Source organism: Natator depressus, chromosome 13, assembly GCF_965152275.1.
Source record: "Natator depressus isolate rNatDep1 chromosome 13, rNatDep2.hap1, whole genome shotgun sequence".
Classification (NCBI taxonomy): Eukaryota; Metazoa; Chordata; order Testudines; family Cheloniidae; genus Natator; species Natator depressus.
In genome coordinates, this window is record NC_134246.1 from 39225810 (window position 1) to 39296852 (window position 71043).

The 71043-nt window shown below is 50.3% G+C and overlaps 1 protein-coding gene and 1 pseudogene across 1 annotated transcript; one reads left to right on the forward strand and one right to left on the reverse strand.

Moving 5' to 3' along the window:
* The first annotated feature begins 3560 nt into the window (after positions 1 to 3560).
* Positions 3561 to 4994, forward strand: LOC141997152 (olfactory receptor 10C1-like; annotated as a pseudogene).
* A 1159-nt stretch (positions 4995 to 6153) lies between these two features.
* LOC141997153 (uncharacterized) lies at positions 6154 to 49003 on the reverse strand. The gene is made up of 8 exons (XM_074969437.1): positions 48958 to 49003; positions 48538 to 48863; positions 43600 to 43815; positions 41068 to 41077; positions 40669 to 40974; positions 7282 to 7356; positions 7056 to 7228; positions 6154 to 6258 (listed from the first exon to the last, which is right to left on the reverse strand). The coding sequence occupies exons 1-8, from the start codon at positions 49001 to 49003 to the stop codon at positions 6154 to 6156; spliced, it is 1257 nt and encodes a 418-aa protein (XP_074825538.1).
* Between the last annotated feature and the right edge of the window lie 22040 nt (positions 49004 to 71043).

Consider the following 71043-nt stretch of genomic DNA (forward strand, 5'->3'; position numbering starts at 1 on the left):
GAGGGTGTCTGGGTGTCTTGAACATCTGAAGCTCCCCTGGAGTAAACTAGCAAACGTAACTACAGATGGATCACCAAATTTAACTGGGGAAAATGTAAAACTTTAAAAAAAAAAATCAGGACAAAGTAAAAGAAGACGACCCTGATAAAGAGGTGATTTTTCTGCATTGTATTATTTATCATCAAAATATTTGTGTGACCATCTGCAAAAATGTCCTGGACATTGATCATGTTGTTCGCACAGTAATGAAAATAGTGAACTACATAAGAGCAAGGGGATTTAATCATCAGCAATTCATTTCCCTTCTTGAAGACACTGACGCCGAACACCAGGATTTACTTTATCATACAAATGTCCACTGGCTCAGCCTAGGAAAGGTATTGCAGCGAGTGTGAGAGATCAGGGATGAAATTCTCACTTTTCTGGAGATGCAGGGGAAAGAAAATGATTTCCCTGAATTAAAGAATTCAAACTGGGTGTGCGACCTCGTTTTTGGTGTGGATATCTTGGCACATTTAAATGAACTTAATGTGAAGCTGCAAGGAAAGGAATGTGTTTGTACACAAATTGTATTCTAGTGTGACAGCTTTCAAAGCCAAGTTAGTCTTGTTTTCAAAACAAATTAAGGACAAAGTGTTCGATCACTTTCCAACTCTGAAATACTTGGAAGTGTCACCAGAGCAAACAGAAAAGTACAGCTAACTTTTGAGTGACTTCACGGAGAATTTTCTTGTTGATTCTCTGACTTTGAGAAGATAGAGAAGACACTGGAGCTGGTGTCATGCCCACTGTCATTTGATTATGAGAAAGCCCCCCAGAGAATTACAACTGGAGCTCATTAATCTCCAGTGCAATTCCACCTTGAAGGAAAAGTACAATTCAGAAAAACTGGATGAGTTTTATGCCTCCTTGAGTGAAACAAAGTTCCCAAATATCCGCAAGGTGGCAGAGAAAATCCTTTTGTTGTTTGGCTCCACCTATGTGGGCAAACAGACATTTTCCCTGCTGAATTACAACAAATCTATGCTTCTCTGTGTGTATTATCCTCTGTCTGAGTGAGTCCAATGAACCCTATCTTAGAACTATTAGTGTCTTGACTGTCCCCAATGCCCTGAATGCCAGCACTAGACCGAGTGATGCTATTAAGGGCTGAGGAGCGGGGTCTTTTATCGCCATGGTGACTCTATGAAACTGGAAATTTATTGTGCCTTGGGATGTCTCAGCTCCACCCATTGACACCAGCAGAGTGTCCGCACTGTGATTTCCAAATGTCAAGTAGGTGAAAAAAATTCATGAGTCCCTTTAGAAAGTCCCAGCGATGCCACATCCCCAGGCTCAGCGGAGTGGGGTTTATTGCGGCGCCGTGTGATCTCTGCCCCACAGCCCCACCCGGACTCTGAATGGCCCATTTCTATACCCCGGCCTCCATCTCTCTGCCTCAGCCCCCCACTCTGAACCAGGGGCTGTGATCGTTCCCCGGCCTCCCGGGGGTGTTGGGGGGATAAAGGCAATAACCGCGTGTGGAGGGCGGAGACGCCAGGGTCAGAGGCCCCACATCAGTTATAATGAACTAATCACCTTCCGCTGCAGTAATGCGATAAACGTCCCAGTTTGCTGAAAGGGCCAGATCCTCACTGGTGTAACTCGAGTCTAGTGAAAGCAGTTGTGTAACTTTACACTAGGTGAGGATTTGGCCCCATGAGGAATTCGCTCCATCCATAGGGTGTGATGCAAATCCCATTGGGCAGGAGGATGAACCCAATTGACTCTGATGGGCACCGGGTCAGCTCCGCAATTCACTTGTCTCCTTTACACTGACAGACGCTGGCCTGTGAGTCTGACACCGAGACGGGCCCCGGGAGAGCCAAGGTGCCAGGTCTGCGAGGGGAGAGTGAATCAGAACAGGACTCACTCCGGATTGGGGTTCCCTGATGAAGCGAGGCATCTCCACTCCTCACCACAGGCCTAGCAGGGTCCTGGGCAACCAGGAAAGGGACACATTGCCCTGGAACGGAAGGGTTAAAACTGACGGGAGGTTTGTGTTCCATTCCCCTGGGTGCCGGGTCTCCTGTCCGAGCCCGAAGCGGGGTGGGGAGGGGGTGTCGCTGCTGTCCTCGCGCGGCCGCCGGGAGAAGGGCGATTCCGCAGCCTGGGTTTTTGTATGATCGCAAACCAGTTTCGTGTCACTGTGTATCTCGCAGAGTAATAGCGTGCGGTGTCCTCGGGCTTCAGGCCGGTCATTTGCAGATACAGCAGGTTGTTGGGATTGTCTCTGGAGATGGTGACTCGGCCTTTCATTGAATCAGCGGAGCTTGGACACTCCCCATCGTAGTAAATGAATGCGATCCACTCTAGCCCCTTCCCGGTACTCTGAGGGACCCAGTCCATATTGCAGCTTCTGAAGGTGAGGGTTTGGTAGGGAGAAAATAAACCAAATATACACTGGGATAAGAGTCTATTACCAAGTTTTAATGCCTTCTTCAAAAGCATTAAGTATACTCAAGCATCTTATTGCAGGTTATGTATCATCTCCTCTTTGACAATAATATGTGTGGTTTTGTTAACTAGGGCCACCAGTGAGTTGAGCTTGTGAGACCAGTCATTAAGTAGGTTATTTGGGTCCTTGGGCCTCTGGAAATTGATAGTTCTTGCCAATCTGTCTACTTTTGCAAAGATGGTCTTATTTACTACTAGGTTGGACAGGAACGCCTCCGATTCATCAACAGATAGATCCAGGAGCTGTACCATCCTCTTCATTGTAGTTCTGGTATAATATTTTGCCATTATTCTAATATTGTGCTCCACAACTCTGTTCTTCAAGTCTTTCCATCTCTTTTCACCTTCCTCTGCATAACCAAAGACGTCTGGGGCAGGACCGTCAAGTCTTCCTTCTCTAAATTCCTTTCCATATTCCTCAACTAAGACGGTCCAGAGCATCAACTCCAGAGTGGTAAATAGTTTTAAAAGATCTTTATACTTAGGGATTTCTTCTAGCTTTCCATCTGTGTAGGTATCTAGCTTCCTAGGTACGTACACAGCTGGCCATCCCAAGCGGCTGCTTGTGCCGCCCTGTTCTCACTGCTAATTTTATCCTGCTCGCTTGACCAAAGCTAGTGCGTGCGTGTCTACCCAAACTGGGAATTACACCTCCCGGCTGCAGGACAGACGTACCCGTGGTTGAACTCTAAATATTTTTCATTTCCAATCTATTGATATTTTGTTATGTCTTCTCGATTTCTTGATATGACACTGATGGGATAAAGATATTTCAACATCCCAGCCTAAAAGTCTTTCTTTAAAGTTCAAGAAAGATTAAGGGAGTTAGAAGGGACGTTTTTGTAATTCAATAGAGTTCCAGGCACTTTGTTCACCTATACTGGAAACTCAACCTCTTAATTATATGAGTCTTCCTCTGTTTATTGACAACTTCACTTTTCCAGTAGACAGATGCCATGGTACAAGGTTACCTGCTCTAGGTGTCACCTAGTGTAATCGACAGAACAACCTGATTGCATGCAGTCCGTCAATATTTAATGATTTTCTTTTTCTAGATGCATATTATGGAAAAAGGAGAAGGAAGAAACCAAACACTCATTGTGGAATTCATCCTTTTAGGATTTGGGAATGTCCCTGAGCTGCAGCCCCTTCTCTTCCTCGTGTTTCTAGTGATCTTCATTGTGACTGCGGCAGGGAACATTCTCATTTCTGCACTAGTTGTGGCTGATCGCCACCTTCACATCCCCATGTACTTCTTCCTGGAGAACTTGTCCTGCCTGGAGACCTGCTACACATCCACCTTCCTACCCAGGCTGCTGGCCAGTCTCCTGACTGGGGACAGATCCATTTCTGTTAAGAGCTGCATTCTGCAATTATACTTATTTGGTGTCATGTCATTTCCAGAGTGTCTGCTGCTAACGGCAATGTCTTATGATCGGTACTTAGCGATATGCAATCCACTCCGTTATGCTGCTCTGATGAATGGCAGGGTTTGTTGCCAGCTAGTGGCAGGGTCCTGGATAAGTAGCTTTCTAGGCTGCACCACAATAAACATTTTCTTGTTCCAGTCAAAGTTTTACTTGTGGCACCTTAGAGACTAACCAATTTATTTGAGCATGAGCTTTTGTGAGCTACAGCTCACTTCATCGGATGCATTCAGTGGAAAATACAGTCGGGGGATTTTATATACACAGAGAACATGAAACAATGGGTGATCAGGTAAGGTGAGCTATTACCAGCAGGAGAGGGAAAAGAAACCTTTTGTAGTGATAATCAAGGTGAAAAGGCTTTTTTTCTCTCCTGCTGGTAATAGCTCACCTTACCTGATCACTCTCGTTACAGTGTGTATGGTAACACCCATTGTTTCATGTTCTCTGTGTATATAAAATCCCCCGACTGTATTTTCCACTGCATGAATCCGATGAAGTGAGCTGTAGCTCACGAAAGCTTATGCTCGAATAAATGTGTTAGTCTCTAAGGTGCCACAAGTCCTCCTTTTCTTTTTGCGAATACAGACTAACACGGCTGCTACTCTGAAACCAATCAAAGTTTTGTGATTCAAAATAAATTGATCATTTTTTTTTGTGATTTTTCACCCACGATAAAGCTGTCCTGTGGTGACACCCAGACTGTGCAACTGCTGACATTTATTGTCTCTGCCATAGGGACGTTTGTGCCCTGTCTACTGGTCCTGACATCCTACATTTGTATCATTGCCACCATCCTGAGAATCCCTTCCACCACAGGGAGGCTCCTCTCACCTCATTGTGGTTATAGTTTACTATGGGACACTGATTACTGTCTATGTGATTCCAAGAGCCAACACTCACAAGATCCTAGATAAACTATTCTCTGTCTTCTACACAGTCCTGACTCCCATGATCAACCCTGTCATCTACAGCCTGAGAAACAAGGAGGTCAATGAGTCCCTGGGGAAAGCTATTCTTCAACTAGTTGCTTTCAGAAACAGGCATAGAACCTTAAAGTACAAATTTTAGCATATAGTAAAATAGAGATGAACTGATATAGTTTCTTAGACGTGGCCCATTGGAGTCCTTGAGAACAGGATTACCCCTCATTGACCTTACTTCATCTTTCTTTCCTTCTTGCCTGTTACTCTGATACTTTTTCAGCATTAATCTTGCATACATTTAAAACACATTTCTTTTGTACAAAACTTGATACTGTAAGAGACATTCTTTATTAATTTTTTTTCCAGACACACATTTCAGTAAAGCACTCTGCTACATGTATCCATAAATTCATCCGTACATGAACACTGGTGCCCAAATTCTTCAAGGAGTTTAACATCTTTTGCGTGGTTCTGGGTCTCTTCCACTCCCACTGAAGCTCATGACATTCATTCTCCACTGATTAGGATCCTCTGCTGTCAGTTTTAAGAGTGGTAGCCGTGTTAGTCTGTACCAGCAAAAACAACTAGGAGTCCTTGTGGCACCTTAGAGACTAACACATTTATTTGGGCATAAGCTTTCATGGGCTAAATTCCACTTCATCAGATGCATGGAGTGGAAAATACAGTAAGCAGTCAGTTTGGTCAACGCTGCCTCATTATTTCCCTTCCAAGCTCTCCTAAAATCCTCCTCTGCCCTGGAGCATACGAAAGTATTGACAACCGGCTGCTGGTTTGCTGAGGGGTCACTGCCGATCATGCTGACCAGCTTTGTCTCATTGGTTCCTTGTTCTCCCCTCTCCCATGCAGGGCACTCCCTAGCCATTTAGCTGCCCTACACGGCCCCCAGCTAAGGGGTGCTGTGTGGGGCCCCAGGCCTCCCCACCCCAGGGTCTGGTAGGCAGGAGCTGGGGGGCACTTTTGGGGGCCCCACAGGCCCAGAGGATTAATGGGGGCCGGGAGCAGCCCGGTCCGCTTCCCTCGCCTCGCCCCGCCCCAGCCGTGTCGCTCTGGGGAGGGGGCTTGTGGAAGGGGATCCCCCGCACTCACTGGCAGCAGCGGGAAGAGAAGCAGCCCGGCCCAGCCCGATCTACTCCGCTGGGGTGGGGGGGGGAAACATTTCCCTAACCCCCCGCCCCGCCCCGCGACACGGCTGGGGCAAGGGAAGCTAGCGGGCTGGGGCCGCGTTGCTCCGCTTCCAGCTGCCAGCGAGTGCAGGGCCGATCCTTTCCCCAAGCTCCCAGTAATCACCGGCGGCAGGAAGCGGAGCCCCGCGGCTGGGAGCTGGCGAAGTGGAGCGGGCGGGGGCCCGGTTGCTCCGTTTCCCGCCGCTGCCGGTGAGTGCGGGGTCGCTGGGGGAAGAGGTGGGATGCAGGCGGGCCGGGGGGGAAGGGTAAGAGGTGGGGCGGAGGGAGTTGTCCTGGGCCCCAGCCCCCCGCAGGGACGGCCCTGCCCCTTGCAGTGGGCGGAGCCTGCGGGGGGAGGGGGGCAGCCGAGGGATAGGGCTGGTCGCTGGGGCTGCCGCGAATGCAGCACGCAGCTGCCTAGGGCACCATGAAATTTGGGGCAATTTGGTGCCCTACGCAGCTGCTTATGCCTAAGGACGGCCCTGCCCCCATGTATCTCTCCTTGCCCATCTGTTGTCTCTTGTCTTACAGTTCATAAGCTTCTTGGGGCTCTGACCGGCTTTTTGATCTGTTTGTGCAGCGCCTGGCACAACAGAGCTCGGATCCCTGACCGTGACTCCTAGGGGGCATCATGCAAAATAATAAATAACAATTGACTTCACTGGGAGCAGTAGAAGCAGCTCCACCCTCATGCCGGAGAGAAGCACATAAATGACACGTACTAATTAGCGCTTAACTGTTTTCCTTTCCCAGCCTGGGTTTGTTTGAGGCAAAGGAAGACAAGCCACAAGAGAGAGACAACCCGGCTCCTTTTGCTCGCGTTTGGTTAAACGATTATGTCAGTCTTGTGGATGCAGGGAGAGGAGGACAAAGGAGGGAGACCAGCCGGCCCGGTTCTGAGTTTCTTTGCGGCCATGGGGCCCCTTGCTGCGTGTAGCTCCGGAGCGCCACCTGCTGGGGGCTTCTTTTTAAACTAGCACCAGGGGCGGTTTGTGTCTGAGCCCAGACCGGCTTCCCCTCACTGTGTCCCTCGCCCAGTGATACACCGCGGTGTCCTCGGGCTTCAGGCTGCCCCTGAGTAGGTAGACGCTGGAGCTGTCCTTGGAGGCTGTGAATCGCCCCTGGACTGCCGGGGAGTAGCTGCTGCTGGACGAGGAATAATAGTAGATCAGCCACTCCAGCCCCTTCCCGGAGCCTGCCGGACCCAGTTCACACCATGGCTGCTGAGAGCAAAGCCGCTCACGGTACAGGTCAGTTTAGTAGATTCCCCGGGTTTCTTAATCTCCGGGCTGGACTGGGTCAGAACCACCTGTGCCCGGGCCCCTGGGGAGAAACAAAGCGGGCTGTTAAAAGTAATGTTTAAAAACAACAGATCAGAGAGACAGACAGATACACTAGAGAGAAGGAGACAGACCAGTATGTAGAGATTAGTCTAAACACTCGCTACTATGACTCCCCAGATCTCAATGTCTTCCCACGCGGGATGAATTGTAAAGGGGATTTTCTAAAGTACTCACATTATTTAGGAGCACGGATACTATTGATTTTCCTAGATAGACGTTCCTAGATAATAGCCCCCCAACCTGAAGCAAATACTCACCAACAACCACATACCACACAACAGAACCACTAACCCAGGAACCTATCCTTGCAACAAAGCCTGTTGCCAACTGTGCCCACATATCTATTCAGGGGACACCATCATAGGGCCTAATAACATCAGCCACACTATCAGAGGCTCGTTCACCTGCACATCCACCAATGTGATATACGGCATCATGTGCCAGCAATGCCCCTCTGACATGTACATTGGTCAAACTGGACAGTCTCTACGTAAAAGAATAAATGGACACAAATCAGATGTCAAGAATTATAACATTCATAAACCAGTCGGAGAACACTTCAATCTCTCTGGTCACGCAATTACAGATATGAAGGTCGCTATCTTACAACAAAAAAACTTCAAATCCAGACTCCAGCGAGAAACTGCTGAATTGGAATTCATTTGCAAATTGGATACTATTAATTTAGGCTTAAATAGAGACTGGGAGTGGCTAAGTCATTATGCAAGGTAGCCTATTTCCCCTTGTTTTTTCCTACCCCCCCCCCCAGACGTTCTGGTTAAACTTGGATTTATGCTGGAAATGGCCCACCTTGATTATCATGCACATTGTAAGGAGAGTGGTCACTTTGGATGAGCTATTACCAGCAGGAGAGTGAGTTTGTGTGGGGGGGGGGGGGGGAGGGGTGAGAAAACCTGGATTTGTGCTGGAAATGGCCCACCTTGATTATCATACACATTGTAAAGAGAATGGTCACTTTGGATGGGCTATTACCAGCAGGAGAGTGGGGTGGGAGGAGGTATTGTTTCATGGTCTCAGTGTATATAATGTCTTCTGCAGTTTCCACAGTATGCATCCGATGAAGTGAGCTGTAGCTCACGAAAGCTCATGCTCAAATAAATTGGTTAGTCTCTAAGGTGCCACAAGTCCTCCTTTTCTTTTAGGAAAAAAACGCTCAGCCCATGAACTGCAGAGCGACCTACAATCGACGGGTGAACAGACAAACAAACCCACATGAGAGTCCAACAGGAAAATGCAGATTCTCCGCGGGCCCAGCATGGTGGTGGGATGGGAGCGCAGCCCAGTAAATCCCTGAGCCAGGTGTGGGGCCTTTGGCTGAGATGCCGGAGTCGGTGGTTAAATAGGAGGTCGGATGTGGCAGCTTTGCATATTCGGAGGAGAGCGGGCGGGTTGGAAATAAAAGGGTCTGAATTCAGGGGGCGGGCAGACCAGGCAAGAGGCTGATGGGGGGCGGGCGTGGCGCAGTGATGGTCGGGGGGTGACCCAATATAGTAGTGAAGAGACCAGAACTCCGAGCGGGAGAACGGGGCTATGTGAGAACAGAAGGGGAAGAAAGATTCCCCGCCAGCAGGCTCAGGACATGACCTACAGACAACCTGAGAGCGTGCTTCCTCACGGCCTGTTCCTGTCAGTCTGGTCCCTGGACCAAACCCATCTCCACAGCTGTTTCCAACGCGCTCGCCCTGTCGAAGTCCATGGCAGGAGAGCCCTCCCCGGGGATTTAGAACACGGAAGCTGGAACAGGCAGAGGCCCCAGCAGTTCCTCTCCTGACGCTCCAGGGCTTCATAGTTCTCTGCAAAGTGCACGTCGGGGTGTTTTATGGGCTGTGAATCAGGGACCCTGGGGTCGATTTTGTCTCTGCTACAGATTCACTTTGTGATCTTGGGCCAGTCACTTAGGCTGAGATTTTCAAAGGAGGCCGAAGGAGTGAGGAGTCCCATTCCCATTGCCAAGCAATAGGATGCGGGTGCCTAAATCATTTGGGTGCCTTTGGAAATTCCACACTAAGACGGCTTGGTGGTTTTCTTGGGCAGTGTCCTAAACAGCTGTGTTCAGGTGACAGCCAGCTGGGTAAGAAGGATCCTGAAGTTACTCAGGAAGCAAAACCAAACCTTTAACTACCTCCCCCCACTTGTCCTTATATATCACAGTTCAGTCTTGAATTGGTCAGCAGCGACAACACGCTGCACAAGCACCATTCAGCCTTCTGCAGGTCTGTGCGAATAGTGGCAAAATTTTGGTGTGCAAAAGCTGGGCGGGTGGGGGGGAGGGGAGGGGGAGGAGACTGTTCCACCACCAGTCTTTCTACAAAAAGAAAAGGAGGACTTGTGGCACCTTAGAGACTAACACATTTATTGGGGCATAAGCTTAGAGCATATTAGAGAATGCATCCAATGAAGTGAGCTGTAGCTCAGGAAAGCTCATGCTCAAATAAATTGGTTAGTCTCTAAGGTGCCACAAGTCCTCCTTTTCTTTTTGCGAATACAGACTAACACGGCTGTTACTCTGAAACCAGTCTTGATACAATGTCTCTTGCTTTTCTTCCTCTTTGTAAACATGAACTAAGGGAGTGGAAAGGCAGAAACCTAATTATTCATAGTAACCGAGGCGAATTTTATTTCTGCATTACTAGCCACTAAATAAGATTCTCTCTATTCCAGGGGTGGGTAAACTTTTTGGCCCGAGGACCACATCTGGGTGGGGAAATTGCATGCAGGGCCATGAATGTAGGACTGGGGCAGGGGGCTGGGGTGGGGGAGAGAGTGTGGGGTGGGGGAGGGGGTATGGTGTGCAGGAAGGGGCTCAGGGCAGGGGGTTGGGGTACAGGAGGGGTGCAGGGTGCAGCAGGGTGCTCAGGGCAGGGGTTGGGGTGTGAGGTGCAGGCTCCGCCCTGATGCGGTTTACCTTGAGTGGTAGTGGTGCACAGCAGGGCTAAGGCAGGCTCCCTGCATGCTCTGGCCCTGCGCCACTCCCAGAAGAAGATGACACCAGGTCCCTGCGGCCCCTGGGGGCAGGCAGGGGGCAGCAGAGGGATTTGCGCACTACCCTCACCTGCAGGTACCTCCCCTGAAGCTCCCGTTGGCTGCTGTTCCCTGTGCCCCGCCAATGGGAGCTGGAGGGGGTGGTGCCTGCAGGGGAGGGCAGCGCAAGGAGCACTCTGCCCCCCTCCCCTTCCCCCAGAGGCCGCAGAGACATGGTGCCGGCCGCTTCCCCCAGCTTAGTCTTGCGGCACCACCCGAGTGGCAATCCCACGGACCAGATCCAAAGCCCTGATGGGCGGATCCAGCCCGCAGGCAGTAGTTTGCCCACCCCAGAGCTAGGCCTATCCACGTGCTTTTGCTCCAGAATTCATTCACTAAAGCCCCAATCCTGCAAACGCCCATGCATGGGAGCCCTCCACAGGCAGACCTGTTTGCAGGATCAGTATCTACCACAGAGTAAATAGCATAAAGCAGCTTCTTAAAGTGACACCAATCAAAATAAAACCACAGATCTATTTCTTTAAACCTTGGATTGGTTTACTTTATCCATAAAATCACGCCCAGGTAGCCACAGGCCCCAAAATGCCAACAACTCGCCAGAAATCTTGGCACCCCCCCCCACACACACACACACACAAAGCCTGATCTCCATCCCCCACAGCCTTCCCTCCCCAGCCTGGCTGGGTCTGGGACACTCCAAACCCCCCACCCCCACCTCACCCCACTGACCGCCACATACCCCCTATTTCTCCCATCACTTCACCTTCTTCCACCTCCTCTGCAGGGTCCAGGGGGCACCTAATTAGTGGAACCAGCCTATGGGGCTCCATTAATTAGGTGGGAGGGAGGCCCTTCATTCCCTCATGTGCAGCAGGCACATCAGACCGGGGGTTCTCTGGGCGGGGGTGGGGATGGGGCTGTGGCTGGCTCCTCTGGCTGTGGGGGGTCTCCAGGCTCTGGCCACAGGGGGAGGGTGCAGGTGGAAGGGGTGGAGCCAGGGGCTAGCCTCCCATGCCTGGGCAATTTTAAAGGGTCCTTTTAAATTGCCTGGGCCCTGGGGCAATTGCCCCATTTGCCCCCCACCCCACCGGCCTGGGCCTTGGGGCCCAAGAGCACAGGAGGGGTGGAAGGCTGGTTTAAGTTGCACATGGACTCCGAGAGGGAGAAGCCCAGGGACCCAGTACCCTCACAACGGGGGGAATTGAAGTCAAGCCCTGGAGGTGGGGAAGGACCGGTGGTTTAGAGCTGCCCTGGGAGGGGACTGAGTTGTTGTGTGATGGTCTGACACCAGGAGGCCCAGTGGGAGAACCTGGAGAAGACACTGGCTGGGACTAGCCCTTGCGGCTGAGAAGGGGCCAGCAGAGGGGTGTGAGAGGAGCCGTCCCCCGCCATTCCCCATCTGGGCTGGTGGGGCTGCCCTAGAGGTAAGGATGTATGTGTAGAGGTGGGTTATGTACTTGATAATGAGATCTGCAAAAGCCAGCACACTGATTGGGAAGCTGCCTGACCTACCCCATAGGAAATGCTGAGGAGAGGTTTCAGAGGGGTAGCCCTGTTAGTTTGTATCAGTAAAAACAATGAGGAGTCCTTGTGATACCTTAGAGACTAACAAATTTATCTGGGCACAAGCTTTTGTGGGATATAACCCACTTCATCAGATGCATGGAGTGGAAAATACAGGTATAAATATACAGCACTTGAAAAGATGGGAATTGCCTTACCAAGTGGGGGGTCAGTGCTAATGAGGCCAATCCAATCAGGGTGGATGTGGCCCATTCCCAACAGTTGACAAGAAGGTGTGAGTATCAACAGAGGGGAAATTATTTTTTGCAGTGACTCAGCCACTTCCAGTCTTTATTCAGGCCTAATTTGATGCTGCCCAGTTTGCAGATTAATTCCAGTTCTGCAGTTTCTCACTGAAGTCTGTTTTTGAAGGTTTTTTGGTTGAAGAATGGTGACTTTTAAGTCTGTTATTGAGTGTCCAGGGAGGTTGAAGTGTTCTCCTACTGGTTTTTGAATGTTACAATTCTTGATGTCTGATTTGTGTCCATTTATTCTTTTGTGTAGAGACGGTCCGGTTTGGCCAATGTACATGGCAGAAGGGCATTGCTGGCACATGATGGCATATATCACATTGGTAGATGTGAAAGTGAACGAGCCCTTGATGGTGTGGCTGATGTGGTTGGGTCCTGTGATGGTGTCCCTTGGGTAGATATGTGGACAGAGTTGTGAACAGGGTTTGTTACAAGGATTGTTTCCTGGGTTAGTGTTTCTGTGGTGTGGTGTGTAGTTACTGATGAGTATTTGCTTCAGGTTCGGGGGTTATCTGTAAGCAAGGACTGGCTAACCTCCAAAGGTCTGGGAGCATGAGGGATCATTTTCCAGGATAGAGGGGTCTCCTTGGTGGAAGGGATTCTCAGGTCTCTCCTGGTGGAACATTTCCTCATCTGTTCTTAAAAACCTCCAGTGATGGGGATTTCACAACCTCCCTAGGTAACCGGTTCCAATGCGGATAGTTAGACATGCTTATCCTTAGAAAGTGCTCCCCCCACCCCCGCATATTTAACCTAAATCTCCCTTGATGGATTTTGCATTTCTTTATTTTCTAAAAGACACAGAATCATAGAGAGGATAGTTGCTCTTGACGGAGAATCCACCGTGACTCTTGATCAGTTGTTCCAATGGTTAATTCACCTCAATATCTTTTTAAAACATCACCTTCTTTCCAGCTGCACAATGTCTAGCTTCAGCTTCCAGCACTGGATCCTGTTGTACCTTTGTCTGCCATACTGAAGAGCCCATTATCAAATTTCTCTTCCCCATCTAGGATCTACAACAGGCACTAGTGTAAAGACTCCTTGTTTATTCCCCCAGCCATGGGACGGAAGAATAATCTAGTTGCTATTGCTTGAGTCTAGGCATGAATATTCCTGGGGTCTTTCCCATACACACAGGGATGGGACCCGGGAGAGCCAAGGTGCCAGGTCTCCGAGGGGAGAGCGACTCAGAACGGGACTCACTCCGGATTGGAGCTCACAGATGAAGCGAGAGATCTGTGCACCGCAGCCCAGCGGGGCTCTGGGCAGGAAGGGGAGACACATTACTCGGGAACCGAGAGTGGCACAGGGCGGTGCCCTTGGGCTTCAGGCCGGTCATTTTCAGATGCAGCAGGTTGTTGGGATTGTCTCTAGAGATGGTGAATCTCACTCAGTGGGAGCTGCGCTCTGTGACCCTTGCGCCACCCACGGGCCTCTGCTTCTCCCTCGGCAGCCGCCTCCCCCTGAGCGACCCCATGAAATCCCACCGTGTCCCTGTCCACAGCCCTTGGTCACGTGACTGTCCCCAATGCCCTGGGTGCCAGCGCTGGGCTGAGTGATGCCATCGGGGGCTGAGGGGCGGGGCCTTTTATCTCCATGGTGACTCTGTGACATGGGGGCACTGTATTGGGGGCAGGATCCTGAGCTGCACCGTTTACACCAGGGCTGTGATTTCCAGCTGTCAAATAGATGGAAAAAATGCTCGAGTCTCTTTGGAAAGTCCCGGCGGTGCCCCATCCCCAGGCGCAGCGGAGCGGGGTTTATTCCGGCGCCGGGTGATCTCTGCCCCCCAGCCCTGCCCGGACCCTGAATGGCCCATTTCCACACCCTGCTCTCCATTTCTGGGGTATGGAAATGGGCCATTCAGAGTCCGGGAACGGAAGGGTTAAACTGGCGGGAGGTTTGTGTTCCGTTCCCCCGGGTGCCGGGTCTCCTGCCCGAGCCCGAAGCGGGGGGTGTCGCTGCTGCCCCCACGCGGCCGCCGGGAGAAGGGCGATTCCGCAGCCTGGGTTTTTGTACGATCACAAACCGGTTTGGTGTCACTGTGTCTCCCGCACAGTAATAGCGGGCGGTGTCCTCGGGCTTCAGGCCGGTCATTTGCAGATACAGCTCACTCTTGGCGTCATCCCTGGAGATGGTGAATCGCCCTTTCACTGCATCGAGGTAGTATACAGGACTCCCACCGAGGTATATAAGAGCGACCCATTCCAGTCCCTTCCCGGGAGCCTGGCGGACCCAGTTCGTGTAGGCGCTGCTGAAGGTGAAGCCGGAGGCTTTGCAGGAGAGGCGGAGAGAGTCTCCGGGCTTTTTCACACCCCCTCCGGACTCCACCAGCGTCTGGGACCGGACACCTGGGAATAAAGACAGGCCATTAATATCGGTGTAAAAACAGCGAGAACACAATATTCTTCTAACTCTGCCAGTTCTTCAGAGGAGGAAAATACCTTCCAGAGCTGCCACAGCGACAATGACAAGGAGCAAAAATCCCATTTTCCCGGGTGCTGGAGGGGAAAGATCTCAGGGGACTGGCTGGTGACTGCACCGACCCAGGGGGCTGCGGATTGTGTCTCCGGGTGCAGCCTGGGCAGAGAGAGGCAGAGATTTAAAGAGGAAACTGTCCCCCTCATTTGCATGCCCCGCTTTATAAGAGACACACACTCCTGCTGTCAGTGATCGGATTGACTCGCCCTAGGGCTCCGGCTGCAGGAGTCAGTGTGTCCCGTCCTGTGTGTCTGTGCAGCGCCGGGCACAGGGCTCTGGGGTCCTCCTGACACTTTCGGACCCTGGGAGGAATGAACAGCTCCCTGCAGGGACTGTATTTCCTCGCATGGGAACTGAGGGTCCGTCTTTTTTGACCTGATATTGGGGGGACTCAGCTCTGGAGCCCGGTTCCACAAGCATAAGGTCCATGCAACGTCCGGTCAGGGGGGTCAGTGTCCGATGTGGGGGAGGCGCGAAGTCTTGTCTCAGGGATCCATTGGGCTGGGCCACCCGCTGGAGGCAGAAGATTTCCCTTGGCGCTGGGAGGGATTTGGGAGGGAAGCCCCTTTCCCTTCCCTTCCCTTCCCTTCCCTTCCCTTCCCTTCCGTTCCCTTCCCTTCCCAGCAGTGACCGGCTACACTGAAATGATCCATGACACTAGGAACGTGTTCTGAGCAAGCCTGGCTCGTGCTTTGGAGAAGGTCTGGGGGCCCGCCTGTGGGTGCAGGTGGGAGAAGCTGGGCGGGGTCGGGGGGAGTCTGAGGACAGAGTTAAGTTTTGCAGTGAAGCCTCCCTGACATTCGTGTGTCAAGAGCGCGTCTCTGGGTGTTGTTCTTTAGGGGAGAGTCGAGGAGGATTGAGGCTACAGTGAAGGAAGATTATTAAGCACGGTTGATATTTATATTCCTGTTTATATTTCCATTCCCACTCCACTTCCCATTGACATTCAGATTGTAAACTCGGCAAGGGGGGTCCTGTCCTCTGTGTGAGCTAGAATTACCTGGGTCAGTCAGAGTGGGGCCAAGCTAAGGGGGTAAATGTAGATGGAGTGAGGACTGAAATCCTTTCGCTAGCCCATTTCACTGGGGTAGTGTATAAACCGGGAAAGTTCCCCACAGTAGCTGGACCATTCCAGCGCTTACATAATTGGCATAATGAACAGGATCCTATCCACAGGGTCCACCCCATTGGTTTCCTGGTTGAGTTCTGACAGCACTGTCCAAGCCTGGTCAAGAACCGTACTATGGCTGGAATTGAAGAACTATGGGCCCACTTTGCTGAACTTGTGTGCAGATGATCAGACCAAGCTGAGGGATTAAAAGAAGCTAGAACAGAACAGAGAGAAGCCGTATCACTGGCTAAGGCAGTGATAGACCATCAGGCAGCAGAAGCTAAGAAACCCCCTACTATTTATGTCCTACGGGAGCAGAAAGTCCCAGAGTTTGGTGGCTTCCCAAGAAGACCAGGAGACATTAAAGTAGAGGAGTGAGTCAAGTCTGTGAAGGAAAGTCCGTGTGTGCTAAGAGTACCTGAAGAGGATCATATGGACTTCATAGAGGAACACCTCAAGGGCCAAGGCCAAGGCCACAGTTAAGCTCATGGCAATGGCAGACAAGAAAGATGTGGAAAAGGTATTTGAACTCCTCCTGGAAGTGTATGGAGGCAAGGTGTCACAGTCACAATAAAATAGCCTCAAGGGAATGTCCCAGGCACGATAAAATTGGCCCCCATGAGGTCTCCTGGGTAAGCACCAGCCTTGTATATCACTGCCGCCTATATAGGCATCTTCATAGGAAAGGATTTTGGGAGGGGTTGAAGGCGTGAGTGTGGAGTGAAAGATTCCTTTGCAGGCTGTGAGAGGCCAAAAGGGGAGGAAGGGAGAAAGGAATGGGTTAACCCGGCGATCCAGCTAGGTGTGAAGAAAAGAAGCTGACTCCAGCCTCTCAAGGCCAATGCACCCAAGCAGACTCTCTGATGCCAAGAAAAACGGGGGCCTGGATTCTAACCCCAACCAGCTGTGAGAACAGAGCAGTAAACTGAACAAGACTGCAGGGGATTGAGAAAACTAGTGAGAAGGCAAAGGTCAGCGAATGGGAACATAACAACCCTGAAGCTGATGTGTTTTGGGGAAGCCAAGGAAGCCTCAGAAGGCCGGTTTGGACTGATACAAAGAGCACGGCGGACAAAGGTCCCTGGACGAAATGCCCCCAGAAGAACCCAGGACTTAAAACCTTCCCGAGAGCTGAAGTAAGTCGGAGATCAACAGCGGACCCTGGACGACCTGAGTACAGGACAGAATTCCCGTCCACATCTCCTCCCGCTTCTTCGTACGTTACACCCGGGCTTGGCCAGCCTCAGGTAGTGCATGTGTGCGTATGAAAGTGGATTCGGGCTAGGGCATTAACGCTTCCTTCCTTCCTCTGAGTGACATGGGGAACCCCCAGCACTCTCCGCTGTTATTTTCCTTTATTTTATAAATAAAGCTTTAAACTCAGTAACTTGGTGTCCTCAGTCATCTCCTCCCCTAACGATTCTGCGGCCTCAGCCTGATCATCTGACACCTCAGGCAGATCAGTAACTTAATCTCTCACAAAGGTACCTATTGGAACCAGATGAAAGGAGTTATTTGAGAGCAAGCAGGAGCCTGGTGAAACTGTCTGGCCATATGCATATGAGCTCCAGGAGAGAATGAGCAAAGTGGAGGGGCGAGACCCTCGACGAGTTCCAGACCCAGATATGTTTCTGAAACAGCAGTTGGTTCTGGGGCTCCAGGATGATTCCTTCCACCGTGAAATTAAAAGGAGGTTTAAGGAAGAGCCCAGTCAGAAGTTCCATTAACTCAGTCTGGCTGCCATTATGTAGTCAGAAGAAGAGGAAGTTCCTGTGGCAGACATGGCCAAGCTGAAGTCCTGTCCACGAAGTGGGGGCCAAGTGAATGCAAGTGCTGGGGAAAAGACCCTGCCCCAAACACAGTTAACACTGGAAAGATTAAGTGAAGCTGTCCAAAAATTGGCAGTCCAACAGCTGAAAGTGATGACTGAAGTGATGAAAGGAAAAACCTCCACTAAAATGCCAAAGTATCCAAGGACACCAGGATCCTGAAGAAACCCACTGAAGGATGAGCAGGGAAGGTACTTTTGTTACACTTGTGAAAGGCCAGGGCATACTAGCTGAGAATGTCCACTGAGAAGGAGAAGAGAGTCCCAGGCACTGGAAACCAGTGGGGCACCAGGAGCAAGTGGTCCATCTACAGTAGAAGGCCAAGCAGTGGCAGAAGGATTCCTCGGCCAGTCCTTGGTGGAAAATCGCTCTGCATACAGTGTTGAAAGGGAGACAGGCAGTGCCAGCATATCTAGCAAGTTCCGTAAGTGAGCATTTGGAGACTGTCTAACTGCTGAAGTATGTATAGCAGGAGTGGAAACCAGATGTTTGTTAGATACTGGCTCAGAAGTCACCACCATTACTGACAGGTTTCAGAGTAACAGCCGTGTTAGTCTGTATTTGTAAAAAGAAAAAAGAAAAGGAGTACTTGTGGCACCTTAGAGACTAACCAGTTTATTTGAGCATGAGCTTTCGTGAGCTACAGCTCACTTCATCGGATGCATAGCAATTCCATCCGATGAAGTGAGCTGTAGCTCACGAAAGCTCATGCTCAAATGAACTGGTTAGTCTCTAAGGTGCCACAAGTACTCCTTTTCTTTTTTTTTTTTCTTTTCACCATTACTGAGTCGCATTTTCAAAATTATTGGAAAGACAAGGAGCTGACCATGCAGAGCACACAGTTTCTATGTCTAACAGTAGTTAATGGACTGACAATCCCAGTGGTGGGATGCCTCGAAGCAGACATAGATTATATGGGTCAGACTCTGGCAGGGAAATGCATCTTCATCCTGAAAGAAAAAGCCTCTGAAGGGAGCCATATGGGAGAAGGAGTCCCAGGGATTCTAGGGATGAACATCATTAGTGAGCTGAAGGAGCTACCATTGCCAGTAGAAGGAACCAGGAGGATAAATTGCCATGGGCACCCCGAGAAGAATGCTGTGCTGAGGAGAGTACTGGCTCGAGCAGAGAGACAAAACCATTGACTGGGCCCTGCGGAGCAGATTGGAAATGTTAAAGTGGGCAGATAACAGAAGAATGTTATTCCTCCTTGGAGAGGGAGGATGCTTGATGAACACTGTTGGGTCCCAGGAAATCCCAATGGATATGGAGCTCTTGTAGAGCCTACATCTGGGGTAAACCTACCGAATGGGCTCCAGCCAGCCCATGTCTGACTAATGCCATCAAAGGAAGAGGACCAGTGAGTCTTCTGAACTCAGGTTTGAAGGCTGTGGAGTTGCCTCCTCAAAACAGCACTGCAGAGGTACGGTGTCCTGTGGGAGTGGTTCCTCGGGTGAAGGTAACATTTGAGGAGAATGGAAATGAGCTGCGGGTGAGAAAGAGGGAGAAGGGAGGATGAGTTCCCTTTCCTCGAGAAAGACGTGGTGAGAGACTGCCAGTTCCAGTTCACGCAGCACGCCAGGGGCTGATGTCTGCACAGGTGGCTAACTTAAGGGCGTTACCAGAGAAGCATCAAGAAGTCTTTTCTAAGGATGGGGTGAACAGTTTGGATGACTGGGTCAAAGGTCACCATGACAGGCTGAAGACAGCCTGTGAATTTGCTCTCAATACAACAAAAGACACAGCCCAAAGGAGGAAAAGGACTTAGGGTTGCAAGTCCAGTGGGGCTCTCCTCAGGCCTGGTGACCGTGTACTAGTTGATAACCATAGACACCGGGGGCATAATAAAATACAGGACGAGTGGGAGTCAAATCCCCACATAGTAGTCGCTCACAACCCCTCCGGACTCCACCAACCCCTGCCTGCCCAGCACAAGGAAAGGGAGAAAATACCTTCTAGATCTGCCGCAATGAGAATGAGATGTAACCAAACCCTCGTTTCCCTGGTGCTGGCAGAGAAAGTTCTCCGTGGGGTTGGCTGGTAACTGTATAGAGCCAGGAGTCTGTGGATTGTCTCTCCATGTAGAGCCTGGGCAGAGAGAGGGACAGATTTAAACAGGAAACTCTGAGTGTCATTTGCATATCCCCCTCCTTATAAGAGACACCCTGTATTTCCTAGCGCGAACTCAGATTGGGAAGATTGAGAGAGAAGGGTTGGGATCACCCTTCTCACAGCAGGGCTCCGAGCATGATTGTGTCTGAGATTCGTAGCTGAATTTATGTCGGTCAAAGTCACATCTTCTGTATCCCCTTCCCTGACTCCCAAACCTAGTCCTCACCCTCATGATAAATTCACACCCTGACCTGAACACTTATTGTGACATTCTCTGATTAGAAGAGGACCATTTGGATCGTTGTTGCAACTACTATTATATATTTGCAGCAAATATTGTGTCAAGGTTGTCGAGTGAGGTGTCTATGAAAAGGTTATGATTTGCTGATTATAATTAGGCTATCTATATACAGGTATCATTTTTGTCTGTGAAGTTATCAGTATTGGAATATCCACCTGCTTTATGGGGATTGTCTGCCCCTTTCTTTGCAGTTCACTCTAGTGGAGTGACCATAGCTATCCCCCACTGGGATGCCAGTCACAGCCAGATATGCCATGTAAGATATCTGCAAAAAAAGTTATAATTTGGCAGGTATGATGATCTTGTTTATATGTTTGTATCACCTTTGTCTTATGAGTTATAGCTATGTCTGTATGTCTGTATTTCAAAGTTGTGCTACGCTTCTGGTGACACCCCAGACAGTTTGGCATCAGCACTGCCTAGTCTGCTGGATGGCCCATGAAGGACCCTCAGCGATTCAACTGACCCATTGAGAGAAGGCAGATGCACCTTGTGACTCAGCAAGGCAGGCAGGGACATGCCCATGGTCAGAACTCTAAGGGCTTGTCTACACTGGCCCTTTACAGCCCTGCAACTTTCTTGCTCAGGGGTTTCTCGTGAAGGTGGGTTTTTAGAGCACTGGGAGAGCTCTCTCCCAGCGCTGTGCCGTGACCACACAAGCCACAGTAAAGTGCTGCCACGGAAGCTTTTTAACATTGCCAGTGTAGACTAGCCCTAAGGCTTCCCAGCCACGTGCTGGGCAGCTTGTGTTTGAAACAAAGGAAGCACAGGCTGCATGGCAAATGACTATAAACGGCAGCTGCATCTTCTCCATTTGGTCTTCAGTCCTGCTTCTTCCCTCTGGAGGGACTTTGCTACAAACTGAAGCTCTGAACAAAGGACTGAATGACCCATCCGGGCTGTGGGTGTGCTCCAGGGCTTGACTTAAGACAGCAGATTACTCCATCACTGCTACAAGCCTGAACCACGAACCTTGCCATTACTGGATGTCATTGATTCCTTTAACCGATTGTAACTCTCACCTTTCTTTCTTTCTTTCTTTCTTTCTTTCTTTCTTTCTTTCTTTCTTTCTTTCTTTCTTTCTTTCTTTCTTTCTTTCTTTCTTTTTCTTTCTCTTTATGAATAAACCTTTTAGATTTTAGATACTAAGGGATTGGCATCAGCATGATTTTGGGGTAAGATCAAAGTTGTGTATTAACCTGGGTGTGTGGCTGGTCCTTTGGGATGAGAAGAACCTATTATTTGATGAGACGGGTTGTAAAAAACCACTCATCTCTGAACCTAGTATTTTTGGTGGTGATATAAGAGCTGGAATGCCTGAGAAAACTGCCTTTATGTTTTCTTGTTAGCCACTGTGGTGAACCCGGAATTTACTTTTGTGGCTGCTTTGGTATATCTTATAAAAAAATAAACACCAGTTTTGGGTTGTGTTTGCCCTATTTCTCAGCAGTTCATCCTGTCTTTGGCATTTTCAGTTGCGACCCACTAAAACACAGTTGCACTTATCTTAACCTTAAAATGACCAGACCTTACCGCGCAACTAGGGAGGCGGGAGTAAAGTGGCATGCCCAAGGTTGCCCAGTAATTACCTGGTAGAGGTAGAGGTGAGAATAGAAGCCAGGTCCCACGAGTCTAGTGCATGACTACAACGGGGCAGCTTCTGCAGCCAGCTGCAAATCTGTGAGTGAATTAAAGTGTAGGCAAAGGCAGTGGACCATCTCTCTACACTGAATTCATTTTTCACTCAGTGCTGGGTAATACTCTGGTGTCTGTCACTCAGCACAAATTGAGAATAATGATATTTACCCCAGGGAAGCAACTTCATATTTAAAGCAATGTTGCTGGGAGGAGAATTTGGTCCATTCTCTTTATGTTCCATGCATACAGGAATTGTATGGATGTGTCTCTTTGTGTGTTTGTGTTTATGTGTGTTTGTGTGAGAGTTTTCTGTGTGTTAAAAGACTAATCTATTTGTGTGTGTGTTTAGGTGTGTATGTTTGTGTAAGGAAGGGTTTGTTTGTGTCTGAGCTAGCTTTTTGTGTTTAGATGTGTATTTGTTTTTTGAGTGATTGTGTATATTTATGTGTTTGTATGTGTGTTTGCATGCTGTCTCTGTTGGTGTTCTTGTGCAGCAGTGATTGCCTGTATGTGTGTTTGTGTATTCTTCTGCATGCATCAGTGTTTTGTTTGTGTGTCTGGAATCGAAGAAAAAGGGAGAGAGAATAAATCTTCCCAGCACCCTGTCTGATGCTCAGAGGAGTTCCGGGGGGAGTGAGTGAAACCGATTCAGAAACTGGACCAGTCTGCAAGTATTTCTGGCCTGGGAGACTTTCTCCGGGCTGCTCCCATCGCCTGTCCCGGGCAGTCGGGGGCTGGTTCGCGCCCTCAGCAGCGGACACGTTGCGCTGTTACTGCAGGGGGAGGTTTTTGGCTGAGCTCAGACTCGCCTCCCCTCGCTGTGTGTCTGGCGCAGTAATACACGGCGGTGTCCTCCGCTCTCAGGCTACCTCTACACATGGGGGCCAGAGGGGGAACATGCTGCTGCTTCCGGGAGCCGCATGAAGCCATGGCTCATCCCATTTCCTGGCAGGAGATCAATGGCCAGATTAAAATGTCTGTAGGGCCGGATGCGGCCCCCCGGGCCGTAGTTTCCCCACACCTGGGGCATGGGGTGCTGGCTCCAGGAAGGAGCTCAGGGCTGGGGCTTGGAGTGCGGACTCCTGCCAGGCAGCATTTACCCCCAGCGGCTAAGGCAGGCTCCCTGCCTACCTGGGCCCCACTCTACTCCTGGAAATGGCCAGCACACTCCTGTGGCCCCTGGGGTGGGAGTGAAGGGGGCGGCACATGGCTCCGCATGTTGCCCCTCTCTGCAAGCACTGCCCTGTTGGCCACAGCTCCCCATTCCCGACAAATGGGAGCTGTGGGGGTGGTTCTTGCAGGTAGGAGCAGTGTGCAGAGGGAGATTCCCCCTGCCCCCCACCTCCTGGGCCACGGGCCGTGCCTGCCCCTTCTGGGAGCAGCATCGGGCCAAGGTAGGCAGGGAGTCTGTCTTAGTGGCAATCCGCTGCACTGCCGGAGATCGCGATCAACTGGAAGATCCTCTAGGATCGACCAGTTGATCGCGATCGACCGGGGGGAGACCACTGCTTTTGTAGCTCTTCGCAGTCTGCCTGCAACTTAACTATCTTGAGTAGTTTTGTATCATCTGCAAAGGTTGCCACCTCACTGTTTACCCCCTTTTCCAGATCATCTATGAATGTGTTGAATAGGACTGGGCCCAGTAAAGACCCTTAGGGGGACATCACTATTTACCCCTTTCCATTCTGAAAACTGACCATTTATTCCTACCCTTTGTTTCCTATCTTTTAGCCATTTACTGATCCATGAGAGAACCTTCCCTCCTATCCCCTGACAGCTTAAAGCTTCCACTAAGTTCTGTCTGCTTGTCCCTCTGTTCTTGTGAGACCCTGGGAGCAGCGCGATCTTGTTTGGGCACATTAGCCTGGTACTCAAGAACCCAGCAGTTTATTCCTGACTTTGTTCCTCATCTGATGGGTGACCTTGGGCAAGAAATTACACTTCTGAGGCCACAATTTGTATGTCTCTGAAGTGTGCGGGAGATGATATTCAGCCTCCTTTGTCAGTGCTTTGAGATCTATGAATGAAAGCCACTACAGAATAGCTAGGGGTTGTTATTACTGCTCATGTCTGAATACTTCTTCTTGAAGAACTGGAGAAAGTCTATTAAACCCTTTCTATCACTGACAGACTTGAAGACAGAATTATTATTTATTATTATTCTACCAGTACCTTAAATAGGGCAATTTGTGGGTCAGGATCCCCTCTGTTGTTGTGAGAGTCGTAGCCCAAGAGGCTCCCTGGTGCGGGACGCTGCTCAGTCAGGCAGTGAGTGTTATCTCCCAGGTGAGAGGCAGTGCGCTCAGATGCCAGGCTCCGTTTCCTTTTCGGGGTGGGTGACCCTTTGCAGAGATTGTTTTGTAAAAGCTGAGAGCGGGGGTTGGGGTATTCAGGAGTCCTTAAGGGAGATATCAGCTCACTGGATCTCTGAGTAGCGCCATAGGCTATATAAGGCCTGGTGAAAATTTGTCTGATGTTACTGAATCATAGAGAAATACCCAAACACCCTCTAATATTTGTGTCCACCAGACGGGTTATACACAGTGTCGGGTACCAGTCAACCTAAAGCTGTCACTGTCCATTCCCTACTTCTGTCTGGAATGATCATTGCAAGCGACACGAGCAAGCTCAGCTTTATTTTTGTCCTTGCCTTCTGCTCTCTGTATTTCTTTTCCCTGGGGGTATGTTTTCTGCGATCTGAGTGTGGTTATGTAAGATGAAATTTTTAGGGGTGGGTTTCGGAATTTATAGATTAAGGGCTAAGCTCCCAAGGGGACGTGGGAGTTGCAAGGTTGTTGCACTCGCTATCAGTAATAAAAGACTCATTAGAGCAGGGACTTGAGTCTCCTGAATCCCAGAGGCGGAGGTTTTCTAACGTCCCTGAAGGATTATAAGAGGAATGATGTGTCCATATCTGTAGGGCAGCTTGGAAATCCTCAGCCTGGCTGTTGAAGGAGCTGGGGGTTAAATAACACTTTTTTAAACCCTTTAATGTTGGTTCTATCAGTCATACTAAAGAAGAGGAAGTACTTTTTCATGCAGTGCACAGCTAATCTGTGGAACTCATTTCCATGGGATGGTTTGATAGCCAAAACTATAACTTGGTGAAAAATGGATAAATTCATGGATAAGTCCATCAATGGCTATTAGCTGAAATGCTCAGGGATGCAACCCCATGCTTGGGGTGACCCTAAACCTCTGACTACCTGAAGCTGGGAGTGGAAGACAGGGATGAAGCACTGCAGAATTGCCCTGTTACGTACACTTCCCCTGAAGCTCAGGTATAGGCCACTGTCAGACAGGATACTGGGCAATGCGGACCGTGGTCTGCACCATAATGGCAGCTCTTATGTTCAATAGAATCTGGGTTTCTCACTCTGTTGGGGTTTGTCTACACAGGGATAAACCCGCTGCTGGCCTGGGTCAGCTGGTTGGGGCCAAGCGGCGAAAAATGGCTGTTTCGACATTCAGGCTTGGGCTGGGTCTGAGCTCTGGGACTCTGTGTGGATGGAGGATCCCAGAGCTCAGGCTCCAGACCCAGCCTGAATGTCTACACAGCAATTTTTAGCCCCTTGGCCCCAGCCAGCTGACCCAGGCCAGACACAGTCGTGCCACAGGGCTTTTATCCCCCTGGATATGGACCTTTAGACTCCTCCGGAAATGCGAAGTTACAGAGTGTTTTGCTGAATCAGGGCCTTTATCTCAAGCCTTCAAGATGCTCCAAATTCTGGAGCCCTGTTGACTTCCACTTGAAGGATCAGGGACTTGGTCAAAGGAAAGATGCAAGAGGGGAAGGACACAAAGTAAGGGGTAGGTCTGGGGGAGTAGCAAGAGGAGGTAAGAATAGTCTGAACATGTCTGTCTGTCTGTCCACTCCTTGCCTTACTGAAGCAGACTCCTTCTATTGAAAAAGGGCAAATAATTAGGCCTGGCCCAAAACTTTCCATGAAAACTTTAAGAGAATTGGGGTTTTGGCTAAACCAAGATGTTTCCAGAAAGTGTCTGCTTTCCTCAAAATTAAATAAACCTTTTCATTGACAGAAAGTTGAAGTTTTTTGCAGAAAATTTCAACAAAAAGAGAGTTGAAATTTTCAGCGGGAGAGAAAAGCATTCTCGCATGAGCCCCACGAATGATGTTTTATCCAGTGCTGTCATTAAGACATGTCCCTGCATACAGGACAGGTGTCATTCTGAGCTGTGGTGAGGTCTTTCCCTGGCCTCTCCTAATGTGGGCCACTGCTGCCATCTGGTGGAGAGATGACCTGGAATCTCCCACTAAGGAGTTTTTGAGTGAACAAGGGTACGTTCTCCGACACTGTGTTCACCCCATCTGGCACAGTAATACACAGCTGTGTCCTCCGGCTTCAGCCCATTCATTTGCAAGAACAGCAGGTTCTGGGTGTTGTCTCTGGAGATGGTGAATCGCCCTTTGACCGAGTCTGTGTAGTATGTGGTGTCACCAGCCCCGTTAGTAATTGAAGACACCCATTCCAGTCCTTTCCCCGCAGACCTCCGTGCCCAGTGCATACCGTGGCTAGTGGACGTGTAGCCAGACACTTGACAGGAGAGTTTTGCAGAGTCTCCTGGCTTTTTAACTTCTGCTCCGGACTGGCTTAACTGGATTTGTGACCAGACACCTGCAAATAGACAGATATTAAAGATCTAGGCCGTAATTCAGCAAAGCATCTAAGCAGGTTCTTCAGTGCTCTGGAGAATCAAAGACTGAACTGAACGTTCATTTTTGCAGCATTTGTTTCCTTCTTTTATCCCAGGTGCCTCTGAAGTTCTTACCTGAGAAAGCTGCCAGCAGGGAAAGAAAAATGAAACGCATGGTATTTATTTTTGAATCAGAATTCCAATGGAACAGACGAAGATAGACAGCACAAAGTAGGGTATTTGGTGTGTGTCCGAGAAGGAGATGTTCTCTGGCTCTTCAAAAAGCAGTTGCCCTATTTAATTTGCATGAGGTAGTTCAAAAAGTCTTTAAAGCCAGGCAGCAAACAAAGGGGTAAGAGAGAGGGAAGAGGAGGTAACAATAGGGGTAGGTTTCCAGTTTACTTAGGTTAAGATTTCCAAAACTGCCTTTCTTCCTAATATAAACCAGGCATCTAAATGCCTCTAGGTGGCTTTTTTTAAAATTAAATCTCAGTTAGAATTAATACTAGAAAGGGGGAAAAAACCCAACTGGGTTCAAGACTGACCTTGATAAATTTATGGTGGGTGGTGGTATGATGAGATGGCCACGTGCCATTGTAGGCACATTGACAACTGCTGGTAGCAAATATCCCCAATGGCCAGTGATGGGACACTAGGTGGGGCGGGCTCTGAGTGACTACAGAGAACTCTTTCTGGCTGGTGGATCTTGCCCACAGGCTCAAGGTCCAACTGGCTGATATTTGGGGTCAGGAAGGAATTTACTGCTACCTCCCCCTGCCAGAGCCTTTTCTTGTCAGGTTTAGCTACACAGACAGTGAGTGTGGAGGCAGCCTGTGTATTTCAGACCATGTCTCTGGTTTGTCAAGCTCATTTTGAATTCTAATCCTAGTCTCTGAAGTGCTTGCAACCCCTCCCAGATTGCTATTCTGCAAACTTTATAATGTACTCTCTCTGCCATTATCCAAGTCATTTATGGGGCTATTGAATAGAAGTGGACCCAGGACAGATCCTTGTGGGACTCTTCTCCGTATTCCCTCCCAGCTTGACTGTGAATCATTGATAACTACTCTCTGAGAACATTTTCTAACTCGTTCTGCACCTACCTTATAATAGGTTCACCAGTCTATATTTCACTGCTTTGCTGATGAGAAGGCGATCTGAGACTGTATGAAATGTCTGACTAAAGTGGAGATATACGACATCCACTGTTCTTCTACCTGCCCCCATCCCCTCGTCTTGTAACCCTGTCAAAGGAGAATATGAGGTGGGTTTGACGTGATTTGTTCTTTGTCACCTTATTTTCTAGGTGCTTACAAATTGATTATTTGCTCCATTCTTTCTGGGTACAGAAGTTAAGTTTAGTGGTTTATAATTCCTGGGTTGCCCTTATTCTGCTTTTTATTGATAGGTACCACTTGTCCTCTTCCAGTCCTCTGGGATCTCTCCTATCCTCCGAGAGTTCTCAAAAATATTCTTAAATCGCTAAGATATCTTTGGCCAGTCCCTTAAGTATTCTCTGGTGTATTTCATCTGGCCCTGCTGACTTGAGGACGTCTAACTTGTCTCAGTAATTCTTAACTTGTTGTTTCCCTATTTTAGCCTCAGATCCTACCCCATTTGCACTGATGTTCACTGTTAGTCCTCTGATAACTGCTAACCTCCTTGGAGAAAACCTGAACAAATTGACATTTAACACTTGGACAATTCCTGCATTTTCTTGTGACTGTGTTTCCCTCCTCATTGAGCAATGTCCTTCCCTGTCCTTCATCTTCCTCTTGCTTCTAATGTATTTGTAAAATGTTTTCTTGTTACCCTAAATCAGAGGTGGGCAAAGTACGGCCTGTGGGCTACATCTGGCCCCTGAGCTCCCGGCCAGGGAGGCTAGCCCTCGGCCCCTCCCCTACTGTCCCCCCTCCCCACAGTCCCAGTGCACCGCACCACAAGTGCTCCGGCCCGCTGCTCCTGCTGGGCAGCATGGCTGCGAGCTTCTGCTGCTCTGAGCAGCATGGTAAGGGGGCAGGGAGCCAGGGGGTAGGGTAAGGGGCAGATAGTTCCAGGGGGCAGTCAGGGGACAGAGAGCAGGGGGGATTGTATAAGGGGTGGGAATCCCAGGAGGCCTGGGGGGTGGATAGGCTTCGGGGCAGTCAGAGGACAAGGAGCAGGGGAGGGGTTGGATGGGGGTGGGGGCAGGTCTGTTTGGGGGGGCACAGTCCTCCCTACCTGGCCCTCTGATGTGGCCCTTGGGCCAAAAATTTTGCCCACCCCTGCCATAAATGCTCAAACAGTACATTCATGGGGACGGTATAAAAACCTAAGATAGCTTGAGGGCTAGAGCTCAGACATGGCTCATAAAGAAAAAAAAAGATATGCAAATGCATATCCTTAATGCCCTGCCTAAGTCATTTAATAGATCTGCACCTGCATGGCTAGGACACAAGGAGGGGTCTGGGCAGCTAATGCGGAGACACCATGAGCACTTTATCCAGCATCAACAACATATTTTGGCTGAATTGTCTCTTCAGTCTAGTGGCCTTTAAAGGAATTATGGTTTCTGACCTTTTCTGGAGATATTGGGGAATATTGTGCTTTATGGGCCTGATGCAAAGTTCACTAAAGGCAAGGGGAGGACTTCCAATGGTCTGAGTGGGGTTTGGAGCAGGACCTACTGGAATGTTGATTGACATTTTGAAGGGGTCTTAGGTAATGGGGTATCTAATTCCCCTTGACTTTACCCTTTGAAAATTCCAGATGTGATTCCAGAGCCCCCTGCACTGAGGCAGGATTAGATATACCTAGACCACCCCTGGTTCTTCATCTGTTCTTAAAAACCTCCAGTGATGGGGATTTCACAACCTCCCTAGGTAACCGGTTCCAACGCTGATAGTTAAATATGCTTATCCTTAGAAAGTCCTCCCCCCACCCCATATCTAACCTAAATCTCCCTTGATGGATTTTGCATTTGTTTATTTTCTGAAAGACACAGAATCATAGAGACGATAATTGCTCATGACGGAGAATCCACCATGACTCTTGATCAGTTGTTCCAATGGTTAATTCACCTCAATGTCTTTTTAAAAAATCACCTTCTTTCCAGCTGGACATTGTCTAGCTTCAGCTTCCAGCATTGGATCCTGTTGTACCTTTGTCTGCCAGACTGAAGAGCCCGTTATCAAACTTCTCTTCCCCATCTAGGATCTACAACAGGCACCAGTGTAAAGACTCCTTGTTTATTCCCCCAGCCATGGGACGGAAGAATAATCTAGTGGCTATAGCTTGAGTCTCGGTATGAATATTCCTGGGGTCTTTCCCACACACACAGGGATGGGACCCGGGAGAGCCCACGTGCCAGGTCTGCGAGGGGAGAGCGACTCAGAACAGGACTCACTCCGGATTGGAGTTCAAGGATGGAGCGAGGGATCTGTGCACCGCAGCCCAGCGGGACTCTGGGCAGGAAGGGGAGACACATTGCCCGGGAACCAAGAGTGGTACCGGGCGGTGCCTTTGGTCTTCAGGCCGGTCATTTTCAGATGCAGCAGGTTGTTGGAATTGTCTCTGGAGATGGTGACCCTCTGCCACCCACGGGCCTCTGCTTCTCCCTCGGCAGCCGCCTCCCCCTGAGCGACCCCATGAAATCCCACCTTGTCCCTGGCCACAGCCCTTGGTCACGTGACTCTCCTCAATGCCCTGGGTGCCAGCGCTGGGCTGAGTGAGGCCATCGGGGGCTGAGGGGCGGGGCCTTTTGTCTCCATGGTGACTCTGTGACGTGGGGGCACTTTATTGTGGGCAGGATCCTGAGCTGCACCGTTTACACCAGGGCTGTGATTTCCAGCTGTCAAATGGATGGAAAAAATACTCGAGTTTCCTTGGAAAGTACCGGCGGTGCCACATCCCCAGGCGCAGCGGAGCGGGGTTTATTCCGGCGCTGGGTGATCTCTGCCCCCCAGCCTTCCCGGACCCTGAATGGCCCATTTCCACACCCCGGCCTCCATCTCTCTGCCTCAGTCCCCCTCTGACCCAGGGGCTGTGATAGTTCCCCGGCATCCCGGCGGCGTTGGGGGGATAAAGGCAATAACCTCGTGCGAAGATGCCCCGGTGAGGGGCCCCACATCGGTGATAATGAACTAATCACCTTCCGCTGCATTCATGCCATAAACATCCCAGTTTTCTGGAAGGGCCAGAGCCTCCCCGGTGTAAATCAGGAGTAACTCGTGTCTAGTGAAAGCAGTTGCGTCTTTAACCTAGCGGAGGATTTGGCCCCAGAGGCAATTTGCTCCATCCGTTGGGTCTGATACAAACCCCAACGCGCTTGTCCCCTTTACACTGACAGACGCTGTCCTGTGAGTCTGACACCGAGACGGGCCCCGGCAGAGCCAACGTGCCAGGTCTCTGAGGGGAGAGCGACTCAGAACAGAACTCACTCCGGATTGCAGTTCACAGATGAAGCCAGGGGTCTCTGCACCTCAGGCCCAGCGGGGCTCTGGGCAGGAAGGGGAAATACGTTGCTTGGGAACGGAACGGTTAAAACAGACTGGAGGTTTGTGTTCCATTCACCCGGGATTGGTCTTGCTTTGAGCAGGGGGTTCCCTTCCAACCCTGATATTCTATGATTCTATGGGTGCCGGGTCTCCTGCCCGAGCCCGAAGCGGGGGGTGTCGCTGCTGCCCCCGCGCGGCCGCCGGGAGAAGGGCGATTCCGCAGCCTGGGTTTTTGTACGATCACAAACCGGTTTGGTGTCACTGTGTCTCTCGCACAGTAATAGCGGGCGGTGTCCTCGGGCTTCAGGCCGGTCATTTGCAGATACAGCTCACTCTTGGCGTTATCCCTGGAGATGGTGAATCGCCCTTTCACTGCATCGAGGTAGTATGTACTACTCCCATCGTACTTTATAGCAGCGACCCATTCCAGTCCCTTCCCGGGAGCCTGGCGGACCCAGTTCATCTCATAGCTGCTGAAGGATAACCCGGAGGCTTTGCAGGAGAGGCGGAGAGAGTCTCCGGGCTTCTTCACACCCCCTCCGGACTCCACCAGCGTCTGGGACCGGACACCTGGGAATAAAGACAGGCCATTAATATCGGTATCAAAACAGCGAGAACACAATCTTCTTCTAACTCTGCCAGGTCTTCAGAGGAGGAAAATACCTTCCAAAGCTGCCACAGCGACAATGACAAGGAGCAAAAATCCCATTTTGCCGGGTGCTGGAGGGGAAAGTTCTCAGGGGACTGGCTGGTGGCTGCACAGACCCAGGGGGCTGCGGATTGTCTCTCCGGGTGCAGCCTGCGCAGAGAGAGGCAGAGATTTAAAGAGGAAACTGTCTCCCTCATTTGCATGCCCCGCTTTATAAGAGACACACACTCCTGCTGCCAGTGATGGATTGACTCTCCCCAGAGCTCAGGGTGCAGGAGTCAGACCTTCCCTTCCTGTGTGTCTCTGCAGCGCCGGGCACAGAGCGCTGGGGTCCTGCTGATACTTTTGCACCCCTGGGAGGAATGAACAGCTCCCTGCTTTTCTGCTTTGACTTATAATCACTTAAAAAGCTACCTTTATAGCTAATAAATCTGTTTGTTTATTCTACCTGAAGCAGTGCGTTTGGGTTGCAGTGTGTCAGAAGCTCCCCTTCAGAGAACAAGCCTGGTACATAATAATTTCTTTATTAAATTGACAAATTTATACAAGCTGGCAGGGTCTATTGGGCATAACTGGACACTGCAAGACGGAGGCTCCTAGGGCTGTTTCTGGGACAGGAGATATTGGCTTGAACGTAGCTGGGAGCAGCTGACATGCCAGGGGCTGTGGGTGAAGGGCCCAGGAGTGGCGGTTCTCACAGCAGAGCAGGGTCAGGCCGGCTCCCAGAGTCAGGGATTGAAGAGGCCGAGCAGATCCCCTGTCCAGACAGCAACGGAGGGGGTGTCAGTGGAGCAGCGAGCAGGGTGTATGTGCGGCTTGTTACTCCGAGTGAAGTTCACACTTTAAGCCCTGATATTGGTGATTTTAAGTGAGTCTTCAGTGCAGTGGCTAAGAGCAGTCAGGAGGGGGTCACACTTTCGTTATTTTCTGTTTGCTTATTTCAGGAAAGGGAAGTAGGAACAGAAAAGCAAGAAAATGAGTGAAGTGATTGCGAAGTTGGAGCTTTTTAGGCTTCAGTCTGCAGAAAAGGAGAGCGAGCCTCAGAGATGACTGCCACTGACAGAACTGGAGAGAAAAGAAAAAGGAAAGAGACAGCCAGAGGAGGCTGCTCACAGAAGGTCCATGGAAGAAAAAGAGAGAGAGAGAGAGAGAGCGAAAACACCAGCTGGACCTGCTAGAGAGGCAGAGCCAGAACCCCCCGACCACAATGACTCCCATCACGCCAAAAATCCACAAATGGGAACACATGTCCTGCACACAGTGAGGATGACAATAGAGCTGAATATCTAACGGCCTTTGACAGGCCGTGTGTGATACATGAAATCTCTGGTGTTAAGAGATTTCCTACCCTGATTGTGAAATTACCTGGTACAGCTCGAAACGTATTCAGTGGAATGCCTAGTGAAGATGCTTTAGACTTTGTAAATTTAAAGATACTCTTTTGTGAAGTTTTCAGATTACCCCTGAAGCATATAGAGTTAAATTTAGGAATCTTAAGAGGGATATTGGGATGAGTAATGGGGAATATATAAATCAAATGAAAGATTTGTTGGGAAAATGGGTGAGGGGCAAGGAGGTGGCAAGTTTTGAGGGAATGTTGGATCTTGTTGCTCAAGAGCATTTTCTAGGCACATGTCAGGCTGAGGTGAAGCAGTGTCTGTGGGACAAAGATGTGAAGTCTGGGGAGGAGATGGCTTTTTTAGCTGATGCCTTTGAACAGAATCAGGCGTCTACTGAGGGCAGGCCAGAGAAAGAGGAGTTTAAACTTGTGGGAAGGGAGGATCCCATTTTGCCCCTGGGAAGAGAGAAGGGAGTTGGGATCCTAAACACTCTCTTGCCCAAAACCATTCCTCTAACCCTCATCCCAAATCTCCTGTTAAAGCAGAAGAGCCCAGAAGGTGCGATCAGTGTAATTCCACTGATCACCTGAGGAATAGATGCCCTGTGCTAGGAGGAAGCAGGCAACCAATAGCTCCTGTTAGTTCTGCTGCCCTCAACACAGAACCACCACCCCCACCCCCAAGCAATTGAAACCTATCGTATTGGCTCTGGGAGGTTAGCCTCTGCAGAACCAGACATGCAGCATGTTACGGCTGTCCAAATTGATAGCAGGGGATACTTGGGGCAGAGGGATACAGGGGCCCAGATCTCTCTGGTTAAGCAGAGTGTGGTTCCAAAGGCCAGTATGTTGCCTGGCAAAATAGCAGAGATTGTGGGTGTCATGTTGTACCCCATAAGACATTATGGAAATATACTTATGAATGTATATGTGACATAACTGGAACATGTTTTGTGCTACTTATGCCATGTAACATATCTATGTAAAGGTTATGATCTACTGAATATATTCATCCTATTTGTATACATGTGTCATTGTTGTATTTGAAGTTGTGAATATTGGCTGTGTACTTGTTTGATTTTAAATAGCCTTAGTAAGGCATTTGGTCAGCTTCTTTAGAAAGGAATTTGCAAGTTAAGTGACCAATCAAGAAGCACTTGGTGGACAATGGTTCTTGGAAGGCTCCAATCCATATAAGAAGTCTACATGAGGACGTTCAAGGTAGCATGTGAACCATCGCTGCTACCTGTAAGTTCTGAGTCATGCATGAACATGTGACTTGCCCATGTGACTCCAAAACTCCATCTTGTAGCTGGAATTCTACACAGGGGAAGGGAGGGGTCTCCACCCACAAGAGAAAGTCTATTTAAACCCCTGGGAGACCCCTCCATTAGGGCTTCAGCTGGCTCAAGAGATAGCCTCACCACCCCCAAGGATACCTGAGAGAAACTGGAACAAAGGACAGAAACTACAGGGGGTGCGAGTGATTGCTGGACCCAGACTAGAAGGAGACTAGTCTGTAAAAGGAAGCTTACTAGAATGCCTCTGATGGTGAGGTTTTGTCTGTATTCAGTTTTCTTACGGTATTAGGCTTAAACTTGCATGTTTTATTTTATTTTACTTGTTAATTCACTTTGTTCTGTCTGCTATTACTTGGAACCACTTAAATCCTACTTTCTGTATTTAATAAAATCACTTTTTACTTATTAATTAACTCAGAGTATGTATTAATACCTGGGGGGGGGGGCAAACAGCTGTGCATATCTCTCTATCAGTGTTCTAGTGGACGAACAACTTATGAGTTTACCCTGTATAAGTTTTATACAGGGTAAAATGGATTTATTTGGGGTTTGGACCCCATTGGGAGTTGGGCATCTGAGTGTTAAAGACAAGAACATTTCTTAAGCTGCTTTTAATTAAGCTTGCATTTTGTGGGACATGATTCAGACCTGGGTCTGTGTTTGTGGCCAGCAAGTGTGTCTGGCACAGCCAGGTAGGGTTCTGGAGTCCCAAGCTGGCAAGGAAGGCAGGGGCAGAAGTAGTCGTAGCACATCAGTTGGCAGCCCCAAAGGGGTTTCTATGATCCAACCTGTCACAGTGGGGGTGGGCAGAAGCAAATCCCTCGTACCACTAGCTAAAATCCATGTGGTTGGGAAAGTGTTTTGACTGTGGGGGTAATGGAACACCTCCTATTCAACCTGCTCCTCGGTAATGATTTTTTTGTTTGTGTAGCTCAGGTTAAAGTATTTTCCTGCAGCAGGAGGGAGTGTTATGCTGGGACCCCCCGAGGGAAAGGGTAAGGCCTCAGGAACTGCTGAGAGAATGGGGGAGAGTCTCCTTGATTCTTCTGCAGCTGGGGGAAGCCACATGCTTCCAGGTGGGAGGGTGGTTGAGACCAACTCCTGCACTGCAGCTGGAAGCAACACCACATCAGGAAGGGATGGGGTGTGATGTCTGCCAGGGAGAGAACTGTCCAGGTTGTTAGCTGCCAGCAAGTTGCAGCTGAACCAGAGACAGACCCGGCTCTAGGAAGCATAGGGAAATGTGTCCCAGAGGAGAGCCCAGAGAAGGGACATGGGATCTCAGAAACCACTGAGGTGGGTGAGGGTTCCTGTGACTCTGTAACACCGGAAGCAGGGTGCTTCCAAGTATGGGAGGGGCTGAGACTAGCTCCTTTCCAGCAGAAGGCAACATGCCCTCAGGGGCAGGAGAGGTGTCAGGGATTAAGGAAACTGTCCCAGTAGTTAGCTGGCAGAGTATTGCAGCTGAACGAGGGACGGATCCCTTCTTATGGAGCACAGAGAAATGTGTCTTAGGGGGGGACCTAGAGGAGGAAACTGGGGAAGGAATAACGGGGTTGCGGGAATGTCTCCTCACTAGTCACTTGGGGCAGAATGCCCACAACATTAGGAGGATGGCTGGGTCAGCATCTGTGCACCCAGGCACTCAACCTGTGACCCAGGTTTTGAGAAGAAACTGTGTACCTGACCTCCTGGAGGGGAGCAGTCACACAGCTGACTTCTCAGGGACAGAGAAAGGGGTGGCGGAGGGTACCCCAATCCAGGTCCCCATTTTTCAGGATGCTATTTCTGTTAATTTTTTGGAAAGTAAGTGTGTCTCTTTAAATCAAGATGCAGCTCCAATGCCTGGGATAACAGAGGAGTTGGGACCAAGAAATTACCAGGTGGCAGTCTGCCAGAATACAGATGTCCCAACTCTCGAGGGGGAGGGGGATGGTGATTTCCCCCAGGCAGGTGAGAGACAGGGAGCAGTTATGGGAAAGCCACGGGGAAAAGGTGCATCTGATCAAAGGGTAAACACACCTAGTCCAGAGAGCACAGATCACAGTCCTCTAGGGGGCAGGGAAGGACTCAGTGCTGGGAGGGGGAAACACAAGGTAACCCCAAAAAGGGGAGCTGGATTTTCTGCATATGTACAGTCCTGGGGTTGGGAGACCGCTCCCCAAAGGGCCAGTCAATGTGCAGGATCCCCCTGAAACCTTATCCTGGCAGACCCTGAGATATCAAAATACCAGAAACATGATTCAATTAAGAGCCCACACAGAAGAGAACACTGGAGGGAAAGAAAACCATAAAAAAACAGGTTTGCTGTGGATGAATGGGGAAACTGAGGCACGCTGCCTCATGGCCTTAATGGCTGGATGCCAAGAGAACCATAACAACAAACTGCCTTTGAGATAGTCAGTGACTAACCCTCTTTCAGTGAACTAAGGGGGGAGGTGTGACATTCTATACCTTGGCGGAGTGTATTGTAACCCCCATATTCTTCATTTTCATATAATCGTGATCTCACATATAAAGCATGCCTTGTAAGGTATCAGGGGAAAGGTTATGAGCTGCTGAAAGTCATTTCTCTATCCATATATGTGTATCATTAATGCATATGAAGTCATGAGAATTGTGTTGTATGGTAGTCACTAAAACATGCTGAAAGTTGGGGAATCAGCCAGATATTAGGTCTCCAGAGGCAACAGCAAGGAAAGTAGCCAACACCCGGGCATCGTGTCAATCAACCCATCAAGAGCCATTGTCCAGCAAGGGAGCTACAATGCGATGACTCACCTGCATGAGGCCACACCAGGGAAATTGCTCAACCTTGCTTGGAGAGACTCAGTAATGCTCACCTGACTCTGAAGGGGATGGGGGGAGGGGGCAAATACATGAGGGAAGAAAGGACATGATAAAAGGGAGAGACATTTGCCATGCTGTCTCTCTCTCTCTTCCACCTACACCTATAGGCACCACACCAAGCGACTGAAAGGATCAATGGGGCGAGCCTGACTGAAACGTAACCAGCCAGCCTGTGGTGAGAAGCATCTAAGTTTTTAAGGACATTGAAAGTGTGAAGTTCAGCTTAGAATGAGTTTTGCTTTTATTTCATTTGACCAAATCTGACTTGTTATGCTTTGACTTATAATCACTTAAGATCTATCTTTATAGCTAATAAATCTGTTTGTTTATTCTACCTGAAGCAGTGTGTTTGGTTTGCAGTGTGTCAGAGGCTCCCCTTGGGATAACAAGCCTGGTACATATCAATTTCTTTGTTAAACTGATGAACTCATTTAAGCTCGCAGCGTCCAGCGGGCATAACTGGACACTGCAAGACGAGGTTCCTAGGGTTGTGTCTGGGACCGGGGGTATTGGCTCGTGTCATTCAGTTGCAAGTAGCTGGGAGCAGCTGACATGCCAGAGGCTGAGCATGAACAGCCCAGGAGTGGGGATCTCACAGCAGAGCAGGGTCAGGCTGGCTCCCAGAGTCAAGGATTGGAGAGGCCTAGCAGATCACCGGTCCAAATAACACCAGAGGGGAACGTCATAACCATTACCCCAGCTTGCAAGGACCTGCAACTCTCATCATGAGAGCCCATCATAACCCCCTGCAAGCAGCTGCGCAGACTGTTGGAGAGGGGGACTTACCTGGCTATCACTCACCTGGCCGACGTGATGCATCTGAGTCATGGCACCAAGATGTTAGAGGGATTTCCCTCCACCCTCCCGCTTCCCTGGTTTGTGTCATGCAGACAGTAAGCAGCAAAAGACCAGAAGTCCAAGTGTAGACAATGCAATCTTTATTGGGGTTAATTCCAAGCAAATATGTCCATAGCTCTACATGTCAGTGTTCCATTCCCAGCTCTGACACTGCCGAGCATTTACCCCATAACCCCTTCCCAGCTCTGACCCTTGCCTGTGTCCCTGTTCCCCATTGCCCTATTCCCATCTTCTCCTTCTTAGCAGGCCCAAATATACCTGCAATGCACGCCCACAGTCCCACCCCTTACAGTTTAGGGACATGTTCAATTTTGGGTCTGGTGTCTTCATCTGACCCCTTTTGTACCCCATGGGAGGGGTAAGGAGTGAGGTTGTGTTCCGGTCAGGGACAGGCATTTCTTTGGTCTTTTCATCTTTTATACCTCCCCCGCCCCCCAATCCCCCTTGCCCCTCCTGACTGGTTGCTTGATTTTGTCTTAAGATAGGGGTTGAGGCAATCTTAAAGTGTGCTCTGAGTAACACTTTAACTGCTAAAAGAAAAGGAGTACTTCTGCCACCTTAGAGACTAACAAATTTATTTGAGCATAAGCTTTCATGAGCTACTGAATGCATCCAATGAAGTGAGCTGTAGCTCACGAAAGCTTATGCTCAAATAAATTTGTTAGTCTCTAAAGTGCCACAAGTCCTCCTTTTCTTTTTGCGAATACAGACTAACACGGCTGCTACTCTGAAACCTGTCACTTTAACTGCTCTTATGTGTTCCCATTGTACCAACAAATCCAACTGACTAGGCAGAAGCAACATCACAGTTTCTTTGTCCCTTGTTTTCAAGTGTTAGTAGAAGAGTATCAAAAAGCCAAAGCCAAAATTCTATCCCAGGCTAACAAACAGACCTATATACAAACAGACAGCACTACTATAAGGTGGGTGCATAACTGGTTGTAAAACCGTTCCCAGAGAGTAGCTATCAGTGGTCCACAGTCGTGCTGGAAGGGCATAAGGAGAAGGGCCCCGCAGGATCCGTTCTGGGTCCGGTTCTGTTCAATATCTTCATCAATGATTTAGAGCAGTGTTCCCAAACTTGAGGCGATGCTTGTGCAGGGAAAGTCCCTGGTGGGCCAGGCTGGTTTGTTTACCTGCCACATCCGCAGGTTCAGCCGATTGCGCTGCACAGATACATAGTCAAAGACAATGAGTCCCCTGGTAAGGTGCTACATCATTAACCCTTGTATGTGTGTGAGGTGCCTGGTGGGTGAGGAACTGTGAGGGATACAATTCATTAGTATTGTAATTACTGCCAGCAATATCTATTAGAATCATCGACTCTGACCGCCATCATTACACGGCCCATGATGACCACGTGACTGATGACGATGAAGACAATCATGCTGCTGAGGCGAAGCAGTGGGGTCTGTAGGATGGGGCACTGGACTGGGACAGATTACCTTGGTTCTGTTACTGCCTTTGCCACTTGCGTTCTGGGTGACTTTGGACAAGTCCCGTCTCCTCCCTATACCTCAGTTTCCCCATATGTGAAGCAGGGTGTAGTACAAAGAGAGCACCTGCTAGATAAGACCTGGTATAAGGGCTTGGTGTGTGACCTAAGACCTGACCTAAAGTCAGACCCTGGGAATCTAAAGCGAAAATAGCAAGAGTCAAACTATGAGCAAAAGTCAGGGTCTGTTAGAAAGCAGATGCCGGCTTGCAGGCTAGCTACCCAGTGCATCATCTGGGCAAGGACAGGCCTGGCGCTACAAAAACAGAAGCATTCCTATGCACTAAGTATTCACGTCAACACATTCCTTAAGGGTAGTTCCTGAACACCCCGATACAAGGTTATGAATGCTGCCCCAAGCACCTGCTTGGAAAGCTGGTGCCTTGAGCTGGCCCTGACAAGAACACACTCACCCCTCTTAAAGATCCGGTCAGTATGACAGACAGGGTGATGGACTGAGATGTTTCAATAGAAGCAACCTCTACAAGGTAAAGGGTGGCAACTAACAATGTTAGAGGGGCAATACCTAAGTTGTTTCTATCAGTGTATAAAAGAGGGGTCAGAGAGGGGGTGTCTTTGTCTAGGTGAGAAGGGAACAGAAAGTCTGGTGGTTGTCTTGGGTGGTCCATTGTCATGGGCATACATGGGCTAGTGTATCTGTAGACATTGAGTCGGGGAGCTGCTATCCTACCAATGCCACGGTACCCGGTATCTCTGCACTGCTGAGAAGCCACTTCCCCTTTTGGTACCGGCCCTGCTGTGCTCTGGTCACTGTGCCTCTGGCGCAGTGACAGGTGGCGGTGTCCGCAGCTGGTTCTTTTTCGTTTGTTTGTTTGTTTGTTATAAAGGAAACAAATAAATATAAATAGTCATAAGTCAGGGCGAATCTCAGCTCTGCAGCGCGGGCCCCTGAGCAGCGGGCTGTGTGTGGGGGGGGGAAGGGTCCGGTTCACGGGGTCCCATGGGGCTGGGACCCGCTGGCGCTGGGAGAGAGTTGGGACTGCATCCCCTTCCCAGCAGTGACCAGCTCCAGGTAGCTGTGCGGGGACCAGAGGGAAATAGTCCCCGGCAGGTTTAGCCGGATGGAGAAGGGGCCAATGGCTCGTTGCTTCGCTCCCTGGAGATCCCCCGTTCACTCCCACGAGAAGAGCCGTTTGCGTGAGGCGAGCAGCGCTCCGCAATGCACTGGGAGGGGGGACGTAGTCAGGACATGAAAGAGTTAACTCGTGACGTCGGAGGTTTCAGTCCTGACGGCCCTTCCCCCTCCCGCGGCCCAGCCAGGAGAGTTTTGCTTGTGTCGTTGCTGCCCCCATGCGGCCGGCGCGGGAAGTCCCGCAGCTCTGGTTTTGGTATCAGCATCGACCGTTTTACTCTCACTGTGTCTCGCACAGTAATAGCGGGCGGTGTCCTCGGGCTTCAGGCCGGTCATCTGCAGATACAGCTCACTCTTGGCGTTATCCCTGGAGATGGTGAATCGCCCTTGAACAGCTGGGGAATACCATTGCTTGGATGCATCGCCCCTAATCTCAGCCACCCACTCCAGCCCCTTCCCGGGAGCCTGGCGGAGCCAGTGCATGTGGTAGCTGCTGAAGGTGAACCCGGAGGCTTTGCAGGAGAGGCGGAGAGAGTCTCCGGGCTTTTTCACATCCCCTCCGGACTCCACCAGTGTCTGGGACAGGACACCTGGGAATAAAGAGAGGTTGTTAATATCGACATAAAAGCAGAGGTAAGAAACTATTCTTCTAACTTTGTCAGTTATTCAGAGGAGGAAAATACCTTCCAAAGCCTGTGCAGCGAAAAATAAAAGGAGCAAAAATCGCATTTTCTCGGGTGCTGGAGGGGAAAGTTCTCAGGGGACTGGCTGGTCACTGCACAGACCCAGGGGGCTGCGGATTGTGTCTCCGGCTGCAGCCTGGGCAGGGAGAGGGACACATTTAAACAGGAAACTCTCGCCCTTATTTGCATGCCCCGCTCCTTATAAGAGACACACACTCTTACCCTTACTATTTTGAGTGATTAACTATCGGTGCAGACGGTCCCTTTCTCTGTGCTGTGCAGCCCCTGGGCGGCCGGGATACTGTTATCCCGGGGAGGACTAAAGTGATCTCTCACCCCTCAACACTATCTTATGGCCTGACAGAGCATGTTTCGGGTGGTTCAGTGCAGGACACCCCTTGTTCTTCATGCCCTTGGGATTAGAGGGTTGGAGAGAAAAATATTTGGCAGGAGAACGGGGGCGGTGCATGTGAGACTCTCTGGGTCCAAGAGGAAATTGAGGCACGCTTGTTTATAACAATGGAAGTCCTGGCAGTTAAAATTCAGGGGTTGCCTAATCTAGGATGGGACTTTCACGGAAGGATGAAGGGAGCACTGGGCTCTATGTTATTCAGTAGAAGCCGCGTTCTGGTCTCTCTCCATTCCGGGGTCTTTTTCTCCCTCGGCCTCAGCCTCTGCCTGCAATTGCAGTGACCCCGATCTTAGAGCCCTTGGTCACGTGACTGTCCCCATTGACCTGAGGACGAGCGCTGGGCTGAGTGATGTCATCAAGGGCTGAGGGGCGGGGTCTTTTATCTCCATGGTGAAATTATGAAATTGCAGAGATTTATTGTGGGTCGGGATGTCTCAGCAACACCCATTGGTACCAGCTGAGACTCAGGGCTTTGATTTACAGGTGTCAGTGGGGTGAAAAGAATCCCTCAGTCCCTTTGGAAAGTCGCAGCTGTGCCCATATTCCCAGGCTTTGTTAGTGGGGCTTAGTAAGGCGCCGGGTGATCTCTGCCCCACAGCCCCACCCGGACTCTGCATTGCCCATTTGCATGTCCCGGCGTCTGTCCCTCCTCTTTGAACCAGGGGCTGTGATAGTTCCCCGGCCTCACGGCGGCCTTGTGGGGATAAAGGCAATAGGCGCTTGTGAAGGGCGGAGACGCCAAGGCGAGGGGCCCCACACCGGTTATAATGTGCTAAAAATCACCCTCTGTGGCATTAATGCGCTAAATATCCCCTTTTGCTTAAATGGCTAGATCCTCACGGGTGTAAATCGAGAGTAACTCGAACCTAGTGAAAGCAGTTGTGTGACTTTACACTAGCTAAGGATTTGTCCCCATGAGGAATTCGCTCCATCCATTGGGTTTGATGCAAATCCCAATGGACACTCCAGCCCCTTCCCGGGGGCCAGACGGATCCATCCAATCCATGAGATAATTGCAGACGGTGAACCCGAAGGCTTCAGGTTTTTTCACAACCCCTCCGGACTCCACCAACAGGACCCGCAGCCTGGCCGCTGAAAATAGAGATTTCTTTAGACCCCTGATTCTATCACGCTCAGGAACCCGGAGGGGAGTACACTTTGCTCTTTAATAGTTACCTGGGAGAATTGACAGAGTGAGAATTAAGTTCAGCCAAACTCTCATCTTCCTGGGTTTTGTGTAAGAAATTCCGAGGGGAAGAGTGAAAGTGAGAGTGTGGAAAAACCTGCGCCTTCTTCTGGGAGGAGCTGCAGGGCCAGAGACTTGGCAGGATTTAAACATGGTGATTAGCTCTTGATTTGCATAGAGACCCCTTCATATAAGAGAGAGGTTCCTCTGGCTAAGCACCGTGAGCGGATAGATAGATAGATAGATAGATAGATAGATAGATAGGAAGGATGACTGTTGATGGATGGATAGATGGGGTGGGGGGTGTATGGGGAAACAAGGGAATGTTAAATAGCCGGTTTTACTGAGTGGTGCTCAGACGGTAAGGATGGATAATTGAATCCATAATGCGCCATGGTACTAGGCTCTCAGACTGTTTGGAGACCAGTTCATTGATGAGGTTAATCGGAGTGAGACAATGGACGGGGCAGGGAGTGGAATACTGTGTAACATCTTAAAACATGTCCCACACAGCTCTCTCGCGTTGACGAATAGGGGTTCAGTTCCCTTTATAGATGCCAGGGTTTGTGTTTTCACCTATGCTGCTTTCCATCCTCACACGTTTCAGAGAACTGAGAGGCGAACATGGGAATATCTGGAGTTCTCTTGTCAGATAATAATTCCTTTGAACTCAAACCAATGTCTGTAATAGAATATCTGGGACTGAGTGAATCCCCAACAGCCAGTGCGGGACACCTGGTTCCCGGTGCCTCCGCCTCCTGTGGATCTAGATCTGACTGTACAGCCGGGTTCATTTCCCCCATTTCAAACGGACGAAATTGCTTTCTCTTGTGAGCTCCCAGCGCCGCGGACTGGCAGCATCAAACGAGCCGGGACTTTCTCTGGTAACCGCCACAGGAGGTTTTCGTCTGAGCTCAGACCGGCTTCCCCTCACTGTGCAGGGGGTGTGTCTGGCACAGCGATAGCGGGCGGTGTCCTCGGGCTTCAGGCCGGTCAGCTGCAGACACAGCAGGTTGCTGGGATTGTCCCTGGAGATGGTGAATCGCTCTTTGGCTGCATCAGCCTCCCAAGTGCTAGTCCCACTGCCGCTGCTGATACGGGCGACCCACTCCAGTCCCTTCCCGAGAGCCTGACAGACCCACTCCATGAACTAATCCGTGAAGGGAACCCTCAGGCTTTGCGGGAGAGGCGGAGAGAGTCTCCGGGCTTTTTCACACCCCCTCCGGACTCCACAAGCTGCACCTGTGACGGGACACCTGCAAATAAGGACACGTCAGGCATCAGACGATTCTGCTGGAGAAGAAACCTGGGGATGCCCCGCTCTTGCTGGGGAGTAAATCACCTCTGAGCTCTGCCAGAGAGAGACGCCAACGTCTCGTGTCTCTGCCCGTGTCGGGTGTTCTCGGGAGATGACCGCTGCGGCTCAGGGCTGTGGCTTTTCAGTGCGAGGGTTGCAGGGCCTGGGGAATGGCAGAGTTTTACGCAGGGAGCTGAGTCACCGCGTTTGCATACACTGGCTTCTTGTAAGGGGCTGATAAGTTCATCCTCTGCTTGACTTGAAATCCCCAACTCAGAGCTCAAATAGGAGAGTGATTTATCCAGAGATCCGGCTCTGGCTGAGTGACTTTGTCTATAACACATTACCTGTTAATCTGATCTGCGAGATGGTAAATTGTTAAGATAACATCCTCAGCAGAGTGACAAGTATCAGAGGGGTAGCCATGTTAGTCTGTATCCACAAAACCAATGAGGAATTCTCTGGCAGCTTAAAAACTAAGGCTTTGTCTACACTATGAAATTACTCCGATTTCACAGAAGTTGATTTTTGGGAACAGATTGTATAAAGTCAAGTGCATGCACCCACACTAAGCACATTAATTCGGTGGCAGTACCATGGCAAGCGTGGACATTGGGAGCGGTGCACTGTGGGTAGCTATCCCACAGTTCCCATGGTCCCTGCTGCCCATTGGAATTCTGGGCTGAGCTCCCAATGCCTGATGGGGCCAAAAATTTGTCATGGATGGTTATGGGTAAATGTCATCAGTCAGCCCTCCCTCTGTGAAAGCAACGGCAGACAACCATTTTGCACCCTTTTCCCTGGATTGCCTGAGCAGACGCCATTGCATGGCAAGCATGGAGCCCGTTCAGCTCACCGCAGCAGTTATGACCATTGTAAACACCTCATGCATTATCGTGCAGTTTATGCAGAACCAGCACCTGAAAAACCAGGTGAGGAGGCAACAGAAGCACAGTGATGAGGACTTGAACACAGATTTCTCTAAAACCACGGTCCCTGGCAATTTGGAGATCATGGTGTTAATGGGGCAGGTTCATGCCATGGAAAGCTGGTTCTGGGCCCGGGAAACAAGCACAGATTAGTGGGACCGCATAGTGCTGCAGGTCCGGGATCATTCCCAGTGTGTCCAAAACATTTGCATGCGTAAGGGCCCTTCCATGGAACTTTGTGACTTGCTTTCCCTGGCCCTGAAGTGCCAGAATACTGAGATGAAAGCAGCCCTCACAGTTGAGAAGCAAGTGGCAATAGCCCTGTGGAAGCTTGCAATGCCAGACAGCTACCGGTCAGTCGGGAATCAATTTGGAGTGGGCAAATCTACTGTGGGGGTTGCTGTGATGCAAGTAGCCAAGGCAATCATTGAGCTGCTGCTATCAAAGGTAGTGACTCTGGGAAATGTGCAGGTCATACGAGATGGCTTTGCTGCAATGACAGGTTTCAGAGTAACAGCCGATTGTGTGACCAGAGAGATTGAAGTGTTCTCCGACTGGTTTATGAATGTTATAATTCTTGACATCTGATTTGTGTCCATTTATTCTTTTACGTAGAGACTGTCCAGTTTGACCAATGTACATGGCAGAGGGGCATTGCTGGCACATGATGGCATATATCACATTGGTGGATGTGCAATGTCAAGAATTATAACATTCATAAACCAGTCAGAAAACACTTCAATCTCTCTGGTCACACAATCAGAGACATGAAGGTCGCTATCTTACAACAAAAAAACTTCAAATCCAGACTCCAGCGAGAAACTGCTGAATTGGAATTCATTTGCAAATTGGATACTATTAATTTAGGCTTAAATAGAGACTGGGAGTGGCTAAGTCATTATGCCAGGTAGCCTATTTCCCCTTGTTTTTTCCTCCCCCCCCCCCCCAGACGTTCTGGTTAAACTTGGATTTATGCTGGAAATGGCCCACCTTGATTATCATGCACATTGTAGGGAGAGTGGTCACTTTGGATGAGCTATTACCAGCAGGAGAGTGAGTTTGTGTGTGTATGGGGGTGGGGGGGTGAGAAAACCTGGATTTGTGCTGGAAATGGCCCACCTTTATTATCATGCACATTGTAGGGAGAGTGGTCACTTTGGATCAGCTATTACCAGCAGGAGAGTGAGTTTGTGTGTGTGTGTTTTTTGGAAAAAAAAAAGGGGGGGGGGTGAGAACCTGTATTTGTGCTGGAAATGGCCCACCTTGATTTTCATGCACGTTGTAAGGAGAGTGGTCACTTTGGATAGGCTATTACCAGCAGGAGAGTGAGTTTGTGTGTGTGGTTTTTGGAGGGGGGTGAGGAGGTGAGAGAACCTGGATTTCTGCAGGAAATGGCCCACCTTGATTATCATACACATTGTGAAGAGAGTGGTCACTTTGGATGGGCTATTACCAGTGAGAGAGTGAGTTTGTCTGTGGGGGGGCAGAGGGTGAGAAAACCTGGATTTGTGCTGGAAATGGCACAACTTGATGATCACTTTAGATAAGCTATTACCAGCAGGAGAGTGGGGTGGGAGGAGGTATTGTTTCATGGTGTCTGTGTATATAATGTCTTCTGCAATTTCCACAGTATGCATCCGATGAAGTGAGCTGTAGCTCACGAAAGCTCATGCTCAAATAAATTGGTTAGTCTCTAAGGTGCCACAAGTCCTCCTTTTCTTTTTGCTGCAATGGGATTCCCTAACTGTGGTGGGGCGATAGACGGAACGCATATCCCTGTCTTGGGACCGGATCACCAACGCAGCCAGTACATAAACCGCCAGGGGTACTTTTCAATGGTGCTGCAAGCACTGGTGGATCACAAGGGACGTTTCACCAACATCAATGTGGGATGGCCGGGAAAGATTAATGACGCTTGCGTCTTCAGGAACTCTGGTCTGTTTAAATGGCTGCAGGAAGGGATTTACTTCCCAGACCAGAAAATAACTGTTGGGGATGTTGAAATGCCTATAGTTATCCTTGGGAACCCAGCCTTCTCTTAATGCCATGGCTCATGAAGCCATACACAGGCACCCTGGACAGTAGTCAGGAGCTGTTCAACTATTGGCTGAGCAAGTGCAGAATGGTGGTAGAGTGTGCATCTGGACGTTTAAAGCATCCCCCCACTGTTCCTCAGACGTTCTTGTCAACTGCTGGAAATGGCCCACCTTGATGATAACTACAAAAGGGTTTTTCCCGCTCTCCTGCTGGTAATAGATCACCTTAAGAGATCACTCTCGTTACAGTGTCTATGGTAACACCCATTGTTTCATGTTCTCTGTGTATATAAATCTCCCCACTGTATTTTCCACTGCATGCATCCGATGAAGTGAGCTGTAGCTCACGAAAGCTGATGCTCAAATAAATTGGTTAGTCTCGAAGGTGCCACAAGTCCTCCTTTTCTTTTATCAGTATGAATGGCGACGGGTACAATATTCTCCTGTCTCTACAATACAACGACTGAGAGAAATTACCTTTCCAAGCCACTGCAATGAAAAGCAAATGCAGCCAAACTCTCATTTTGCCTGGTGTTGGAGGGGAAAGTTATCTGGGGGGCCGAGGTTTGGCTGGTATCTGCACAGACTGATTGTCTCTTGGAGTGCAGTGTAGGCATGGAGAGAGAAAGAGAGATTTAAGCAGGAAATTGTCACCTCTATTTCCATGTTTACCCTTATAAGTTTCAGAGGGGTAGCCGTGTTAATCTGTTTCAGCAAAAACAAGGAGGAGTCTTGTGGCATCTTAAAGACAAACCAATTTATTTGGGCATAAGCTTTCGTGGGCTGGAGCCCTCTTCGTCAGATGCTCCAGCCCACGAAAGCTTATGCCCAAATAAATTTGTCTTTAAGGTGCCACAGGACTCCTCGTTGTTTTTATCCTTATAAGAGACTCAAATTCCTTCCCTTGGTGATGTGAATTACTTCCACTCGTGTTCACAGAACAGTCTGGATGTCTCACAGAGCGCTGGGTTCCTCATTTCACTTTTGGATAAGGAAGACATGGATACCTTTTAAAACAACTCTTCCCCCGGCTTGTATTAAGGGCCTGTTCCTAGTCAACTTAGGTGATGGTGGAAGATTCGTTTCTGCAGCCCCTCCCCTCCCCCCACCTCGCGAGCAGTGGGGCTGTGCAACGGCCGGCCACTGGGGGGGGGGGGGTCAGTGACTCGGGTCGGGTCACAGGGTCCCACTGGGCTGAGACACTCTCAGACTGGTGAAAATTCACCAGGGCGCAGAGCGACGGCTGGGAGTCAATTCCCTGCCCAGCCCCCTTCCCCGCCAGGTCCGGCTCTGCTGAAAAGTGCAGGGAACGGAGGGGAATGTGCCTTGGGAAGTTCAGACGGAGATCGGGGGCCAAATGCTGCTTTCTTCACTCTCTGGAAGCCTCCCATCCGCCTCAGCGAGGCTTCTGGCTTGAAGAGAGCAAGTAGCGCTCCGAGAAGGGTCTGCAGGGGGCTGCATCTCCCTCTGGAGCTGTGCAGTGAAAAAGTGACGGCGAAGGTTTTAGGTTTTTTCACCCCGTTTGTTCTTTCTCACGATTGTGGCCCAATGCTGTGTGTCGAAGGGGAGAAATGGGATTTCTTCCGCTCTGGTTTTTGTATGAGCACTACTCGGTTTCCTCTCCCTGTGCGTCTGGCACAGTGATACCGGGCGGTGTCCTCGGCTCCCAGGCCGGTCATTTGCAGGCACACCAGGCTGTTGGAATTGTCCCTGGAGATGGTGAATCGCCCTTGAACAGCCGGGGAATACCACTGGCTCGATGCAGCCTCGTTAATTTCAGCCACCCACTCCAGCCCCTTCCCGGGAGCCTGTCGGACCCAGTGCATAAGGTAGCTGCTGAAGGTGAAGCCGGAGGCTTTGCAGGAGAGGCGGAGAGAGTCTCCGGGCTTCTTCACACCCCCTCCGGACTCCACCAGCTGCACCTGCGAACGGGCACCTGGGAATAAAGATGAATTAAGGGGAACATGAGTATCTAGGGCAACAGAATAACAATCTCCTGACTATCCAACACGCGGGAAGGGAGAAAATACTTTCACACGCTGCTGCAATGAGAACAAGATATAACCAAAGTCTCATTGTCCCTGTGTTTGGAGAGGAGAGTTTTCAGGGGGGTTGTCCGGTGAGTGGCCAGAGACAGAGGCTGCAGTTTGTCTGTCCGGGTGCAGGCTTGGAAGTGAGAGAGACAGCTTTAAACAGGAAACTCTCCCCCCCTATTTGCATATCTCCCTTCTTATAAGAGACTCCAATTATTTCCTAGAGCGAACTCAGTTTCTTTTGTGTGGCTGAGAGAAGAGCTGGCTATTTATCTCTGGGGTAACACTCTTCTCCCAGTCGGGGTGCCAGCACCACTGGATTTGAGCTTCCTGTGTGACCATCAAGAGCCCAGTTCTCATCTTCTTTCTCCTCTCCCTAACTTCCACATTTAACCCTAACTCTAAGGATAAACCCGAACATTAACCTTTATATTGCTATGAACCTGAGAGCTCAATGAATACCTTAGTTGTATCCCTAAATCCTGTCTTTACCCCTCAACGTAATTCTAACCCTAAATGTAAATTCTAATCCTGACTTTTATACTAGCCCTCATCCTCCATCCTTACCTTGTCACTAAAAGTAAAGCCTGACCTTAAACCGAACGACAAAGTCGAACCAATATTTAACACTTAACTGAACACAAACCAAAATTTGTACAAGATCCCTAATTCTAAGGGTAACAAATACCCTTAATTTTTAACATTGGCCATAATCTTAACTGTAATACTAAATCTGGCCCTAATATTAAACATGATGTGTCACGCTAACTTTTAAGTGACATGCATCCGACGAAGTGGGTATTCACCCATGAAAGCTCATGCTGTTAGTCTATAAGGTGCCACAGGACTCTTTGCTGCTTTTACAGATCCAGACTAACACGGCTACCCCTCTGATGCTTAAGATTTAAGTGTAACTTGCAACACAAATTAATACCTTATCTTTTAAGTCTAAACTCTAAATTTAACCCTATTAGAACTCTTAAACCACAACTAGAACCCTAAATCTAGAGTGTATCTTAACCCTAAATTTAATTTGGGGTGGGACTTTCGCAGAAGGATTCCACTTCATATCGCTAAATTCAGTGCCTTGCATGGTGACAAGTATCAGAGGGGGAGCCGTATTAGTCTGGATCTGCAAAAACAAGGAGGAGTCAGATGGCATTTTAAAGACTAACAGATTTATTTGGGCATAAGCTTTCCTGGGCAAAAAACCCACTGTCTCTGAAGAAGTGGGTTTTTTGCCCACAAAAGTTGGTTAGTCTTTAAGGTGCCACCAGACTCCTCCTTGTTTTTGTGGATACAGACTAACACTGCTCCCCCTCTCATACAGAAGGATTAGGCTCTATCTTATTCTGTGGGAGCCCCATTCTGTGTCTTTCCTGCCTCCGACCTCTCCCCAATCCACGCCCACTTCTCCCTCTGCCTCAGTCTCTCTCTGAGCGGTTCCAAGGATGCTATCGTCGAACCCTTGGTCACGTGACTATCCCCACTGACCTGAGAGTGAGCACTGGGCTCAGAGGCCCCTGGGCAATTGCCCCCTTAGCCACCGCCTGTCAGCGGGCCTGGCAGAGACCACTCAGTCCCTACTGGAAATATAGCGCAGGCCTGGGATTTTCAAAGGGGCCTCATGGCTAAAGGAACCCACCTCATATTTCGCAATCACAGTCCAGAATTTCTTCTGCTGTCCAAGGGGGAGGTAAAGATCCAGCTATTTAACACAGTAACCGTGGATAGGCTGCTCTTAATTACAGGAAACTACCAACCGTTGGCGCTGAATGCAGTGGGCTAGTAAGTGTACAGGGAGAGCAGGAAGGTGAGGTATCTCGACTTTTTTTCTGTGAACTGGATACCAAGAAACACCTTTCCAATATCTGTTCTTGCCTGTGTTTGAAAATGTGGGGAGGTGAGAATGCAGAAAGCATGGCAGAGAGGGGCAAGTTCCCTGTTGTGCTGTCAAACCCTGACAGAAATTAAAGACATTTCCCTGACTGAGACGAGGAGAGTCATGTCCGCTTCAGGGGTATCAGGGCTGGGCCTGTAGACAGAGCATATGCCATTTAGCACGCTGCTGGGGCAACGCCCAAGGCCGAGAGCCTGTTAAACCCTTGAGGAGTTCAAATATTTTCCACTCCTTTTTTCTCCAGTAGTGGGTCTAGCTCAGTGGTGGGCAAACTATGGCCTGGGGGGCACATCCGGCCCTCCAGATGTTTTAATCTGGCCCTTGAGCTCCCACTGGGAAGCAGGGCCTGGGGCTTGCCCAACTCCATGCGGCTCCTGGAAGCAGCGGCATGGCCCCCCTCCGGCTCCTACATGTAGGTGCATCCAGGGGGCTCCACATGCTGCCCCTGCCCCAGGCGCTGCCCTGCAGCTCCCATTGGCCAGGAACCATGGCCAACAGGAGCTATAGGGGCTGTTCCTGCAGATGGGGCAGTGCGCAGAGCTGCCTGGCTGCGCCTCAGCATAGGAGTGAGAGCGGGGATGTGCCGCTATTTCTGGGAGCTGCTTGAGGTAAGTGCCACCTGGAGCCTGCACCCCTGAGCCTCCTGTACCCCAACCTCCTGCCCCAGCCCTGGTTCCTCTCCCACCCTCTGAACCCTTCCATCCCAGCTCCACCCCAAAGCCCGCAGCCCTAGACAGAGCCCTCACCCCCTCCCGCACCCAACCCCCAATTCCATGAGCATGCATGTCCCACCATACAATTTCCATACCCAGATGTGTCCCTCAGGCCAAAAAGTGTGCCCACCCCTGGTCTAGCTCCTACTTTTGGATCCTCACACCAAGACGTGAGATCATAAGACCAGAAGAAAGGTGATACTGCGTCAGACCAATGGTCCATCCAGCCCAGTGTCCTGTCTTCTGACAGTGGCCAATGCCAGGAGCTTCAGAGGGAAGGGCCGACAAAGGCAATAATCAAATCATCTTCTGGGAAGGAGTTTTATCTGTTATGGGGGGGGGGGGCTGCAAATAATGGTGAGAGTTTCCTGTTTAAATCTTTCTCTGCAGGGCTGCACCCTGAGAAAATCCGCAGTCCCCTGAGTCTGTGCAGTTACCAATCGATCCACCAGAGACCTTTCCCCTCCGACGCCAGGGGAAATGAATCTTTGGCTCCATTTAGGTTTCGTTGCAGCCGCTTTAGAAGGTATTTTCTCCCCCTGGCTGTATGGATAAGAGACTCAACGGAATGTTGTGTTGTTGGCAATTCACACGGACATGATTTTATTTTGCGTTTATTCCCTGGTGTCCTGTCACACGTTCAGCTGGTGGAGTCGGGAGGGGATGTGGAAAAGCCCGGAGAATCCCTCAGACTGACCTGTACAACCTCAGGTTTCAACATAGAGAGATACTGAATTAATTGGGTCTGTCAGGGCGGCTCCGGGTCAGGGGCTACGGTGGCTATCACCAATTAGTGGAGCAACCACCTACTACGGACAGTCAGTGAAAGGTCCGCTGGCATAAATAGGGGTCGCTGCTGTGTGGACTCCAGCGGGTCTGTGGTCGCGGATTCCAGCTGTGGATCTGCTCTCACCGTGTAAGGTCCTTCTTAAGGCCACAACAACCAAACCCTTGTGAAATCAGAGGCGAGAGTTTCATGGTTCCCAAGGGCTGTAGATCGGCCCCATCACCCGTTTCGGCTCTCTGAGGCGACAGCCACTGTCCAGTGAGTCTGAGATGGTAGCGGCCGGGAGGAGAGTGAACGTGCCCCGCCTGCCCCGGGGGAGGGCGGCTTTTATCACAGGAATCCCCGCTGGGCAGGGTTTACGGGGGAATCCGATGGTCTCTGCACTGCAGGCCCCAGTGCGGCTGTGCGCAGCAAGGGGTGACATTGCCAGGGAACTACAGCAGTTCCCCCATCCCCGACACACACACACACACAGACACACACACAGACACACACACACACACACACAAACACTGAGCCCGGGTCCTGCCCGTGCCGCAGGCTGTTTGCTTTGTGGAGCTGCTGCCCCCAGGCGGCGCACGGGAGAATCTGCAGCCCGGGTTTTTGTGTTAGTAGCAAGAGGTCTCGCTCCACCGTGCCTTTTCTTGCCCAGGAATACAACAAGGTCCTGTCCTCGGGCTTCAGGCCGGTCATTTGCAGATACAGCTCACTCTTGGAGTTATCTCTGGAGATGGAGAATCGCCCTTTCACTGCATCTGAGTAATAACTTTCGCTTCCGTCAGTGTAAATGAGGGAGACCCACTCCAGCTCTTTCCCGGGAGCCTGCAGGATCCACTGCATCTGGTAGCTGCTGAAGGTGAACCCGGAGGCTTTGCAGGAGAGGCGGAGAGAGTCTCCGGGCTTCTTCACATCCCCTCCGGACTCCACCAGCTGCACGTGGGACCGGTCACCTGCAAATAATGATACACTCTGACATCATAAGAAGAGGTTTAACAAACCTGCCTCTGAAATGTGTTTATAGTGAGAAAATACCTTCCAAGGCTGCTACAAGAAAAACTAAGTCCCATTTTCCCTTGTCTTTGAGGGGGAAAGTTCTTAGAGAGACACACGGTAGCTGGACAGACACAAGGGACTGCGGATTGTCTCTCCGGGTGAAGCCTGGGCAGAGAGAGAGACAGGGTTTAAACAGGAAACTGACACCCATATTTGCACACCCCGCTCCTTTTTAGAAGCATAGACTCCTTCCCTGGCTGAGATTGCTATCTGAGTCAAGAGAAGGAGCAAAACCAGTCACCAAAGAAATAAGGACTGGCAGAGATTCGAATCCCTGTAGGGTTTGGTAGGTTCTCAGCTTTGGTATTGCCCCAGCTGCCTTCAGAAAACCTGCCCGGTGCTGGCTGTCTCTACATGGGTCACCCTGCTATCCCTTTTATCTACCCGTCTCCCACCATCGTGATGAGAGAGTGGTTGAAATTTCTGCCAGGATTGGTTCCTATGGACAGGATCGAGCCCTGCTCTGACATTCTTCCTGCCTTTCCGCTTCGCCACATTATGAGCCACAGGAGAGAATTGATATTTGAATGGTGGTTCCTGTTACCTATTGCCCAGGAGGAATAATAATAACGAGAATAATAACCAAAGAAAATGGAGAGACCGCTCCCTGCTCCCATCCTGAAATCCCCTTATATTTATGTTATGTTGTTTTTTAAAAGCCCATATTTAATATTAGTGATTGTGTGTGTAATATTCCACTATTGCATACCAAGGTACAGAAAAGAGCAACAAAAATTAGGGGTATGGAAGAGGTTCCATATGAGGACAAATTAACAAAACTGGGGCTGGAAAAAGAGACGACTAAGTGGGGGAGATGAGAGAGCTCTATAAAATCCTGCCTGGTGCGGAGAAAGTAACGAGGGAAGTGTTATTTACTCCTTCTCAGAACACAAGAACTAGGGGTCACCAAATAAAATTAATAGGCAGCAGGTGTAAAACAGACAAAAGGAAGTATTTCTTCACACAACACACAGTCAACCTCTGGAACTCTTTGCCAGAGGATGTTGTGAAGGCCAAAATATGAAAGGGTTCAAAAAATAACTAGGTAAGTTAATGGAGGATAGGTCCATCCATGGCTGTTAGCCAGGTATCCTTAGCGTCTGTTTGCCAGAAGCTGGAACTGAGTGACAGAGGATGAATCACTTGATTGCCTGATCTGTTCAATCCTTTGGGGGCACCAGGCCTTAGCCACTGTGAGAAGACAGGATATTGGACTCGGTGGGTCTGACCCAGTAGGGCCGTTCTTATGTTCTTCTGGTGCATGAGCTGGGAACAGAGAGACTCAGACGGAAAATTGAAAGTCCATATAGCTGCAGCACCAGATAATAACTCCAGCCCTCTCCTCTCTAGACTCTGATCCTAGTGACCTTTAACCCTTCACCAACATTGGGGCTGTCCTAGTACCTTGGCAGCAGCCTCTCCATAAGTGATTCCACTTGACACCCAGTTGCGCTGCATCCCAGAATCCCTAGGCGCGTGACTCTCCCCTGTGCCAGCACTGGGCAGATTCAGGTAAGTGAGGGCGGAGGTGTGGGGTCCTTTATCTCTATGGTTACTGCATTAAATCGTGGAAACATATTGTGGGCTGGATCTTTAATTCCGCCCTTTTACAAGGCAGAGATCCTGGGCTGTGAACCTGAGATCTGAGGTGGGTGAATAAATCCATGATGCCCCTTTAAAAAATCCCAGCCCTGCCCAACATTTCGGGTTGGAGCTGAGTAGGGTTTATCCAGGAGCTGAATGATCCCTGGCCCGCCGGCCCATCCGGATTTTGTGTAGCAATGGGGGCCATAGCCAGTGAATTGTAAGGTGAAAACCTGATGTCAGGCTCTTATTCATTTTGGTGTCCCTCTCATTCTCGTGCCCCGGGGTGAATTGTTTGTGGATCTGTTGTCTCCACGCGTCGCACCGGAGAATGAGATTCTGCAGCTGGGGCTTTTCTATTAACATTCATCGGTCTCGTTTCACTGTGTCTCCAGCACAACGATACCGGGCGGTGTCCTCGGGTCTCAGGCCTGTCATTAGCAAGTACAGCAGGCTGCTGGAGGTGTCTCTGGAGACGGTGAAGGGACCCCGGGCTGAAGCGGGGTAATATGTGCTGTCCCCCCCCCCCCCCCGCTAATTACCGAGACCCACTCCAGCCCCTTCCCAGGAGCCTGGCGGACCCAGTCCATCCAGTGGCTGCTGAAGGTGAAGCCGGAGGCTTTGCGGGAGAGGCGGAGAGAGGCTCCGGGCTTTTTCACACCCCCTCCGGACTCCACCAGCTGCACCTGCGACCGGGCACCTGCAAATCAAGGCACGTTAAGAATCAGGAGATTGTGGCGGAGAAGAAATCTCAGGAACCTCCGCTGTTGTCGGGGAGAAAATCACTTCTGAGCCCTGCGGGAGTGAGGAAGAGATGGAGCCAAAATCGCATTTCTCTGCCTGGGTCCGGAATCTCCAGGGATTAACTCTTTCACTGCTCGGCCCCCAAAGTCTCTGGCTTCTCAGTGCGAGAGCTGCAGGGTCTGGGGAAGGGCAGGTTTTAAGCAGGGAGCTAAGCAACCCTATTTCCATATCCTGCTCTCAGTCAGGGGCTGACACTGGTCACCTGACCAACTGGGCTTCTGCCCCTCCCTGTTCTGTGTATCAGCTGATGTCGACTCTAGAAATGGGAGGTGAAACTTGTCCCTATTCTGAAAGTGTAGGATGCGCTGAACATCAGAAGAGGCCCACAGCCCATCTGCTTTGCAGAGATTAAAATGGACCACGTGGAGTAGAGCAGGGGAGAATCCGGATTGTTCATCTCTACGCATCCGCATGGGTTTGGGAAATTCCTCTGGGTGAACTCTGTCTTGTCTTTGGAGGGGACGGTGTAACTGAGGCAGCCGAGTGCACGTCTCAAAGTGGATCTCAGTAAACATTTATTTTGTCATGAATTGGTTCTATGAGGGTGAATCTGGGGTACAGAAGCAGAGAAGGCAACACCTTAGGGGAAATGCGGTAAAACCAGAGAAGTTGGGTCTTGTAAAGATGACAGGAGAGGGCCTGTGATATATTAAAAGGACAGGTCATGGTGAGGGGGGGCTCATTAGGGGCTCAGGCCTTTGTGCTGGGCTCTCGGCACGGGGATGAATTTCACCCACAGAGATTTATCAATGGGCTGAAGGGGAAGAGATTTAGCCCGCTCAGCACCGTGCAGGCCGAGGGCCAGAGTGAGGTGTTGTCTGTTTGCTCTCAATCAATGTGTCCTTGAGCCATTGACTCCGACTTTGTCCTCCAGGAAACAGAAGGCCTGGGCTCTGTTCCCTAGCTCATGACAGTCGGGCTCTAGGATCTACAACAGGCCCTGGTAAAAAGACTCCTTGTTTATTTCCCCAGCCACGGGAGGGAAGAATAAGCTGGTTGCTACAGCGTGAGTCTAGGTATGAATAGTCCTGGGGTCTTTCCATTCACTTCTGAGCAGAACGAGAGACAAATTGGAAGAGCAGGGCCGTGGGAGTCAGGACTCCTGGGTTCCATTCTCAATCTTGGTGTCTCTGATTCAGTGTGTGACTTGGGATGATACGGGGTTTAATTCAGGAGGGCTTGTAACTTTCAGGGGAATCCGCAAGAAGCAAACACCTAACGAAGCAGAGAGCGCGCGGTGCTGGCAGCTGCTGCTCCCGGCGGCTCTCACAGGCAGGCTGGCTCTCCGCACGGTCAGTTTTAGTGCGGGCTCTGATCGGTTTCCCCTCACTGTGTGTCTGTCTCTGGCACAGTGATACACCGAGGTGTCTGCGGGCTGCAGGCCGGTCAGCCGCAGGACCACTTGGCTTTTGGAGGTGTCTCTGGTGATGGTGAGGCGACTTTTGAAAGCATCGTTAGAGTTATTGCTTCCACCACCCCAGATCCCTCCCATCCATTCCAGCCCCTTCCCCCCTGGCTGGCGAACCCACTGCACCCCGTCGCTAGTGAGAGAGAATCCGGACACGGTGCAGGTCAGTCTGAGGGTCTCCCCGGGCTTCTTGATTCCCCCACCGGACTCTACCAGGCTGATCTGGGAATAGACACCTGCAGAGGGGGAAATAAAGGGGAAATATTACAGTGATTCCCAGGGCTCAGTTATTAGGGAAGATGCGGTATCGGGCGCCCAGCGGCAGCGCAGATCCCGCCCGTACCCGCGGGGAGCAGCAGGAGGAAGGCGATGGCCAGGCTGGGGGTCATGTCTGCGGCTGGCGGCTCGTTCCCCAGGCGGGATGAGAAGCTGAAGCCCGGCGCTGGCTCTGTGCGGGTAAGCGGCCTGCGGCTGGGCTATGAACCGGGCCCCGGGGAGCTCATTTGCATGGGCCAGGGGGTGGGGACAATATAACGGGGGGACACAGGTGGCGTGTGACGCAGCATCGCGTTGTTCAGTCTCCTGGCAGGTGGACTCCAGGGTCCCGCTGTCACACGGAATGTTCCCTTCTGCTCTGTCTTCTGCCCGCCATGAAATCAGTGAATAGAGAAAGTTACCCAGGGCCGGATTAAGGTGTAAACTAACCAAGCTACAGTTTAGGGTTTTGCAATACGAGGGGCCTCTAAAAGGAAAAAAAAACTGAATCTATTTGAATTTTTTTTCAAAGTTGGTTGATAAATAAAGGAGATAGAGGGGAAAAGATTCTCTTTACAGACATTTTCGTTGAAATATGACAAAAATATACACATCTGGCTACACAAATACCCTTAGCCTAGCCTTACCCTTCACAAATTGTTCATTACTGGCAGGCGAGAGGCCAGGGCTGAGAAAAAAAACGATAATTGCACTTGTAAAATTAGTATTTCTATGAGTAAGCCTGCTCTCAGCTTCCGAAAGCAGCGTTTTGTTGGCCAGCTGCTACTGGTAAAATCCTGAGTGTGTCTTCAGAACTTATTTCAATAAATACATAATCTCACTGCCAATAAAATCAGGAATAATGTGAGGTCGGAGACAGCAGTGTCCTTAAGCAATCCTGCCAAGCTCATACCCGTATTGGACTCTCCTAGGAGTGACATCATGCCTAGCGTCCCCCTTAGCTGGTAATAGCCACAACGCCACCATCTTTTGTGTAGCACTGAGGCACGCTCCAGCCTTCACTCCTGTTTTTCTTCATTTTCTTCAATGTTCGTGTGTTCTTTCTTCTTTTGATCTGTACATACACACAATCGTGCATTTTAGTGCACACACCGCTTTCTGCTTTCATGCGCTATCCATGTTTCACATGATTGAGTTTGCAGGTGATTTCCCTACGCCCCTCTAGGGGAGGTGTACAGCCCCCCCCCCCGAATTTCCCCAACACCCCCAACCCCCGCCAGTTTTGTGAACTAGTTACATGCCAATTTAGTGACTGTTTGCGATCCTAGCACCTGTACTTCGCCTGTGTTGATTGAGGGCATCAAGAGAGAGGGTGGGGACAGGTGTTTTCCTTGGTGGTCTGGCTGAGTCACAAGTACGATTTGACCTGCCCCTCTCCACTGTTTAAAGACAGAGCTGATTAGGCTTCATAAATTGTCTTTTGTTTTGTTAAGTCAGCACTACAGCTGAAATCACTGAGAATCAGGTCTAAGTGCTCAGACCTGCTGTGGGACAGTGTTTCTGTGGAAGAGAGGGCCCAGCCTGCACCAGCAGCGAGGTTCCCCCACTGAGAGCTCAGCTGAAATCACTGAGAGCTGGTGGAACCTCAAGAGACCCACTCGCAGAGGTCACAGTGGCAGGTGGCAGCAGAAGGTGACGGCGCAGGGCCATTGGCAACAGAGTGGTGGAGTGAACGGTGGCACAACAAACAGCAGTGGCCAGAGCGAACAGTGAGCAGCTGGAGGAACGAGCAAGGTGCCTTCTTGCCCCCCACCTGGGAAATGAACTCACGTGAAAGCACCTCTGAACTCTGAGTCTCCACTGACCAAGGACAATAGCGGTGAGTGGGGTGCGGTGGAGGGAAAAGCGAGGGGCACGTTAAATAAACATTTGGGTGTTGGACTATATTTTGGTGACTTTGCTCCAGAATGCTAGATTTGTGACTGTGAATGGAAACTTATATACATATGTTTCCTAGTAGACCAAGATTTTAAAAATGCATTATTTGCCAAGGTTGTTATCTCACATCGTTGCTATCTTGAGAGGTCATTATGTTGGGGAGTTTCTGTACTAAACATGTTTATTATTACAATTAATTTTTTATATAAGAATGGTCATACTGGGTCAGACCAGTGGTCCATATAGCCCAGTATCCTGTCTTCCGAGAGTGGTCAAGGCCAGGTGCTTCAGAGGGAATGAACAGAACAGGTCATCATCAAGCGGTCCATCCCCTGTTGCCCATTCCCAGCTTCTGGCAAACAGGCTAGGGACACTCAGAGCATGGTGTTGCATCCCTCCCCAACAAGGCTAATAGCCACTGATGGACCTATTCTCCAGGAATTTATTGAGTTCTTTTTCTGATCCTTTAATAGTTTTGGTCTTCACAGCATCCCCTGGCAAAGAGTTCCACAGGCTGGCTTTATGCTGTGTGAAGAAGTGCTTCCTTTTGTTTTTTTAAAACCTGCTGCCTATTAATTTCATTGGATGCCTGCTAGTTCTTGTGTTATGTGAAGGATTAAATAACATTTCCTTATTCACTTTCTTCACACCAGTCAAGATTTCATAGACCTCTAACAAACCCCCACCTTGGTGTCTCTTTTCTAAGATGAAAATTCCCAGTCATTTTAATCTCTCCTCCTGTTTCATACCCCTAGTCCTTTTAGTTGCTCATCTCTGTACCTTTTCCAATTCCAGTATATCTTTTTGGGGATGGGGTGACCAGAGCTGCACACAGTATTCAAGGTGTGCATGTACCATGGATTTATAGAGAGGCAATATGGTATTTTCTGTCTTATTATCTATCCCTTTCTTAATGATTCCCAACATTCTCTTTGCTTTGTTAACTGCTGCTGTACATTGAGTGGATGTTTTCAGAGAACTATCCACAATGACTCCAACATCTCTGTCTTGAGTGTTAACAGCTAATTTAGACCCCATCATTTTGTATGTATAGCTGAGATTATGTTTTCCAATGTACATTACTTTGCATTTATCAACATTGAATTTCATCTGCCATTTTGTTGCCCAGTCACCCAGTTTTGTGAGATCCCTTTGTAACTCTTCTCAGTCTGCTTTGGACTTAAAAATCTTGAATAGATTTGTATCATCTGCAAATTTTGCCACCTCACGGTTTACCCATTTTCCCAGATCATTTATGAATATGTTGAACAGTAATGGTCCCAGTACCGACCCCTCAGGGATACCACTATTCATCTCTCTCCATTCTGACAACTGATCATTTATTCCTACCCTTTGCTTCTCATCTTTTAACCAGTTAATGATCCATGAGAGGACTTCCCTCTTATCCCAGGATGGGTTACTTTTCAAAAGTCAGGGAGCAGGGGGCAGTTGGATAGTCATGGGAGACCCAGGGGGCCTGTCAGGGAGAGGGGTGTGGATGGGGTTCCTGTGTCCAGGGCCGGGCCGGGGGCAGTCAGGGGGCAGGAAGTGGGAGGGGGTAGGTAGAGGGCGGTGGCCATGCTGTTTGGGGAGGCAGAGCCTTCCCTACCCAGCCCTCCATGCAGTTTCAGAACCCCGATGTGGCAGTCAGGCCAAAAAGTTTGCCCACCCCGTCCTAGGGGGTAGGTGTGGCAGCTCCCCGGTCACTGGTTTGTTTTTCACTCTGGTTGTAGGTCCCGTTCCTGTGCCCAGGGCTAGGCTGTTTGTGGCAGTGCTGCCCCCACGCGGCTCACGGGAGAAGGGCGGTTCTGCCGCTCGGGTTTTTATATGAGCCCTTCGGGATTCCCCTCGCTGTGTCTCTCGCAGAGTGAGACCCGGCGATGTCCTCGGGCTTCAGGCTGGTCATCTGCAGGTACAACAGGCTGTTGGGGTCATCTCTGGAGACGGTGAATCGCCCTTTTACCGAGTCACTGTCGTATATGATTATCATACACATTGTAAGGAGAGTGATCACTTTAGATAAGCTATTACCAGCAGGAGAGTGGGGTGGGGGGAGAGAAAACCTTTTGTAGTGATAAACACCCATTTTTAATGGTTTGTGTGTATAAAAACATCTTCTGTATTTTCCACAGTATGCATCGATGAAGTGAGCTGAAGCTCAGGAAAGCTTATGCTCAAATAAATTGGTTAGTCTCTAAGGTGCCACAAGTCCTCCTTTTCTTTATGCTACAGCCGTGAATCTGGGCGACCCACTCCAGTCCCTTCCCGGGAGCCTGTCGGACCCAGCTCATCCAGTAGCTGCTGAAAGTGAAGCCGGAGGCTTTGCAGGAGAGGCGGAGAGAGTCTCCCGGCTTTTTCACGTCCCCTCCGGACTCCACCAGCTGCACCTGGGACAGGGCACCTGGGAATAACAATTAATTATGCGGAACATGAGTACCTCGGGCAATAATCCCGCACCTCCCCAATACATTCAACCCATGGAAAGGGAGAATGGACCTTCCGGAGATGCTGCAATGAGAACCAGGTACAACCAAAGCTTCATTTCCCCTGGGGTTGGAAGGGAAAGTTCTCAGGGGACTGGTTCGTGACTGCAGAGACCCAGGGGACTGCGGATTGTGTCTCCGGGTGCAGCCTGGGCAGAGAGAGGGACAGATTTAAACAGGATACTCTCTCCCTCATTTGCATGGCCCGCACCTTATAAGAGACACCCGCCATTTCCTAGCCCGAACACAGTTTCTTTGTGTGGGGCTGAGAGAAGAGACGGCGCTTTATCTCTGTGGTACCTAACCCTTGTCTCAGTCGGAGCTTCCTACTCGACCATAAGGAGAGAAACTGGCCTCTTCTTTATCCCTCCTCTAGCTCCCCCAGCTAACCGTGACCCTGAGGATATATGTCTGAACCGGAAAACTACATGAATACCTTACTTAGAGCCCCAAATCCTGACTTTACCCAGGATGCAGTTCTAACCCTGACTGATAACACTGACCCTCACCCTTCATACCTACCTTGAACCTAACTAACACTAGGGGACACTTAGGAAAGCCTGGGGCCAAATTTCATTCAGCGGGAGCTGCCCTCTGTGACTCTAGGGCCCCCCTGGCCCCTCACCAACGGGCCTCAACTTCTCCCTCAGCAGCCGCCTCCCCCTGAGCGACCCCATGAAATCCCTTCGTGTTCCTGTCCACAGCCCTTAGCCACGTGACTGTCCCCAATGCCCTGCGGGCCAGCGCTGGGCTGAGTGGTGCCATCGGGGGCTGAGGGGCGGGGTCTTTTATCTCCATGGTGACTCTGTGACATTGTGGCACTTTATTTGGGGTTGGGATGTCTGAGCTCCACCCACTGACACCAGCGGAGGCTCCGGGCTGGGATTTCCACAGGGCAGTTGGTGAAAACAACCCAGGAGCCGCTTTGGAAAGTCCCGGCGTTGCCACATCCCCCGGCGCAGCGGAGCGGGGTTTATTCCGGCGCCGGGTGATCTCTGCCCCACAGCCCCGCCCGGACCCTGAATGGCCCATTTCCACACCCCGGGCTCCATCTCTCTCTGCCTCAGTCCCCCGCCCCGAACCAGGGGCTGTGATAGTTCCCCGGCCTCCCGGCGGCGCTGGGGGGACAAAGGCAATAACCGCGTGCGAAGGGCAGAGATGCCCCGGTGAGGGGCCCCACATCGGTGATAATGAACTAATCACCTTCCGCTGCATTCATGCCATAAACATCCCAGTTTTCTGAAAGGGCCAGAGCCTGCCCTGTGTAAATCAGGAGTAACTCATGTCTATTGAAAGCAGTTGTGTGACTTTAAACTAGCGGAGGATTTGGCCCCAGGGGCAATTCGCTCCATCCATTGGGTCTGATGCAAACCCCAACGCGCTTGTCCTCTTTACACTGACAGACGCTGTCCTGTGAGTCTGACACCGAGACGGGCCCCGGCAGAGCCAACGTGCCAGGTCTCGGAGCGGAGAGCGACTCACAACAGGACTCACTCCGGATTGGAGTTCAGAGATGAAGCGAGGGATCTGTGCACCGCAGCCCAGCGGGGCTCTGGGCAGGAAGGGGGGACACATTGCCCGGGAAACGAGAGTGGTACCGGGCGGTGCCCGTGGGCTTCAGGCCGGTCATTTTGAGATGCAGCAGGTTGTTGGGATTGTCTCTGGAGATGGTGAATCTCACTCAGTGGGAGCTGCGCTCTGTGACCCTCGTGCCCCCCCCCCCCCCAGGCCTCTGCTTCTCCCTCGGCAGTCGCCTCCCCCTGAGCGACCCCATGAAATCCCACCGTGCTCCTGTCCACAGCCCTTAGCCACGTGACTGTCCCCAATGCCCTGCGGGCCAGCGCTGGGCTGAGTGATGCCATCGGGGCTGAGAGGCAGGGCCTTTTGTCTCCATGGTGACTCTGTGACATGGGGGCACTTTATTGTGGTCAGGATCCTGAGCTGCACCGTTTACACCAGGGCTGTGATTTCCAGCTGTCAAATGGATGGAAAAAATGCTCGAGTCCTTTGGAAAGTCCCGGCGGTGCCACATTCCCAGGCGCAGCGGAGTGGGGTTTATTCCGGCGCCGGGTGATCTCTGCCCCCCAGCCCCGCCCGGACCCTGAATGGCCCATTTCCACACCCCGGCCTCCATCTCTGGGGTAGGGAAATGGGCCATTCAGAGTCCGGGAACGGAAGGGTTAAAACTGGCGGGAGGTTTGTGTTCCGTTCCCCGGGTGCCGGGTCTCCTGCCCGAGCCCGAAGCGGGGGGTGTCGCTGCTGCCCCCGCGCGGCCGCCGGGAGAAGGGCGATTCCGCCGCCTGGATTTTTGTGCGATCACAAACCGCTTTCGTTTCACTGTGGCTCTCGCACAGTAATAGCGGGCGGTGTCCTCGGGCTTCAGGCCGGTCATTTGCAGGTAGAAGTTGGTGCTGTCCTTGGAGGCTGTGAACCGGCCCTGGACGGAGGAGGCGTAGTACTTGTTTCCCTCATTGTAGTACCAAGCCAGCCACTCCAGCCCCTGTCCCGGCCCCTGTCTGATCCAGCCCATCCAGGTGCTGCTAAGAGTGAACCCGCTGGTGGCACATTGCAGTTTATGAGACTCTCCGGGCTTCTTCAGCGCTGGCCCCGACTGGGTCAGAACCACCTGCGAGCGGGCCCCTGGGGGAGAAGGGAAAATGGCAGATTGGAATTAAAGCTCAGTCACCACATGAAACCAGTCATTAGCCCCGGGTTCAATGGAAAGTGAACAGGGGACAGTGGGAGAACCAGCCACACTGGGCACGTTGTACATCAGCCGGTGGGAGACGACAGAAGAAAGAAGTGTCCCACCCCACATCGATATCAGCCGCAATAGTCCCAGATACCCGGCCCCTCCTGTGTATTAATGGGGGATACATTACCTTCCAGAGCCGCTGCAAAGAAAACCAGGTGGAGCCAAAGTGTCATTTTCCGCGTTGTTGTTGGGGAAAGTTTTCAGACTTTTGACCGGTAACTGCAGAGACCCAGGCGCTGCGGATTGTCCCTCCGGCTGCAGCCTGGGCATAGAGAGGGACAGATTTAAACAGGAACCTGTCACTCCTATTTGCATATCCCCCTCCTTATAAGATGGACGAGCTCCCTAAGAGCGGCCTCTGAAAACCTCGTTTTGGGGATTCAGGGAGGCTCAGTCAGACGTCAGTGGTTAGGGATCCAGGCTGGAGTTAGGGGTATGGGGATCCATCCCCCTTTTCCTCCACAGATTCCCTGGGTTACCCTGGGCAAGTATGACGTGTCCCCTTGTGTTTCAGGCCCCCACCCGCACCTCGGTCACTCCGGCCCTTTCCTGCCTCATAGCGCTGTTGTGAGGACAAATTCATGAAAGACCAGGAGGTCTCCAGATGCCATGTGATGTGGACACGAGAGGGCCTAAAACGGAGGAATATCTCTTAGCCTCCTAAGATCATGGCAATGACCGGTGGTGTTTTCAGAACCTCACGGAAACATTTCCAGCCATTCATCGGGTGGATTCTCCTTACCATGGGAAATGTGACTGGTTTCTGAGCTGGGTAACTTGAGTCACGCTGCGTTGTTGTGGGCAGTGCACTGTAAATACTCCAGCACTGCTACAGACTGATGGGAAGCCCATGAAAGTCAGAGAAACAAACAAACAAACACAGAACCACCGGCTGGTTAGTCCCGTGTTCGCTGGAGGACGCCCTGTGTGCACGCAACTGAGTCCCGACAATTCTGCCGCGATGGCTTGAAATTTCCGTGCAGGTGTTTGCAAAACAGGGAGGGGAGTTCTCATAGAGCCAGAGCTAATGAGGATGATTTCTACAGAGACTCAGCAATTCTGATTGAATGACACACCCCGGTGAGCAACAAGACTAGCGAAATATTCCTGTGCAGATCCGTATGCGGGCATGAAATAATCAAATCCTGCGGGCTTTATTCCCCGTGTGTGTAACCCCATTGATTTCCCTGGGCCCGGTGGTGGGAGTAAAGAATAAAGGGTCTCGCAGAAGATTAGTCGGGACATTGGCTCATCAAAGCACCAATCGGTGCCCTTTGAGCCTGAGGAGGGGACATGGGAAGCGGAGAGTCCTGTCCGCCTGGTGCTGTTTTAGCTTCTGCTGCTGCTAGTGAGAATATCACCGACACTTACATCGTGATTTTCCAGCCATGGCTCTCAGGCAAAGAAAGGAAACGTGATTCTCTCCAGTGCTTATAACCGTGTAAACTGAGGCACGGGAAAGTTCGGTTCAATGGCTCTCAGCACCCCCACGATACAAATTGTTGCAGCCCCCTGATAGCAGCTCTGGGTGTCACACCGGAATCACTGACTGAATTGCTCCGGCCCTTTCCTGCCTCACAGCGCTGTTGTGAGGACAAATTCATGAAAAGCAAATTGGATACAATTAACTTAGGCTTGAATAGAGACTGGGAGTGGCTAAGTCATTATGCAAGGTAACCTATTTCCCCTTGTTTTTTCCTACCCCCCCCCCCCCGACGTTCTTGTTAAACCCTGGATTTGTGCTGGAAATGGCCCACCTTGATTATCATACCCATTGAAAGGAGAGTGATCACTTTAGATAAGCTATTACCAGCAGGAGAGTGGGGTGGGGGGAGAAAACCTTCCGAAGTGATAAACACCCATTTTTTCATGGTCTGTGTGTATAAAAACATCCTCACTGCATTGTCCACTTTTATGCATCCGATGAAGTGAGCTGTAGCTCACGAAAGCTTATGCTCAAATAAATTGGTTAGTCTCTAAGGTGCCACAAGTACTCCGTAGCTTTAAACAGGAAACTCTCACCCTATTTGCATATCTCCCTTCTTATAAGGGACTCCAATTATTTCCTAGAGCGAAATCGGTTTCTTTGTGTGTGGCTGAGAGATGGGCCGGCAGTTTATCTCTGGGGTACCCCCCTCTCCCAGTCAGGGTGCGAGCATCACTGGATTAGAGCTTCCTATGTGTCTACAAGGAATCCAGTTTGCATCTTCTTTCTCCTCTCCCTAACTCCCACATTTAACCCTAACCCTTAGGAGAAACCCTCACCTTAGCCTTTATATTGATCTCAACCTGAAAGCGAAAGGGATACCTTAGTTCTATCCCTAAATCCTGACTTCTTCAGTGAAGGGAATTCTAACCCTAAATGTAAATTCTAACCCTGACTTTTAATAGCCGCCCTCCTTCTCCATCACAGCCTTGAAACTAACACTAAAGCCAGACCTAAAACCTAACGATAAAGATAAAACCATACCCAAAATTTAACACTTAAATTTAGCACCCTCCGCAGCAGCAGGGGCAGGCGGGGAGCGTAGGAGCCCTGGGCTCGGGCTGCCCGGCTCCCCCCGAGTCGTGTCTGGTTCCTGCTGCTCTCAGCCGGCAGGTGCGGGGCCCCAGCCAAGCCCAGCCCCTTGCATCTCCTCTGCGGTGGCACCCCCCACCCGTGTCCTCCCGGGCGGCGGGGGAGCTTGAGAGGAGGAGTGGCCCCCAGGCAAGCGGAGGAGACTCCGAGGTGAAGAGGCTGCTGGCCCTGGTGCGGCCGGAGTGCTGCAGACTGACAGGTACCTGCCCCTGCCCTATCCCGGCACCTCCTGCCCCACCAGCCTCAGTGCCCTCCCCCATATTGTCAGCCAGCCCAAGCTCACTGTGACACCAGCACCCCTTGGCAAAGGGCCCCCGATCTTCACAAACAGCTGTCACCGCAGGCCTGACAAACTCACTGCACCCCACACGTGTCTTACAGGGCACTGACCCACAAAGAAGAACGTGGAAGGGATCTACACAAGGCTGGTAAGTTGCCAAGAGTGAGAATCTCTGTGAGATGTGTGCATGGGTAATATTGAAGGAATAATGTATTTACCTTAAAAGTCTGCTTTAGGGACTTGGAGTAGAAATTAGTCACCAGGGGATAATGGCCCTTTGGGGCAAGGGGGATTTGTCACCCGGCTAACTTGGCTGGTGATGCAATGCAAGGCTCAGTTGTTTAGCTTTGCACAATAGTAGGACTTTGAATGGGACACCATCAGAGGCAATGGCAAACAACTGAAACGCCTTAAAAGTAAAAAAGAGCCATTACAACAGCCATGACCCCTTCAGACAGCCCTCTCCTGGAGTTAGTCCCAGCTGTTTACACACAAAAACACGACCAAACCCCCTTATGCCAGCGAAGGATTTGTTGGTGCTTCCCTTAGCTTTTAGCCTAGTGGTTAGAGCACTTGCCTAGGACATGGTAGAGCCAGGGTCATTTTCTTCCCCTCTGCCTGATGTGGAAGGTGGGACTTGAGCCCACGTCTTCCACTGTCAAGGGCAGGTTGACATTTGGGGTACAGACACCCCCAGCGCATCCCATTCTCTTTCAGACCAAATGAGTATTAATTTAGTCATTGTAGAACAGCATGAACAGGAGAGATTGAAAGACCCCTCCCCAAAGACCCCGTAGCCTGGTGCTCAGGGCATTCACTGAGGTCCGTTTTGCTGCTGTGACAGGTGACTGTGTCACAGGAGCCTAATCCATATTTTGAGAAACCACGAAGGAAACAGAAGAAAAATCTACTTACAATGAGGTTTAAGTGAGTTAGGAGCCTAAGAGGTTTGGGGAGGAATTACCCCCTGTCTGTTTACAAGGGCAAATGCTCTGTGGAGGGACTAAAGTCTCCACTGTTCGTCGGAGACTTGGGTTCTCTCACTGAGGGTTTTTGAATTACTGTAGATGTGGTTTGTGTCACTGTGTGCCTAGCACAGTAATACGTGGCTGTGTCATCGGTTCTCAGGCTGCTCAGCTGTAGATAGGCCGTGCTTATGGAGGTGTCCCTGGTGATGGTGAATCGCCCCTGGAAAGCCTGGGCATAGCCAGTTTCACCATCACTGGGATCAATATATCCTATCCACTGCAGTCCTTTCCCAGGAGCCTGCCGTACCCAGCTCATGTAATAGCTGGTAAAGGTGTAGCCGGAGGTTTTACATGTCACCTTCACAGACTCTCCAGGCTTCTTGATTTCTGCCCCAGACTGGGTCAGCTGGATCTGGGAGCTGACACCTGTCAACAAACAACAATAAAAACCCAGTTAATGCCATTGTTTTCCTCCTCTTCTCAGGTTTCTCCAAGTCCTTCTGTTGCCCTCCTCACAACCGTTTCTGATCTGCTAATTAATGTATTCGCACCACACTCCTGTGAGGTCGGGAAGTACAGTTATCCCCCTGTTTAAGGGATTTTGACATCTACTTCCCATTAAAGATTAATGGAAATTGGGTATCCAAATCCACCAGGGGGCTTTAAAATTCCACACTTGTTCAGAGCTAGGATTTCGAATCCAGAATCCCTGAATCCCACTGCTACGTCTTTGCCTTAAAACCGTCTTTCCTGCCCCAGCCCATCCGTCCTAACCAGACACCTGTAGGTTCATCCACTTACCTGGGAAAGCTGCTAAAAAGAAGAAGAACCCCAGACAGATCATTTTCATTCTCTGCAACAACCTGGCGGGCTGCAAAGCAGTAACCCTTCCTCTGCTGGCGGCTCTTCGGTGAGGGTCCCTTGCTCGCCTTTATCAGTCAGTTTCCCTACTTTATTTGCATGTGGGCGTTGCTAAATCATTTGACTAAACCTCAGCTTCACCCGCCGTTACAAATAAATGACCTGAGAGTTTAGAGGGACACAGGCACGGAGGACGCTAGAGCATAGTAATATAAATTGGGCCCTAATCCAGGAAAACACTAAAGTCACTTTGACATGAGGGGGGACTTCAGTGGGAGCTTAAAGATAATTGGTAAACTCCTGTGTTAAGGTGCCTAATATTGGGAAATGAAAAGATAATATCCAATCGGTATGAAACTGAAATAACATAGTCTCAATTAATGTAAACCCCCAGCTCTCTTCAGTTGTGAAATACGTAGGTGAGCTGTGATTTCCCAAACCTCCGAGGAGCGCTGGGTGCTCACCCCTTTCCAGTCAGCAGGCATTTTTTGTGGGCAAACCCTCACTTTCAGAATTGCAGCCTCCAGTGCTGGGGACAATAATTCCTTGTGCTTGTTGTCGGGTTCAGTCTTTGGGAAGAAATGTTTCATCATCGAACATGACACTTTGCTGCCCCCATGTGGGTTTGATAAACAGAGAAAATATTTCCCCTTTTTCTTCCTTTAGGTTAATCTAACTTGGTCATTTTTGTCTCCTCTACGCCATGGGAGGGGGATTTTTAGCTGAAGGCTGATTTGGTGTTAGAAATGTTTCCAGGGATTTTTACTGAACTGCAAAAAGTCCATCCATCTGCCTATTCACACGAAATCTCTTGAAGCGACTTTCACTGCTTTTCTCTGGACGCTGGCTACACTAAGAAGGATGGGTGTGAAGTCAATGAGAAGGTTTGAGATGAGCAGTCAGTGAGCAGGTGTTATGATGTTATAGGTACGTGTTATCCACAAACCGGAGGTGAGACTAGATGCTTGTCATGTCCTGAGCAGGCCCTCCAAAGTAGGGAGTCCTGCTCGATGTAGTAAGTATGTAGGAATGTCTCTGTGTGTCCTATCGATTCAGAGAAAAACAAAGCAATGCCAAGCGTTACCAAGAATGCCAACTTGCCTTGTTGTTGGTCACTTAGGTTAAGAATTTCAAAGCCACCAACGTGAGCTGGAATCACAAATTGTGCATCTAATTCAGTGGTTCTCAGACTGCTTTTTGAGACCCCAAAGTGGGTTGCCAGGGCTGGCGTTAGACTTCCTGGTGCCCAGGGCCAAATCCCGGGGCTGAAGCAGTAGCTCAGTCCTCACCGCCAGGGGCCGAAGCCGTAGCCCGAGCTCCACTAACTTGGGCGGCGGGGCTCAGACTTCGGCTTTAGCCCTGAGTGGCAGGGCTCAGATTACAGGCCCCCTGCCCAGGGCTGAAGACCTTGGGCTTCAGCTTTGCACCCTGCCCCCCGAGTGCTGCTGGTCTCAGGAAGGCTCAGGCTCTGGTCTTTGAATGAGTCTGTATATTAGCTATCTCCCCCATCCTGCCGAATGCTGGCTGCCCACTGCAGCCCTTTCCCCGGAGCCTGATGCACCCAGTCCATCCAATAGCTGCTGAAAGTGAACCCGGAGGATTTGCAAGAAAGTTTTTAGGACTCTCCTGGTTTTTTGAGTCCACCATCAGACTCCACCAGCACCACATCACCCTGCACACCTGTGAACAGAAAAGATAGCAGTAATGTACCCAGTGCATACGTACAATATATAATGTAAGTCTTTCTTGATATAA

Bases quoted from the DNA above. Each gene is read 5' to 3' on its own strand.
- LOC141997153 (XM_074969437.1), bottom strand. From the start codon at position 49,003: ATGAGACTTTGGTTATATCTTGTTCTCATTGCAGCAGCGTGTGAAA. The intron at 43,816-48,537 runs GTAGTGCTCATA...TTCACGGATTAG, and splicing joins GCACAGGGAGAGGAAACCGA to TTCATGGAGTGGGTCTGTCA. The intron at 7,229-7,281 runs GTACCGTGAGCG...TGGGTCCGGCAG, and splicing joins GGAATCTACTAAACTGACCT to GCTCCGGGAAGGGGCTGGAG.